Source organism: Phoenix dactylifera, chromosome 3, assembly GCF_009389715.1.
Source record: "Phoenix dactylifera cultivar Barhee BC4 chromosome 3, palm_55x_up_171113_PBpolish2nd_filt_p, whole genome shotgun sequence".
NCBI classification, from domain to species: domain Eukaryota; kingdom Viridiplantae; phylum Streptophyta; class Magnoliopsida; order Arecales; family Arecaceae; genus Phoenix; species Phoenix dactylifera.
Genome location: NC_052394.1, coordinates 17,148,513 through 17,208,679, shown reverse-complemented (window position 1 = coordinate 17,208,679; position 60,167 = coordinate 17,148,513). Strand labels below are relative to the sequence as shown.

Here is a 60,167-nt window from a genome sequence, read left to right as displayed (position 1 = left end):
ATGTAGACCTCCATGTTCCGGCCTATTTGATCTTTGAAGATCCGGCTGACCAGCCTCTGATAAGTTGCCCCGGCATTTTTTAAGCCGAATGGCATCACCTTGTAGCAATAGGTTCCCCCATCGGTGATGAAGGCTGTCTTCTCCTCATCTTCTGGCGCCATGCGGATCTGGTTGTATCCGGAGAAGGCGTCCATGAATGCCAGTAGCTCGTGACCCGAAGTGGAGTCCACGAGCTGGTCGATGCTGGGAAGTGGAAAACTGTCCTTTGGACAGGCTTTATTCAGATCAGTGTAGTCCACGCACATACGCCACTTCCCGTTGGCCTTCTTGACGAGGACCACATTGGCGAGCCACTCCGGGTAAGCTATCTCCCGGATGAATCCAGCTTCGAGGAGTTTGCTGACCTCCTCGGCTGCTGCTTGCTGTCGTTCAGGGGCGGCGCCCCGCTTCTTTTGCCGCACGGGCTTGCTGGTTGGCTTTACTTGGAGCCGGTGGACCATGATCTCTGGATCTATCCCCGGCATGTCTGCAGGCGACCATGCGAAAACATCCATGTTGTCTCGCAGGAAGTTGGCGAGGCGACCCCTCTCGTGCGCGTCAAGATCGGAGCCGACCTGCACGGTTAGCTCAGGAGAGTTCTCACGTAGAGGAACCTGAATTAATAACTCACCGGGCTCTACCCGCTCTTTCTGAGGGTCGACCCGTGCCTCCAGAACCTCGGTTGAGGGCTGGTCAGTCGCTGGGGCAGGCACTTCGGCGGGTTGCTTTGCCTCGTGGGTCGCCAGGTAGCATCGCCTTGCCACCATTTGGTCTCCTCGAGCTTCGCCGACCCCCCGACTGGTGGGGAATCGCATGAGCAGATGGTGAGTGGAGACTACTGCTCGGAGGGCGTTGAGGCCTGGCCTCCCGAGGATGGCATTGTAGACCGAGGGAAGGCGTATCACGAGGAAGCTCATCCCCACGGTGCTTTCACGAGGGGCGAGCCCGGCCGTGACCAGAAGGTCGATCTCGCCCTCTACTGGGACTGAATCCCCAGTAAATCCAATCAACGGAGCATTCATCCTCCATAGCTGTTCTTTGGTCATCCCCATTTTACAATATGCACCAAAGTACAAAACATTCGCCGAGCTTCCATTATCGACTAAGATGCGTTTTACATCAAATCTATTTATGATCATGGAGATGACCACGGCATCATCATGGGGAGTTTCAACTCCCTCTAAGTCATCGTCTGAAAAGGAGATGACTTCAGAAGCGCGCGGGCGCTTCGATGAGGTTTCTCCCTCCGAGGCTTCTCCAGCCGAGGCCCCTCCTCGGATAGTGTTGATGACGCCGGCAATGGGCATGTTGGCATTCGAACCTTCAGGCTGTGCTGCTGCTTCGGCGGGCTGCTTTTCCTCACGCCGGCCTTGCACAAACCGATCAAGCACCCCTCGGCGGATGAGTGCTTCGATCTCATTTCGAAGCTGGTAACACTCCTCGGTATCATGACCTTTGTCCCGGTGGAAACGGCAATACTTCCGGTTATCGCGCCGGGTTCGGGTATCAGGCTTCGGAGGTGGGAGCCGGATGCGATCTCGACTCTCGATCTCCATGAGAATTTCGGCCCGAGGGGTGTTGAGGGGGGTGTATTTTTCATACCTCCCTTCAGGTGCACGGGCCTGCAGTGAGAACCTCGGGCGGAGTGGTGACCTCTGCTGTGGCGGTCCCCTCAGTCGGGGTGGACTCCTCGGGCGGGGCGGATTCTTGGCTTGTCGCAGAGATGGGCTTCTGGGCTGGCCGCGTTCCTCGCGGCGCCTCTTCTTGGGGTTCTGCTCGGTCCCGCCCCGCCTGACGGCCACGGCTTCCTCAGCCTTGGCATATTTCCGGGCCCGAGCGAACATTTCTGTAAGGTCCGCTGGGAAATTCTTCTCAATTGAGAAGAGGAATCTGTAGGACCGGGCTCCAGTCTTCAGCGCCGACATGGCGATTGACTGGTCAAGCTCCCGGACTTCCCATGTTGCGGCGGTGAACCGGTCCAGATATTCCTTGAAGGACTCTCCCTCCTTTTGTTTGATGTCGAGGAGGGAGTCGGATGTCCGCCGCTGGGGCTGGCTAGCGGCGAAGTTGCCAGCAAACTGTCTGCCGAGCTGCTCGAAGGAGGAGACAGTACTCGGCTTCAGCCCGGTGAACCAAAGCCGGGCTGGTCCTCGGAGTGTCGCCGGGAAAGCCTTGCACATCATGGCTTCCGAGGCTCCTTGCAGGGCCATTAAGACCCGGTAACTCTCCAGGTGGTCAAGGGGATCAGCCTTGCCGTTGTAAGGCTCCACCTGGGGCATCTTAAACCGGAGGGGAACCGGTTCATCTTCAATCTCCTGGGAGAAGGGCGACTTCGTATTGAACTCGAAGTCGTCGTTACGTCCCGATTTTCTCCCGTGGAGTGCCTGGATTTGGCGCTCCAGCTTCTCAACCTTCTTGTCGAGTTCATCATTCTGAAGGATCGCTACAGCGGTTCCTCCGGGTGCAGGTTGCCCTGGAACCGACTCAGCTTCTGAAGGTTGTGGCCAGCCTCCGTGGTCTCTGACTGGGTGCTCTCTCCAGAGGGAGGCCTAGACTTGAGAGTCCTGACCTCGAAGAGGAAGCCCGCTTGTAGGGGGCTCCGGTTGAACTGGAGCCGGGGGAGGCGGTGCCGTTGGGATGCCTCTAGGTTGCAGGCTTTGGACAGCGGTGGCCAAGGCCTGCACCTGTTGCACCAGGGCATCAAACTGCTCCGGCCGAACTTGATGAACTGACTCAGCCGGAGGTGGTGAGTTTCGGACGGAGTGCTCAGGACTGGGTGGAGGACGTCGAGAGGCGTTGGAGGCCCCTTTGCTTCTTAGCTTCATGGCAGCGAACTCGGGCCCTTCCTCTAGCGCCAACTGTTGCTGGAAATTAGACCCGGGGGCCGCCGTGAAGCCGGGGAAGGAGGAGCTCCGCTGCTGCAAGGGGCGGACGGCCAGCCAGCCGCGGGGGGGTGTGCAAGTCCTGCAAGAAAAACCGGTGGCCGGGCTCCCCGGCGCCGGCCCTCCGATGCCTAAGTCAGAGGGGGCAAGTATGTGGAGAGAGCAGGGAAGAGAGTATATGGAGAAGACAGCAAAAACATTTGGATAAGATAAAGAAGACGAAGAGGATGATGTCCTCAATTGTGTCTGTGCTTCCCGGAGGGTTCAGTCCCGAGGATCTGTTTCCGTTTTTGTTGTCCTCCCCCTCCCTTGGTTCTCCCAGGTTCCCTTTTATAGGAGGGGATTACGTTACCTGGGAGGTAACCGGGGGATTTGTCCCTGTCTGTAATAATTGGGCACGATTTGGCCCATTTATGGCGTAGTGGAGAACGGGGCCGAATCAGACCGGAACCAGGGAGTTGTCACGGTCGATCGGACCTGTTGGAGTGGTTGAACCGCCGGCCGTAGCGGGCCTGGGGTCTGTGGATGGTAAGTGCATTTATTACCGAATGAACCGGCGGTCAGGTAGAGCCATGCGCTCTGATGGTTCAGTGATCCGGAGATCGTCTTGGGCCGTGTTCATTAAATGCCTGAGTGCATCGGAGACTTGAGGGAGTCTCATGCATTAATGGCAGGTCGTGCCGAACGCCTGCGGAAATCTTATGCCTTGATGGCTTGGAGATAGTGGCAGGTCGCAAGCCGTAGGAGTTGTCAAGTCCCTTGGACTTTAGGCGGAGGTTGAACATTTGGTTAAGGCATCGGCTCGGCAAGGGTGCCGAGCCGAGCTGGTCGCCCAATGGGGCGCCCTGTGGCGGGGCTGCTTTGAGCACTCCTGGTCGGCGCCCTTTAGGCGAGCACCTTCTAGCAGAGCGCCTCGGCGCTGTCTTTGGTCGCACTTTCTAACCGAGCAGCTTATTTTGGTTGGGCACCTCTTGGCGCGCACTCTGGTCGGTGCCCTCTAGTCGAGCGCCTTCCTGGTCGGCATCCTTTGGCCGAGCAGCTTTCTGGCCGGTACTCCTTGGCCGAGCAGCTTTTCGGTCGGCGCTCTTCGGCCGAGCGGCTTTCCGGTCGGCGTACTTCGGCCGAGCGCCTCCGTGGATGTATGACTTGGGGTTTTTCCCCCAACAACTTTAAAAATATAGTTACCAAATAGTTTTTTATAAAAACTCTCATTTAGAAAATTCTACTTCCAAAAATTCCACTTTTAAAACTCTAAATGCCAACAGCTTCCCTAAACAGAGCCTTATTCATGAAGATTGAAGGACTTGAATTGAGAGATCTCGAACCATGCAACGGTAAAGGTTGACCTATGCAAGAGTGAAGATTTCAAATCTAAGAAGATCAGTGTTAATGGGAGGCAACAGAGGAGAAAGGACGAAAATATTGCTTGTGAGGAAGGTGTCAAATTAGAGAGAACAAGGAATTTTTTTTATTAATCTATATTAAGAGGTCAGTCCTAACAGGATATACCAAAAAATTTTCATTGTGCCTGATGATATGTGTAAGAAAGCGCTATAAAGAAACGATGGGAGAGGGGATGTATTAACCTGCGACAAGTTTACACTCATTTGATTTTGGGTGGTTGGGACCATGGTGTTCGGAAAAATAATGCTCCGGAATTCAAAAAAAAAAAAAAATAAAACACTCATCAAAGAGTTTGAATAATAAAAAAAGGAAAAAATAAAGTTAAAAATAAACGTTTAAATGTTTATAAATTTATTTACTTAAAAATAAGTGCAAGAGAGATGAACATAACAAATAATAGCAAAAAAATATTATTAGCAGCAATATATAATATACAGTTCCTAATAAAACAGGCCTCCGTGCAACAACGAGAGGCTTCTTTTTTTTGTCATGAACATTTTCTAAATAAATCATAAAAGTTACATATAATTCCAAAATAATTGGATAGCTGCGGATTAACTCGTTTTTCTCAGTCATGAATAACTCACAAAATTCATATATAATTCAAGAATAATTGAATAGCTTTGGATTAATTCATTTTTCAAAAATAATTCTAAAAACTCATAAGAAAAATTCATGAATAATACAAAAGAACATTCAATAAATTGAAGAAAATTGTAGCTGTGATCGAGCCTTCCAATTTCGAGTTCCAACCAAGTCAGCACATTAAATCTCAATCAAATTGGAAATTAACCATAATACCATGAAATCAGATTACGACTTATAAACAAACTAGTTAACTTTGAAGAACGAAAAATCCCATGCATCATCGAAATCCTAAACCATGTCAGGCCCAGACTCTACACATACACTCCTCCATAGTATCTCAACACATACACTCGGAAATTCTCCAGTATACCATCGCCATAAAATTGTGTAGACAAATTATATTTATCAATTTCCTGGCTTCTGATATTCCATTTTATGTTATCTCACTCCTAAATATATTTATTATTTCCCAGATACATACTGGACAACCCACTCCAAGATCTACCACAGAACATAGAATGGGAGCTCCACATTGGCAGATCGTAGAAAAATACACTAGATAAAAAATGTAATTAGAATTTGGCTTCACAAACCATAAAAAACTTAAAAACATTTCACCTGGGGCAAAAGAATCAAGTCCCCCTTGGCAATAAAAGGTGTTAAAATGACAAAACAACAACAAAATGATAAATGCAGCACAGTTATCTTGCAACAATTTAAAGTCAAAATCTATAGTAGGGAACAACCCTAGACCAAGCAAGGACTTGACTGATCGACAACATTTGATCCCTAAATCACAAGTACAACCTAGATTTCTCTCCCTTCTCTCACTGGTCACCTGGGATGCTCTTGATGATGTCGGAGTCACCTGAAACGCAAACAAATACAAAAATAAATGATCGAAATCTAGCGGGAAAAAAAAGAGAGAGGCCAAGGTACAATGACTGCATGTCCATTGAACACACCAGGATCAATAATGCTAAGGCAGCTTACACGGAAATATTTGCCGCAGGCTGTTCCAAGGTCCACATTATCTGCGAATATGACAAACACTCAGAAAATGAAGAGGCAGCAAACAACATCATACAAGTCTAAATGTATAACCTCCATAGCATAAACAAACATCTCATAGAGCATGGATTTACAGGATTTTACCAAAAAATAAAGCTGTGCTTTCAAGGGAGGAGAAAAAACTATCCATGACCAATTGCTTACTAAGCCCAAGCAGTTCCATGCTAGTTAAATTATGAAACATAAATGGGTGATTTATGATGCCCTACAAGCCGCAGGTACACCAATATGTACGAGTGTCACCCAGCTACATAATAATTATATAATATAACACATTTCTCGTTCCATTCCCCTGTCCTGACTTCTTCCTGGTTTGGTAGAGGAAGATAGGCAACAGAAATAGAAGGTCCTTCTCTGCTTGCACAAAAAATGCCTCTAAAAAATAAACCAAGATGCTGGAAGACAATTTTAGATTGATATAAAAAAGAAAACGAAGAAAAAGAACCAACCGGACAGTGAACTTGCAGGGGCGTCCAAGGGGCAATAACAGTGAAAGATTTAGCCCTTAAACTATGCATTTGTAAACTATAAAAATGTAGGGTCAGTCCAAAAACAGTCTTGGATCCAAGCTGGACCAATTAGGATTGGCCTGGTAGGTTTCGCCAGCACACCCACAAGCTGATAAAATGAATTGAACGTTTGAAAAATACTTGAGCAGGATGCTCAAATTTTTGGGTACTCGGACACAGTTACAGGTAGGTCTCTTAGGACTGGCACCAAAGAATGGGACACAAACATTGAATACCGGAAGTGAAAACAAAAAATAGCATTGGAAATAATTTGATGAGATTTAAGGACCAAAGGTAAAGATATAAATGAGTCAACTGCTCCAAAGCCTTTTTAATTGCTTCCCAATAACATCCTACATTTCTCAAGATGATTTTAGGAAGCTACCACCCCTAATTGAATCAATCTCTTCCATTTTGGCTTCTCTTTAAAAAGAATGCTTACAAACAGGAAACGGTCTTCCTGATAATAAAACTTAAAACAAATTTGAAAAAACAGTATTATTTTTGCATTTGCATGTGAGAAGATCATCAGACAATCCGTACACATATGCCTGTATTAGTTTGTTCTGATATCTTAGGTTTACAGACTTAATAGTCAAATGGCTCGCAGAATGGCTATCACACTCTAGTTAATAAAATAATTTGATCGACAAGAAATCTCACCTTTCTAATTTACAAGTATAAAAAAGTAAAAAAAACTTAGCATAATAATTATACCACAAACAATAGGTTGCGGAAACTCCATTTATAGCAGACAGAATAATACTTACTCCCGTTGAAATGATGTACGCCAACCTTAGCCAACATTGCATAATACTCAATTTCAGACTTGCGGAGAGGAGCGCAATTGTTTGCAATAATTATCAACTTCCCTGGAGAAAATCAATTGGTGAGTGAGAAAACCAATCAATTGTTTGCAATGATTACCAGCATAAATAACAGGTTTTTTGGTGGCAATGGCAGAAGAGGTCTGATACCCGGCGCGACTAATTTTGCAATAAGTATCGGTAAAGTGACCATGTCATATTTAGCCCTGATGGTAGCACGCAAAGATGGTAGTGGCATAATGGTTTGCAACAAGTTACAATTGTACATTTGTGTGGTGATATTGTGTATAGCAGCTACAGCAATTTAAATTGTAAGGTTGCAGAGGCCAATGATCAAGAATATCAGTGAAACATGCTAGATTATTGTATAGAAACTGCTGTTTTCATTTGGTAATTCATCTACGCATCAAAAGGATAAGTTCCTTTATATAGTTTTGCAAAATTAGATATTCTTCTTCATCATGTTAACATCAATTTAACCCAAAAACTGGCATAACTTTTGAAGACTACCAATTACTATTTTTTTCATATGGATGCACAGAACTTATGACATCATTGGTGCTATGTTCCCGGAATAAACCTAGGTAGAGGCAAAATATGTGATACATACAAAAGTATGAAACGGACGACATATTCAGTATTTACAATCATAAACCACTCAAATCATGATTTACCACAGTGTATAACATGATGAGTTTATTAACTCACATTACTGTGGCTAAAAGTCCCAAAATTAACAATAATTCGATATGAAATTATTAAACCACATCATAATCAAGCCACACTGAAATAACAAAAACAATTGATTCTTTGTTCCTAGAAAGTCAATTTTCTAATGACTACCTGACAGATGAGCATTCAAATAATAAATTATCACACTATCTGAAAAAACAAAGAAAACAGTGGGGGATAAACTACCCTGCACAGAAAAAGCTCAGATAGCTGTAAAGATTGAAACACTTATAGCAAATGTGCACACCTACGAATGTGATATTTTACATTAAATAATAACTGATATTAAGATTCAATGTCTTAGCTAACATTTTTTTTCGTCAATAATATTATGTTTCGCCCTCCACACATTCCCCTAGATTTAGGCAAAGAATCTAGATGAATTCAAGCGGGGAATAAGGGCGAGATTAATATCGGGAACTGCATTCATCTCTTAGGCACGGTTCAACAGCCAAAGAGCCAAACTCCAGTCCCAGACCATGACGACCAACATTTAAAAGACGTTTCTACGCATAAAACTAAACCAAATCATAACCCATCTCAATAAAAAAACAGTAAATTTACTAGCCGGAACTATCTGTTGGTCATGGAGGTAAATCTCTAAGATAGCATTAGAGATCAAAAACCTGAAAAAAATGGCGATAAAAGAGAGACTGGAAGAAGAAAGATGAAGAAACCTTTGGAATTCCGAAGGGATCTGAGAACCGTCTTGTACCCGAGGGTATACTTCCCGCTCTTCATAACGAGAGCGAGCCTGTTGTTTATGCTCTCAGTACTCTTCTTCTGCATAAAAAAGAAAGCAAAAAATCCCCCAAATCAACGAAGAATCCCAAGAAAATGGAAAGCAAATCTACGACCAACAAAGGAAGAAGGGAAAAAAAGAAGAAGAAAAGAACATTTTGAGAACATTACCGCCTTCTTCTGGGGCGCCATTAGTGATGGATGAGAAGAGGGAGAGGCAAAACCCTAGATCTTCGTCGGTGCTGGCCGCCAAGAAAACCATTGGGTTTGCAAGGAGGGTATGTAGAAGACCAAGAAATCCTAAAATTACCAAACTACCCTTACCGGGTTATTGGGCTTGCAGTTGGGAGATCAGGACCGTCGGATTGGGAAGCCATTGGGCAAATTATCATGGGCTGTTGGTTTAGGAGATATACCGGGTCTAATATATGGCTTAAAAGACCCACAAAGAATAACAAACCAATGGAGGTTTGCCAATGTCAGCTTTAAAAGTTCTGTTCAGTCTAGGGCGGAAATTTTTTATAAGATCGATTTATCATGATGAGTGCTGCTAAATGGGGATAACGATTTGAGATGATATTTGTATTCTTTATTTAAATTAAAGTTTTGCTCTATAGGTGCTCCAATTTTGTTGGGAGGAAAGGACTTAAACAAATATTTCCCTTATAATTGAAATTTTACTACAACTCCCGTCATATTACAACTTAAGTTGCAGCAACTTAACTTATTAAAAAGCTTCCTCTTGCATTTGGAAGAAAGTTTGGTTTAAAGAGGAGCTTTTGGCAGCCATGCCGTCGAATACCTTGCATGCGAATGCCAGGTTGAAGCGCTCGATGTACATGGAGATAAAGTATTATCGACGAAGATTATGGACGAAGTGCTGAGTGTCGAAGTTAGTGATGAGAGCTTGGATATAGATATGGGTGCCCATGTGAAAGAAAGTAGGCAGCATGAAGGCCTTGAGAAAGGTGGAGAAGGTGAAAGAGAGGGGTGGAGGAGGAGATAAAGTGAAGGAGATGGAAAGCAGAGGGAGATTTTTTTTAAAAAAAACTATAATACCTACTCAAAATATAAATAGTCCTGCAATTATTACCGCAAGATAGTCCTTAGTTGCAACCCAACCAAAAAAGGTCTCCATGGGGCTTAGAAAGAAGCCCAAGCCTTGGGGCCAGGGCTTCTTCTTGGAATGCTTATAATTTTTTAGAATTTTTATGGTGGTTCTCTTTTTTTTTTTGGAAAAGGTTTAAATCTTAAAGCCATCATATTTTTGAATATTTCTACATTGGATATTGTAGTATAAGCAGACTTGCATTCAATTGTAGACACCCTACTTTTGGTCCCCCACATACCCTAGTGGTATCAGCTAACAAGATGCTTCTAATATGGATTTACTACAACTCTAAAACCCAAACTATAATTCACAGTTTACACATTGCACACCATTTTCTATATTCCAACCTCATGTTTTGTGATGCCAAAACTTTAGTGTGAAAAAGGTTTTGAAACTAAAATTTTTGTGTCAGAAGGCTTCCAAATAAAAAAGAAAGTCCTTGGGTGTTTTGACATCAAAATATATTCTCCCCACCCAAATTCTCATGCAATCATTCTTGTGATGGGAGACTTTATGCTGGACCAATTCCGTTGTACTTGAGGGATGATATCGTCCAATACATAAACATGGGACAAAAATCATTCTTGGTGCAGTCTCTACCCCCTCGATTCCAAGCACGCCTTTTCTAATTTCCATTCTTATTATATTACTTTTAGAAAAGTTATATATTTTAACTATTTCAAATTATTTACAAATATTATTTACTGATATTTACAAATATTAGCATCATATTTTAATTATATAAATTATGATTAACTATGTGAATTTTTGATTTGGATATCCTACTATTGATTTTAGACTCGAGAGGATAGATATATTTTTAAAAGAAGATGGCAGCAGTCTACTCTTGTATACATGAATACGAATATATATATATAAAGTAGATTTGGCTATACTCAAGGAGATCTTCACTTAATTTGATTAGGTCTAATCAAATGATGGAGATCCTATGTCAATGATCTAAGACATTACATGCCATCTACTATCTCTATATTACTTTATATTAAAAATTATATAATTTAAAGACCTCTAATCTATGCATCAAATAGTCAAAAAAATATACATTATTTTATATTATTTAAAATATCTATTTTTTTTAACTATTTTATGCGTAGACCTCTATCCCTCCCAGCTTCTATCTCTCCATGCATGCATACATTCTACTAAGTTTAATCATTTTGGTTGGATATCAAGTCAAAAATTTGAATAACCTTTAGCTCCAAGTCTGACGGCTCCTTCCAGGTAACTATAGATAATATGGACAAGGATAGCCCAAATAAGCTACAACGATTAATGTCCAGTTTGGGAGAGCTTTTGGAGGGCCAAAAAGTACTTTCTGGCCCTCCAAAAATACTTTAAAATAAAAAATGGTGTTTGGTAAAATTTTCGAAAGGCTGTTTTAGCTTTTGCGAGAAGCTGAAAACAGCTTTTGGGGAGAAGCTCCAATTTGGAGCTTTCCGAAAACACTGTTTTCAGCTTTGTCGGAAAGCTGTTTTTTGAACCAAAATACTCTCATTTAAATCACACTTTTTTTCCCCAAAACCCTCTTTCCGCCTCTTCCTCTCTCACCCATCCTCTCCCTCTCCCTCTCTATCTTTTTCTTCCTCTCAACGCCGCCGCCTCTGTTCCTTCTTCTTCTTCTTCTTTTTTCTTTTTTTTTTTTTTATTTTGGGAGCTCGTGGCTGCCCACGGTGGCAGCCACCATGCCGGCCACCACCCATGACCGGCGACCCCTCTATATTTCAATGAAATAAAATAATAAATAAATAAATAAAAATAAAATATTAGTAATTAGTTAACCAATTTTATCACCTAGCTAGAAAATTTGTTAGAAAGATAAATAGTCATTAGAAGGATAAAAAATTAATTTACACTAATAATTATAATATTTTATATATTTATTATTATATTATACTATAAATATAATATTATATTACATTATATCATAATACATTGATATGTTATGTTAAATAATTTAATATTATATTAAATTATTATTCCATAATGCATAATATTATAATACTATATTATAATAATATTATATTATATTACATTAATATTATACTATATCATATATTTATGTATTAATATATATTATATTTTATTATGCTCTGTTGTATAATACTGGTAATGTCCTTTATGGTCATTTTGTTATATAAAAGTACTTTTTCAGTTTGTTTACCACATGTTAAAGTGCCACAGTACTTTAGAAATATAGTTACCAAATAGCAAACAGCTTTTTATAAACGCTCTGCTTCAGACAGCTCTACTTCCAAAAGCTCTACTACTAACAGCTTCTCCAAACAGGGCCTAATTGTACTTGTATCTTGCTAAAGATGTAGGCTACCAAGTTGACCACACAATAACAAAACAAGGAAAAACGAAGCAAATAAAACATTACTTTTATGATGGAGCAATCCCAGAACTTTATATGAATATAGAAATTCCTGTTCCATTAAGTTGGGGAAATTCAATTATGTACTCAGACGAATTCATGCTCGCTAGATATTGAGCATCAACTTGAGTTACACAGTGACTTGCTGCAATTTGTATTGCAGGCTCAAACTTTCATCACCATATGCCATTGCCCTCTGGCTCCAAGGTAAACTTATACATCATGGAACAAGAGCAAGAAACATAAAGATTGAAGTAAAAGAACCTTGTGATTAGAGCTTGAAGGCACAATGCCCTTTTACTTCAACCACATTGTAATTACCTTTTCACCTCATCAATGAATCAAAAATCACCACATGATGCAGAGTTTCTGATGAGTATTGTTTTCCCAAATATCATCAGACGATCAGCTTTCTTGGAAAATTCTCCCCAGTTGAATGCTCCTCACCATCATGATCATGAAAAACAAATGTCAGTATTCCAACCAGACAAAGCACCGAGCCTACAATAAGATTGTCGTAGCGCTCCACCCAGTGAAATTTGAGTTGGCTGGCACCATAAAATGAGAGGGCTACTAGAGATGTCATTACAGTTACAGTACTGCAAAAAAGAAACGAAAGCCATAATTTGTTTATTCAACTTCCAAAAATGAAGAAATAACTGAAAACTATATGCGACTTTTATCAAGTGTTCACCTAATACTCACACACAAAAATAAAAAACATAAAATAAATAAAAATGCTCTTGACCAGGGTCGAATGTTGGTTACATTCATAATGCCTAAATCTAAGCCGGTCAGACCTTGTCAACAATATTTCCAATCAATATCAATTACATTTCTTACTATATCCCACATGGGTAGTTCTGATTTGATGAGGTTTTACCAAAATTCTGATGCTCCTAGCCAGAATTTCTCCAGACCTATACTTCCATTGCCAACAATCCTTCAATGTATAAATACTCCTTCACAAACCACACTATAATTTTACATTCTTCCATCTTTAATCTGATAGCAATCAATTTATAACAATATAATGTCAATAATATGATACTAAGTTAACTTTTCAATAGCCACATATTTCAGCATATCAATTGCCAAAACAACACTTACAGAAGGATGTTTCCCCTAAGCATATATGATTAGTGGAATTCTCTTGTAGCAGTAAGCACAATGCAGTTTTTCAAAGTGTTGAAAAAACTCTCTCTAGTTTTACATTCACCAAGATTGCTTTAAACAAAATTTATGATAGAAAAATTGATATTCGTGTTTTTGATAATCAAAGATGACTCATCGAGATCGGAGAATGGATTTGGATGAAGAAAGGCATCAAAGTTTTATGCTGAGCGCTTCTAAAACTATATAATTCATCCAGATAAGAACTTTATATCAAACATGCAACCTAGGTCAATATTTTATTTCTGATCACTAGATGAAGCATCGGTCTAAATGTATCGAGAACATGTGAGGGCAAAAGTAAGATAAAACCGAGAAGCCAATGAGCTACCACTGGCAAAGTATATAAACTTAAATAAAAAAGCCTCTGCAAAGTATTGAACTGAATCAATATAACAGGGCTGTTGAACATTCACCCTGATATCCTGCTTAGCCCCCGCTAAAGCAGGCCAACCTGCTCGAATTTCCTAACTAATTATCCAATATATATTCCCTACACATAAGTCTAAAATTCTGAACAAAGTTTATAAAACATTCTGCAATGCCGCCAATCAGAATTCAAGCTACAATGCAACCAATTCATTTCATCAATTTTCTTTCAGAAGACCAAATTAGATGTATAGAGGCATACCTGAATAGCAGAACGATAATAGCTAGCACCATCATAGATGAGGAGTTGCCAACAGCAAGGAAAACTGGAAGTGTTGTTGCACAAGGAGATAATGCCGGTACAAGAATAAGTCCAGCCACAGCCATCTTCTCCATGGGATGGTTGTGGGAGTGACTATGGCCTCCCTTACCAAATATGAACAGCAGAACATAACTTCCTCCAAGAATTATGAGAAGCAAGGAAGCAAGTCTATGCACTGTTTCCTCACCAGCGATCGTGTTAGCCATGGTAATTGCAGTAATGCCAAGCAGTGAGGTCGAAATCACATGCAGGACAGCTCCAAATGCAGCTGTTAGTAAAATTAAAGAGAAACTCCGTAAGCATGCCTGGTTAGTCCCATCAATTGAACCACATACATCTTTGCAATCCAAGTAACAACAACAGTTTCTGTTTAATGTCTGAAATAACCCTAAAAGCTAACAAGTAAGAATCCAATCAGACAATGATCTACTACCTAACAGAATAGTTATCACCTGTTCAAACACCAAAAACAAAAAATCTAAAAAATCAACTATTACAAGTGGATGTAGACTGATCATCATTATAACATGGCAAACTAGTGATATGGATGACACAGGAATTTTAGTGAGATGCAAAAATAAACATGGGAAGTTCACTGTCAAAGATCACTAAAATCCAGATAGAATGAAGAATGCATGCACATTGCACAACACAAAAATGTAGGGACAAATATAGATGCAAATATATAAAGAGGACAGAGGCGCACTTGTTTATATATCTACCCATATTTCAATTGATCAGCATGCAGAATTTAAAAATATACCAATTAAACAACTGGATACCATCAGTACTATTGCCATTAAGAATCACTGGCATTAGCAGAGATACGCCAACAAGATCAATTTTTGTTACCGGTACCTACAGTAACATAGCTTGAAAATTACATCCTCGAGAGATGCTTAAGAACTCGGATACATAAAGCTGGGAAAAGCGTTTGGTTGGGGGGGGGGGGGGAGAGAAGGGGTGGATACAGTGCATGAGCATCACATGGTCTTCAGTATGAATAAATATATTTAGAAACATAAGATAAACTAAAAAGCTGCCAGGTAAAAAGGCAGAAAACCATCATCTATGTAGCTCTAAAAGTATTTCAAGCTGAATTAATCATGGCACCAATGGCAAACTGGGCAAAGGCTAGATAGTTATGGTTAGTGTCAAATGTCACATCAAAAAATTTTATTGTTCACATGCTTTCTCTCCGTTATTTTCCCAGGAAAACATAACTTAAGAAGAAAAAAATTATGAAGCCAGATGAAATAGAGAAAATCTGGCAAATCTGTGCATCGTCCAACCCTGCCTGTTTGAAGTGAGCAGGAGAATTAACATTTAAAATGGAACCAATATTGTCTCTATAAAATAAAATTGACAAGTTCATCATAAAAAAGCACATAAAATTTACAAAAACAGTATATGTTGAGAATTTTAAAAACTAGATGGTCACGGAATCAACTGCAATGAGCCGCTTTACATTGGAGATAAAAGCAGGTCTTCAGATTTCACTCACAAAAAAAAAAAAAGAGTGCAATAATGTGGATAGAGATTAAAATCCTTTTCAAGTAAATATACAGTTGACAGCAGTAAGATAAGGCATATGTATAAAAAAACAGACCAGGGAACCAAAAAACAGGATTATCATCATCATTGAGAAAAAAAATTTTACAATCCGCAACAGCCTAAAATATGCACAACATGAACATCAAAGCATCATCTTTACATACACCCACTCATTTTCTCCAAAGAAAGAGTTCTTTAATAACTTTCTATTAACCATCATACATTAAAACACCATTTAGTTTATCATAAGTGCCAGAAGAGCTTCGATGACGAGCAAAGTGAATATGAACATGTAGGAGCATTTATAAGCATGAAAATTACTTAGATAAACCGTAGGGGCAACAAGGCTCAGCTTTGAACCCTTCCCTGCAATTGTTTGAAACAAAATAACTGTTGAAAAGACAGAGGATGACCATTTGGGCTGATGAGACAAGTGAAAGAGTCAATCTTGAACAACAGATTCCTCCAACAATGTGCCCTCACTTATTGGATCAACTTAGAAAATGTTGAAGAATAGGATGTCTCTAGTGGGGAAAAAGAGAAGAAACACAAAGTAAGGTTCATACTTCATTGAGTCTTAAGGAAATATTTAGAGATACTTGGTAAGATTTTCTTTATTTATGGATCAGAATATTGGGAAATAAGAGGGACCAATGATCACTAAATAAGCTTAACTGAATTAGGATGCCTAGCGGAGAATATTAGACACATCGAAAGAAATAGACGCACTAAAAGATACAATATTCATGCAGGTAGTCTTTCTACCGACAGAGACCAGCTTGCTCTTCAATTCAGTCAATCTCTAACCAACCTTCTTCACAACAAGACAACAATCCCTTGGCTTAGTTTTGCCTAAATACAAGAAAAGATCGCAAGAAACTCTAATTCAATTGAAACTTGCTCTGTTTTTTGAGGTAAAGGAGAAGGGACAATCTCCACTATTTGTTAAGAAGAAAAAGATACAAAAGGATGGTTAGTCCCCAGCAAGGCACTAGGGACAAACGGAGAGAAGGTCAACCCTTACAAGTTAGCTACCTGACCCTTGACCCAATCAAAATTACAGATCTTTTTCAGCACAAAGAACACTCCATTCACAAAACAAATTCACTTTGAAAATCATCTGATTCCTTCCTTCCATAAGGCCCAACAAACTGCCATTGCTAGTTGGTACCAAAGAGACTTCAAATCTCTGTGGCAATCCCTTCTTCCTCCACAATGACCACAAAGAAGAGATTGAAGCAGGCCAACCTCGGATCCCTAAACAGGTTTAAAGGCCCTCCAAATACCTCAAGCAAAGGAACAATTCAGAAACAAATGATCCACCAACTCTTCTTTGGTCTGCCCAAACAGCAATAATTGCAGATTCCCTTTCCCTTCTTTGCCAAAGGATCCCCAGTATTAAGCTTGTGCATTAACAGCAGCTGCATGAAAACCTTCACCTTCTTGGGGACATTAACTCTCCAGATAATTTCTGCAAATGGACACAACAAACTTCCTATGTCGTTGAACTGATAGAACGGGTTAACAGTGTAGCAGGCGGTGTCAAGGGTAAGTCACCAGTACCTATTCCAATCTAAGAACCTACTGATCAGGTCTAAATCTCAAACTACAGTTCCACTCACATCAAAAAAGGAAGTTGAACTTATGCAAATAATCTTGCGACATAGAAAGATACCATCTTTACATTGTTCGCGAGCGAATGGACATACTGGAATAACATCCCCCGATGCGACCTCCAACAAACAACAAACTACTAATACCAATAAAGTAAAGAAGGCAAGCCTTTAAAAGAAGATTTAAAGAATGGGTGTAAAGAACATAGTTAAAAGGTAAGTAATAACTCAATCAAGAACAATTATCATTTTTCCCCCTAATTGAAAAAAGATGTTATAGTATAGCAGCTTACTATGAAATTTGACAATTAAAACAACTTATATTTTGCAGCTAGTCAAGTTTATCGACAATGAAGAAGAAAGAAGAATGATCTTAGAAATTATGATGACTTCATTAGGCAAATGATTGCTACTTGACTCAGCCCTTCAATATTTCAAAAACAAGACAATAAATCATTCAGTAAGATTTTTCTTTTTTCTATAGTTATGGTGGCAATGCCACCATCCTCCTTCAAACCTGGAACCTATCCCGAGCAGAAGCACCAAGGAGAGGATTGCCAACCAGTGGACCCAAATTCTTTTGGCAAGAAATTATTTTTTTCAGAATGTGGAAAACCAAAATTATTTATGTTCTATATGAATGCTGTCCCTGTTTTACGGAACCTGCATAAAGTCAACAAATGTATATCATGGATTTAATGTGGGAATATCCGCTTATTAAGTTAGGAAAGACGTTAACATCCTTCCATTCCCTAGCAAATAATTATTCTTAAATAAAAAAGGTCACCATATTAAGGCATACCTGAGGTTTATCACATTATTGTACTTTTGAAACAATTTCTTCTCTAATTTTTAGGAGGTGAATACTAATTAGGACCAAACAAGCTCGTTTATGGCCCAATCTATGGCTTCTCCTCTGTTTATCGGTTCATTATTTTAGGATGGATCAGCGGCTAAAAAGAAGTGGATGACTAGGATTAGCATTATGGGTTAAAAAGGTTTCAGATATATTAAAAATAAATAGGCTATCTATTTGCTAGCATGACGACAACCAATTTCACCTCTCCCATATGTTCCACACTTTTCCATCAATGATTTTGTTTGAATTACTAAAACAAACATTAATTCATCGGTTCACCATCGAAGCCAAACCCCAAGAGTCTGAGATCTATCCAATCACAATATGCCAAAATACCAGTTAGTGGCCATTAAATACCTTAAATCCCATCCTTTCGCACAAAAATACCTAAAACTATCACTACATACTCCAAGATTCCATTGCTCTCCTTCCAAGACCGATAGTACCAAGTTAAAGCTCAGTTCAGCTAAATCTACGGATCCTACCTAACAACCACATTCTATACGATCATTCGAGATCTCTGACCGCATTTTATGACAGTATAAAAATCAAACCTAGAATTATTCTGAAAAAGATAAAAAGACCTAAAGAAAGAATCTGAAGAACTCACTGACGAGGAGAGTTCTGGAGAGGGTCCATTTCTGGGCGCGGCCGACAATGGAGAAAGGGAGCCAGTGGGTGGGGATGAAGGAATGGAGCAGCGAGACTGTCGCGATCCCTCCAATCGTGGAGAAATCCTTCGCGCTGAAAGCCTCCATTTCGAACCCCAGAGCTCTACAGATCGATGACACAAACCGCTTCCCTTGCCGAGAGATCTGCGCACAAACTACTCCAGATTACCATTCGTTGAATGCGAGTCCAGCAAAAAGAAGAATCGAACCCAGACCCCGAGAGAGGGAAAGAGAGTTGGGTGGGGGCTTTGGGAGAGACGGCCCGAAGCGCGAGGCCGGTGACACTGTTGTTTTAAGCTAAATAGCCGATCAGAAGTAGGGAAATGCACGAGCTCCGGTAACACCCACCTTCGCACCCACCCACGTTGTGCTTTAATAAGCGAGCCCCGCTCAAAAGTTAAAAACCGTTATGATAATTATAATGGCCAAAATTTATCTAAAAAAGTTTTTTTAAAAAAATTTAATATTAAAATAATTGCTGAAATGATGGCTGCCATGGCGATATTAAAACGAGAAATAGGGAACAATGACCCAAAAAAATATTTTTTTTTTCTTTTTTATGAAGCATAAATATAAGAAATTAGTTCTCCTTTTTATCATATGGTTAGGCAAAAATATGTATTTTTAATTATTACTACATATGGGCATCAAACAAATCTTATATAACCACATTTGACCTTATTTGACTTAAAAAATTCAATGAAATGCTAAAATTAATATTATACCCTAAACAATTTTAATTGAAATATTATTGGATTAAGTTTGGATTCAATTTTCTGACCTGAATCATGTATAAATTGAAATTGGACCGCGCCCATCCGTCATCCGAATAAGTGCTGCGAATAGTTCATGTTGTCGAATAATTGGTAAAATTGTCAATGGTTTAGGATCATTATGTAACTTGAAGAACAATATTGAACCTGAGACTTGTCACTTGGAAGGGCAAGACACCAACCACAGGAACTAACAGCTTTTGATAATTTGAAGAATATTGTTATCCTGATCCTGATTCATTGTGGATGAATGCTGACTACTTGGGATCAATTTACTGAATTGGACTCCCTTCAATCTTTCTGCTCAGAAAAAGAAAAAAAAAGGGATGGATATATCCTGTATAACCTAAACGAGTCACATTTCCCTGTCTTATTCTATAAACCAAGCCAAGAGCTTCCATTTCCTAAATTCTACCCACCTTTTGCACTGCCACATTATTCCATATCAGTCATGCTCTTGCCACTCTATGTCCATGCATGTATTCCTCACGATCATTTTATACATGGAACTAAGGATCTCTTTATCCATTGCAGGAGTCCTCGTAGAGAAATTTCTGCATCATTTCCATGAGACATCCATGCAAAATGTAGGAACTTAACATGGAAGTCTAATCTCAATTTTATAAGATTTTACACTCATTACACATCTCTGATTTATAAAGAAAACAAAGATAACATTTGACATAATTTACAGAAGATTTCAGATACAAAAACTCGTCGATGAAAAATGGAGGAAATTCTACAAGTGTATAGTGTGATTCTATCAGCATTTATACTCGCATGCCTTGAGATGTTCTTCTGCGGCATGGAGGGTGGGGACCTTAACCCTTAAAGATCTATCTGAGCCATGATTCTGGACCAGGGAGAAAGTTATATAGGCTATGCCATCCGGGTCAACATCCAAGCTGTATAAATGCTGCCCAGCAGCAAAGCTACCCAGTAGTTGGTATGATCTCTCGGAGCCGTCCATTGCTAAGCAGAGATCATCTGTACCTGAAACAAACCGACAAAGGCCTCGTCATTGCCTCCAGTGGTTCAACTCCAGTGTAATATTAATGACATGCAGAAATAACTGGATTTGTGGAGAAAAGAAAGAAATGATAAATGCTATTATGAATGGGGCAAGTTGCAATAACCTCATTTAAGGGGAAAAACCACTCATTTTCAGAAAACTGTGAATTATTAAACCGTAAATTTAGGAGAGAAGAAAAAAAGAGAGAAGCAAGAGGAATGTGGGAGCACCAGAAAGAAAAGCACTTGTTTTGGTCAGTTATCCCATGCCTTTCATTTATGTGTTTAGTAGACATAAATTTTTAAAAGGATGAGACTCATGTGAGTGCTAGAAAGATGTCTGCTTGTTTTGTTTAGTTGTCACATGCATTTCTTTTACGTTATGATGTTATAGAAATGCCGTGATGTCCTTCAAGAGCTTGTAGTTTAACCAACCTATGAATCTCAGAGACTTGGAAAAACTCAGAGCAAGCATGGGAATGATATTTGATGGGAAACAATAAATTTTTGCTACGAATCAACACAAGGAACATAAGCAGGCATGAGGTTCTAGATGATTTTGATATTGTTATACAATAACTGTTCACATATGTGCTCATATTTTTATAGTTTTTTTTAATATATACAACTTATACTTTTTACTAATGTTCTAAGGCTTACACAACAGAGTAAGCTCTGGAGGGCTCTAAGTCCAAAGAAAGATATTAACTGTACACACAGATTGTTGTTTGATGTATGCATACTTCTGCAGTTTACATATGCATGCTTTACATGTAGAAAAATAAAATTCTAACTTTAATATTGTTAAATACAGGAACAAACTTGAGGTAAAATCCGCTGACACTAAATTTGTCATGAGTCATCTTAGAAAAGGTTTATATTTTTTCTATGACTTCCTGTAAAGTGTCAACTCCAGAATAGCTCACAGAATAACACATGGTATCGTTATTGTGCTTCTACTGGCCTTGGCCAATATAGTACCTGTAATTGTAATATTTTCTATATATTTCTTTGTTAGTTTGCATTTCGGATATATCTTTACTACTCCATAAAAACATATATTTTTCTATTATACTAAATAGTCTTAACATGTATGACTCAGACGGCTTTTTTTGGGATCTCTATACATATTTTCTGTTTCATAAATCGTATGCATATATGATTGCTATGATTGCTTATATTTTTATTGTTGACTAAATCCATGTTTCTTGACTTTGAACATGTATGATTTTGGAATGTCTCACTTGGCCACTATGTTTACATGCAGTAATATAAGGGGAAAAAATCATATCTGCCTATCTGTGAGGCCCATAGCATCCCCGAGTGTCACTTCAGTTTCCTGTTAGATCTCTTGCCCGTTTCTTTAGTCTCCTATTAGATGGGAAAGCTTATCCAAGAGTCCCATGTATTCCATGAAATGAGAAGCATATTTGTAAAATCTACTGTAAACAATCTTCACTGATGGGATTATGATCACCATCAAAAAATGCTCCTTCCCAAATAAATTACATGCATAGCATCCGCAGAAGATCTAGTGCTATGAAAATAATATGTTACTCCTTTCTTTGAAGCCAATTAAACAAAATTAAAGTAAACAACTCATAATACATTATTTTCTACACCATGGAGATGGCCTCCACATATGTAGGCTAAGTTACATAAACCTGATGACATATCCATTGTTTTTGTGCCTTTTTCTTTTTCCCTTCCTTACAACCATGAGTTTTTCTTAACATGAATGCAATCTAAAACTTCCATATCATGGCCATTCGTAATTCCATACTCAAACCTTATACTTTCAACACCCACCGTGACTGATTTATGAAAATTTATGTTCCTTGAAACTGATTTGCAACAAGGTACAAATAAGAATATGTTGAGTTGTGACTTTAAAAAAGGAACGGTATCGAAATAATAGAAATATGCAAATAGCAGGTCAATGAGCACAATCCAAGTTGGAACTTCAAATGGCAACTGATTCAGCATCCCCTTTGCATATTTTATCCTGCATCACTCAGCCCACAAGGTTTTCTCACAGAAATATCATGACCCTCAAAGCCTGTCCCACTGTAATATGATACATTCGGGGCAAAACTTTCTTATATCAAGGCCCTTAGCACCTTTATGAACTATCATTCACTAGCTAAGTTTACCATATTCCACTCTATTTCAGACTTTCTTAAGTTACTTGATGTTTTCTGCAGGAAAATAATGAAAACCAGAACATATTATGGAAACCACTCTCCTAAGTGCAAGATAGCCAACCCATTTCATATTTAAAACATGAAGGCTTACTGAATTTACCGAAGTATTCCTTAAAAAATGATTAGTTTCCTGTGATAAAACACATACATTCTTGGTTTCAATTTTTTTCCATCTTAATCTTCAAATAATATGCCTTCCAAAAAAGTAGTTCTGGCATAAGACACAAAATTTATCTAGCAATCAATTCAACCTGGAGTGAACTATTAATAGAAATTTTGTATCTCTAAACTTAGTGGATCTCCAAACTTAGTGCCCGTGCATTTCCAAAATAATTAAACAAAGCTTCTACACCTTGCAGAAAGATCAATAGGAGAAATGCTAACTGAACCACAAACACGATCTATTCTGTAAGCTTAACTATTTCCAACTAAGAAATCAACCATTCCTTTTGAAGCTGAACCAAAGCACTGAATTTAGGCTATGAAACAGAAGAACAAGAGTTAGTAGCCAATGATATGGAAAGTTCCAATCCAGTAAAAAAAAGATCAAGACTTACACGCAGCAAGCTCCTTCTGTGTCTGGTATAGAAACTCCAACGCCGCCGAGACCTCCTGCTCGAACTCAAGAAAAGGCCCTCCATCAAAATCCATCTTCCGAAGCTTGCAGAGCCCCTCCCCCAACTCCATCATCGCCCCTCTATGGTTCTGAAAGCCCACCCAAAACCCTAAAGATCCCAACTTTAAAACCTACAAACCCTAATGCAATCAAATATAGATTTTTATAGCTCGCCTGGTTGAATAGGTGATGGAACCCCACGGCGCACTGGAGAATCCCATGGAGAAGCGTCCGGATCGGCTCCTCCGCCCCGTTCCACAGCTCCTCGAGGAAGTCGTGGCACTGGTGGTAGTCCCCGCCGTTGAACAGCTCCACCGCCCGGTCGAAGCTCGGGCCCTCTCCATCCGGCGGCCCCTCCGGCAAGCCCTCGCCGCCGGAGAGCCGGTGCCGTCCCCGGAGATCGGCGCTTCGGAGAGGCAATCGCGCCGAGGAATGCCCAGATCGAGGCGGAAAGAACAAGTAGGGTTTCGTGGGAGCAGGGGGAGAGAAGGATCGATGGAGGGTGATCGGCGTGGGCGCGAATCTCGAGGCGGAGGCCATGTGTTCCAATGACCTGGCTCCGGTTCCCGCCATTTGAAGCGGGGAGGCGATAAGGGAAAGGGGATAGAATTTGGTACGGAGGTGCTCATATTAATTCATTTGCGGATACCATATCCCCCGTCCGTTTGGTCCTGTATATGTATCCGGCCCTTTAATGCCATTAGTTCTCATAGGATCTATCTGCGGTTAAACCGCACCGTTCGTCGAATAAAATGCCCTTTACCATTTTCTGAAAGTCCAAAAGCCCTCCTTTCTCCCGCCAGAGGAGGGAGAAAATTATCTCCTTTCCTGTTTAGATTCTATCTGATCATTGGTTTCTCGGAGTGATTGGGGTTTCGATTTGGGGAAATTAGGGTTTTTTTTGGGAGCTTCTTTTGGCTTCACCGGGGCGGAAGATCTGTGGAGATTAGGGTTTTTTTGAGGAGAGAGAAGGAATGGCTCAGCAATTGGGATGGAAGCACCACTCTCTTATACAAGCTTTGATGTCCCGTGGCCCATTAGATGAGAAGGCGTTCCATGAGATTTTTATGGGCATCACGGGAAAAAATCCAGGTATCTGTTTCGATTCTAACGGTAAAATTCAGATTCTTCTCGAGTTGGATCAATTTCTCTTTTTCACCTCTCTGATTTTGCTTCATGGATGTGATTTTGCATTTCGGATATAAACATTTCTTTCCCTATTTTCTTATTTTTTACGAAAAGTGGCCAGGCCAAATTCAGATTTTTCATGCTATTTACATTAGCAATATATATAGAGCACCCCAATAAGGATCAAACTCATAGCTGAGGGGATCAGTTGGGTCCTGCACTGGGGTTTGTTTTAGGGTCCATTAAGCATCATTCTTTGTATAGTAGAGCTTTGGTTCCCTTACCACTAACAATCTGCATGATAATTTGCAGTTACACATCCGCAGACATTCAATGATTGCCTGCTCAAAATAAACAAGGAGCTAGCTTTTGTTCAGTTCGAGCTGCGGGCATGCAGAAACCAATACGACGGCAAGGTTTATTATGGCGTTATCAATAATGTAGCTGACGAGCAATCAAAACTTGGAACCAAGTATTCGGTTCCACAGATTGCATTCTACAAGGGAGTGGTATGTCTCTATTTGCTCTAATTTTTTTGGATTGATGCATTTATTTTGTTAATAATTGATTATGCATACGTGTGAATTCCTGCTTACTCTGCTGTAGGTTTTAATTGAATCCTGATAAGAAAGCTGACTATTTGAAAACAACTGAAAAAGTGTGCAGTTGTAATAGGTTTCTCAAAATTACCTCATAGATACTCATGCCCACGCCAATCAGGCCTTTTGTGACTCATGCTGCAAGCTTTGGCTGCAAATCAGTTTATATGAATACCATGCACAGGTCTTTCCTCTCCAATTCTAGGTTTTGGCCTACTGCTGTATACATAAAATGGACATCTTAAAAACTGACCAGACTGAGATCTACATTAATAGTCATAATGGAACTTTTATGTTAATACACCTGCAATTTTTTTTCTTTCTATACTAAATAAATAGAACCTTATTCTATAAAAACTCTGATGAGATAATAAATGAGGATTTGGATATTTGTAAAAATCTAATTTGCCTTTCAACCGGAACAGTAAAAGTTTTTTTTGTTATGAAAAAACAGTCTTTCTATTTTCACTTCTGACTTGTAATACTGTGGGTTGATTTCCACTGGGTTTTAACGTTTTGGCATTTCAATTTTCTACAAGATCTGAAAATTGTGATAATAGTGAAAAACTTGCATAAGCCTTCAATCTGATGTTTCTTTGCATGTAAAAATCTTCACAAATGGAGCAAAAAGTTGGATTAAATTCTGGTATAGTCATAGTTTAATTGCTAGTATTACATGCATGCAACATTGTTAAGATTGGGATTGAGTTGTAAATCATAGAGAGAGATAGATTAGATCAGATCATGAATCGGATTGTAGATCATAAGATTTTTTCTAATTTCTTCTAGAAACTCCTAAATATCTAAGAAATGTGAAAAATTGAAATATCAGTCAACAGTAAAGTGGAGAATGGAGAACAAAAACAGACATACGATAAGTCTAATTAAGATGTTTATTTACTATTCTATCAATTTTACTATCCTTTTATGTAGAATGCTTTAGAATAAACAGGGATAAGACTTTAACATATGGTTATAAAATTGCAAAAACTTGCATCTTATTTTTAACTCTATGAACTCCAATAATAGAATTGTTAATTTTTCAATTTAAGATTTATTAGTGTTATGTAATTTAAGAACTACATAGTCAAAGAAATTATAGAAAATGGATCTAGATATGATCTAATATGTAAATAACATAATCAAATTAGATATTGTGATTCAAAGGATGGGATTCGAATTGTTTAGGGCCATTTTGATCTAGATTGCAAGATCTGCATCACAAATTGTAAGATTTTAACAATCAATGCATGCATGTATGTGTTTATGGAGATGTACTTCCAAACTTTTCATCTTGTGGCACTAATGCGAACCATTGGAATTTGTAATGTTGACATCCATTTCCATGTTGTCGTTGGACAAGTCCTTCATTATATATACGTCTTGCCATATGACAGCTTGTAGATTTTGACTGTCTGATATATCTGGAACCTTCATCTTTTCGAGATTCTAACCATGATATACATTGATTTTGTACTACAATTTAGTGTTGCATGGACACAAACACGAGAATCGGATTCAGAAACATGTCCAAGACTGATTTGGCAAGAAGAAAAATGGAGATACATGGATACCCAGGATCTAATATACTTTAAATTAAATAATATATTTATACTTTTTAAATTAGAAGACACTGTCTCTAAGTTCTTTCATCTACATGTTCCTTATCCTACTCAATTCTAACGTCAAAAATGAGTTTCTAACTCATTGTTGGTAGAGTCCAGCTCTTTCCAAATCTCTAAAAGCCCCAAACAAAGAATTTCATAAGTATCCAAGTGCACGTGTCTCTTTCAGATACGTATCTGACATAGTTTTTTCGAGCTAGACATGAATGTCCAGGTAACACTGCTGCACTTTCTTATTTGTGTAGATTTTTGTTAATTTGGATGCTAATTATTCTTTTAATGTAAATGGAGGTTGTTTTGTCCTTTCTCTTTAATAGTAGATCCCAGATGAAGTTCTGACCATCTGTTAGAGAGGACAAAAGAATGAGCCGATCTTGTAGGATTCCCAAGAAATTGTTCGATTTCTTCCAGAAGTGGATGATTGTTCATTTGCCTCTCATGTTCCCTGTATATGTGGGACATCGTGGAAGATCCCAAAAGGTATTTCAAGAATAATCTAATTCTATCTCCATTCGTTCCATTTAAAGGAAGGATCAAAAAGAATCATTCTTATCCAAATGTATCATTCTTTCTTTTAGTTGTTGACTCATTGGTTGATCAATGTCTGATGTTCCAAATCCTAATTTCCAATGGAATCTAAATAATCTATGGTTTGATCAGAAGACCCATTCAATTGGCTAGAATCCCTTCTCTTGTATTTTCAGCTGTCAGCTCTCTGTGTTCAATGGCTTCTTTGTAAGCCTTATGTACAACCTTTTTAGTTTTGTCGACCTTTCTTTGATCCAAGTGTAACTTAAAGATGTAAAGCAAGATGATAATTGATGACGTCTTGGTAGTATCACATGCCATGAAAGGCCTTCAAGATGAAGATAATATACTTGCTTGCATGTTGCTTTGCTGGTTTTATTCTATGATGGCAGCATTCTTTGATATCTATCTTGTGTAATGAGGTTAGAGAACTAGGTTTACAATTTTAATAATTATCTTGCATGCTCTTATTTATTGCAGATAGATGCAATTGTTCAGGATATGTCAACTCAAGGCTGCATAACCAACATTGAAGCTCTTAATGTCCGTCTTGAAAATCAGGTTTTGAATGCATTCCCCACTTCTCCTCCTTGACCCACCCCCATCGCATCTACACACACATGCAAACTTTATCTCTAAGAATCCAGACAATGCATATGAGCCATTAGTGTCCCAATAAGTGAAGTTTTGGTAAAATATGCTGTTGATCTTGAATCTTTAGTGTCTGCAAATGGCTAGAATTAATTTTGCTTATTGTACATTGTAAGCAAATCCTTATCATCCTTGGCTGTAGAAGGGACTGACCTTAGAAACTGGAATACATCTTCTTCGAAAGAGCATGGATCATATTCAGCGAAGCCAGAGGTAAGGAGTGCCTCAAATCTAGGATGAAGAGTCAAATGAGAGCAGATAGGGGAGACACATGGAACTTAAAGACTCATTTCATGTTAAATTTGTTGATCCTTGTAGACGCACATACATCAAGATGTTTTGTTAATTCCTAAGCTTTATATGTGTATCTATGGTCAATATATCTTTGATGGTCATTATAGCTTATTTATGGACTTTGCTGTTGTCTACTTACTAAAATGGAGTGGATTTCCTTCTTGGAGTGGTAGACTTTTTCATATTTTATAGTTAATGGCATTATAAAGCTTTTTACCATATCATGGTATTATGGAATCTGTCTAGAATTCCTTTTAATATTTGTTCTTATTAAATTTATTAGCAAATCATGTATATGTGATCATAATGCTCATTATTGACCATTTAATTGTGCATAGTATCCCAAGCCCTTTGGGTTCATATCTTACACTCCTATAATTCTGGTTCTGGTTCAGACTGAGCAGGCTTCACAAGATACTCAATTGCATATCCCTGCTGCATTCAAGAGTTTCTCATTGTCTCAGAAGGAGAAGACTCTCAATGATCTCATCCAAGATCAATGGCTTTGCTATACTCCTGATGGTAAAATTGGATTTGGTATCCGATCTTTTTTTGATCTCCGAAGCTGGTTCCGTAATAATGATGTTCCTTCTTGTGATGTCTGCAATGAAGCTGGGGTGAAGGTTTGTTGTCTCTCCAATAAATTACTGACGATAAAAATCTTTTTGTTTCCTTAGAATTATGGTTGGTTTCTATTGAATTTGAGAGTTGAATTATATAGCTGGTTTTCTGTTGGTGGATGCATGTTGTCAACTCTTGTTGCAAGCTTGAAGATTATCTGAGGGTGCATGAATAGGACAAGTTGCTGTATTTTTATGACTCATATATATCCCTTTTCTCCTGATACATTTTCTGGTCATAATACTCTAATTCATCTAATCTCACTTTATTTTATTCAATTAAACAGGCTCTTACATGTCCAAATGAAGGTTGCCCTGTCCGACTTCATGATTATTGTTTGAAGAAGAAATTTTCTCAGCGGAAGGTAACAGACTCCCTCTCTCGCACTGCTTCTCCTTTAAGGATTTCTCTCCAAGCAATTGCCCCTTTTAATTTTACTACTTACAATTGGAGAATATACGGTTATGTAGGGTTCAAGAGCTTGTCCTGGTTGCGGTACTGAATGGCCCAGATCTCAGTGCCAGCAGGAAGAAGATACAAATGCACTGGGACAAAGTCAGGTGGCTTCGGCTGATCCCATCATAAGAGGAAAGCGTAGAAATGTCAAAGCTGAAGCAGTAGAAGCAACTCAGGCACCTCCTCGCCCTGAGAGAGCGAAGAGGCTGAGGAGCTGCAAAACTGAAGCAGTGGGAACTGCTGAAAATGAGGCCCCGCCTTCTAATTTGAGGAGAACTCGCAGATCTGGCCGCATATAGCTAGTACAGTTGTGGGCACTTTTGCTTATCTTGTAATTAGGGATGTGCATGGGTTGGCTTAGATCGGTTTGGAGCTAAATTCAAACTGGTTTTGTAAAACTGAAATCTAAACCGAACCGACTATCTATAAAAATCGTTTGAAAGTGTCTCGAAATATTTGGTTTGGTTTATTGGATTGATATTTTTATTTTATATATAAAATATATATATAAAAATATAAAAATTTATATATCGATCTATGGGTCGAGATGGGTTGGTTTGAATCGGTTTTCTGAAAACTCAAACCAAAACAAGACTGAAATTTTTCGGTTCAAGATTTTTCTAAATTGAAACCAAACTGAATTTAAAAAAAAAAATCGATACAAACCAAACCGAAAAGATCTGCTTGGATTGAGTTCGCGGTTCGGCAGGTTTTTTTTGCGTAACTCAACTTGTAACTAGTTTTAACGTTTTGTCTCTTCCTTTGACTTGTATTAGCAGACTGGAATCACTGTACTGTCTTCGCAGCTAAATCAGATGTATCCTCCGATTCTGGAGAAAGGTCTATCTTTCAATCTTAAAAAGGTTCTGGAGTTGTTTGGACTGGTACCGGCAAAATCAGAGCTCCATCTTGGAGTTAAACCCGTGGCAGCCTACCAGCTTCTTCCTGTCAGATTTCACCCAAATGAGTTCTGTTTGTATTCCACGTGATATTAAGTTTGGTTCAAAATCATGAATGCTCTACGTAGTTTAGTTTAGGCACCAGCAATGGCAATCTCATTTCCTGCATTCTGAAATTGTTTTGTGTTCAAATTCAGCGCCTATGGGCTCTCAAGTGTTGTAAGTAGGCTTGCCATCGACTTTTTTGGCCTTTTCTTTGCTATCAGATACTGGATGGAGACAAAGCTGATTGTGTTTTCCCTCTCAGTAGTTGATAATGTCTCTGAGGAGAATTTCGTGAGGCTTGCCACGAGCTCAAGCTGTAGGAAGGACTACATGGAGACGTTGTGAGGACTAGCAAATGGTATATGATGAATTGAGGGATGGATGGTGGCTATTCTCGCCGAGCACTCAAAATTTGGGGGTGGAACAGAGCACCCTTATTCAGTATTCACCTATTTATAGCTATTAATACAACCTTATTCACCTGTATGAAGGATAAACCGATAGATGATAGAGGAATCCGTATCTGATATCGATGGGTTATACTGGTTTAGGATAGGCTACCCAGCCCTGAATGCACCCCTTGTGCCTCTGATGCATAAAGCTTGCACTCCTTGGATTCCAATGAGGCAATATCTTTTTTGGTTGAAGGAGAGTCCCTTATCCAAAAGTTTTACATGGTCCTATTTTTGGATGTTCACCACTGAAAAATTGAAGCCATTATAACATTGTAGTGGCCATGATGATGGTTTGCAAGGAGACCTCTTACATCATGGATGCTAATAAGTAATAATGGATGTTTAAATAACAGTTGTTATTAGTAGTCTATTATTCATTATACTGGCTGCTATATAATGAGATGGGATAATGACTGTTATTTGACATTTCCATTGCTTCTCAGTCACAAAAAAAGTTTCACTTTGATCTGAAATATATATCCCATAGCCAACATGAGTTGTTGAGGCCTACATCACCCATTAAACAATCTATGTTAGTATGTTTTCAAGGTAATTTTAGGAAAAAAACTATGCTAATCAAATATCTTCCTTTTTTGCTTCCTCCTTTGTTGTTGATTTGCCATTGATTTTTCTTTTGCACTGCTAGTCTGCCTGTGAGATTCAAATTGAGATGACTGATGCAAAAAGTCATTTAAATAGCATATAACATAGTCTAATAAAGTGAAAAGGGCAGTCACATACCTGCATTATCTCTTGGGAGCTGTGGACTGGTGCACTGCCTCTTCTATTACTTGCACCTTACCTTTTCTTCTCTTGGTTAGTGGTAGGAGCTGCAGAGCTTTGCATGTTTTTTTGTTATGACCAACCATGCGACACTTGGAACAAGTCACTGCTTCTCCCTTCTTAGACAACCTATATGAATTCTTAGGCTCCTCTTGGTCTCTCCTCCTCTACTTTTTGGGTCCACCAATGGGTCTTCTAATCGGTGGTGGTTCTGATGGCTCACACCCAAACTTTGCCCACAGTCTTGGTCTATTGATTGGCTCTATTGCATAGTCATATATCTTCTTGTATGTTTCAGTTCTGAACCAATGTGCCACATAATCTTCCGCAACTCATCTATTGAACCATATCACTGCCACTGCATGGGGGGATCAGATTCCACTAAATTGCCACGCATTACAGTTGCAGGTTTCTTTTTCTGGATCTACAATCAAACTATCAACCCCATGCCTCACTTCATAACCACTCTTCTTGTTGTAGGTTAAGGTACAATATCTGCTTTTCACCGTGGTTTTCTCTACCTTTGTTTGAATGTTAGGAAATATGGGACCATTGTAATTCTTCAACTCTTTCCTTTTCTGTCTTAACTTGATCATCATAAGGATTCTGATCTCTTCCAGTATTGTGATAATGGGCCTATCTCTGCTCTTCAATATGTACGAGTTAAAACTTTCTGCCATGTTATTTTGTACATCACTACATGCTCTCTCTGTGAAGAAAGCCCTAGTCAATGTTTGAGGAGGAGTATCCTTGTTATTTGTCACATCCTTGTTAGCCTCTTCACTTAGACTCTTCAAGCATTCTAGTGCAGACTCTTCAAGCCTCTTCCATAGTGCATTTTTAAGAACCCTGCCTTTATGCTTCTTCTGAAAATTATTGTATGTGCCTCATACAAAACATATGCTCAACCCTTCCCAAAACCTGTTGAAAGTAGGAAACCAGATCCTACATTGTAAGACAAAAAAAGTAGAACAAGTTAGTGTAATTATAATAAGAAAACCTCTAGAAAATAAGAGAATGAAAATATGAAATTAATTGCTCGACATTACCTTTAGTTAGTACTGTACTTAGGATGACTTTTTTGTACTCATCCATGAAGCAGATATTCTCCATGGAAAACCATCAGCACATGCAACAACAATATAAGAGCTAACATTCTTTTTGAACCTAATATTATATCCATTCAATATCCCATATTGCCTTACAACATTTTTAAACTCCTTATGATTATCAAACTTCATCTCATTTGAGAATTTTGGATCCTTCAAATATGCCATAATATCAAACTCTTCAAAGTTTCCATCACTTCTCTTAACATCATCAGAATCAGAATAATCAGATTGAGGCATGTTTCCTTCTGCCATAACCTTTAAGAACTGATTAGAAGGATCTAAGTCTTTGTATATGTGTATCTCTGACTCAAATTCATTATCAGAGTCACTATTATCACCAACTCCCTTCACATTCACATCCACAAAATCATTATCACAGTTAGCATTTTCAGCATCAGTATTCATCATTATCAGAACTATTATCAGTATCATTATCAACACTAGTATGTGCATTGTTGCTGGAAATTGGACCCGGGGGCAATCTTCGGTCGAGGGAGAGGGAGCTGCGGGTCACCACGGCGGGGCGGCGACCAGTCGGCGGGCGGCATCCTTCGTCTGGGGTGGCCGGAGAGAGGGAGCTGGGGATCCTCACGGCGGGGCAGCGATCCATCAGCGGGCGGCGTCCTCCGTCTGGGTGCCTGCAGACAAACCGGTGGCCGGGTTTTTCGGCGCCGGCCCTCCGACGCTCAAGTCAGGGAGGGGGCAGATAGTGTAAGGAGGAGATGAACAGTGCTTGTAAGGCGCGGAATTTCCCAACCCCCTCCTGAGAAGCTAAGGCTCCCTTTTATAGGTGGGGGTCGGTTTACCTGTGATGTAACAGGGCGAGGCCATAGTACGGCTCGGCATGTGGCTCAGGTCGGCGCACGGTCAGGCGAATCATTGTGCTGATGTCGGCGGTGAGGGCGTCGTACGACCCGAACCAGTACGCTACCAGGCGAATCATTGCATTGGTGTCGGAGGTATGGCCGAGATCAGAGACTTATCATGGTTGACCAGACTCTGCTGGGCTAACTTGCCGTGGAGAGCCGAGGATCCGTAGATGTCAGGAGCCATGCGCATTAATTGTGGAGTAAGCCGGAGATCCGCATTAATGGTGGAGTAAGCCGGAGATCCGCATTAATGGTGGAGTAAGCCGGAGATCCGCATTAATGGTGGAGTAAGCCGGAGATCCACATTAATTGTAGAGTGAACCGGAGGGTTACAGCGGCCATGCGCAATAAATGCTGAAGCAGTGGCAGGGCATGGTCCTCAGTTGGACCTCGGAGGAGTATGGCCGTAGTAGGTGGCTGACAAGGGTAGACCTTGAGCGTCAGGATTTTCCTAGGTCGGAGGTCTCGAGGTCGGATGTCTTGAGGTCGGGCGTTCCGAGGTCGGACGCCGACTTCAGCTGTTCAGGATCGGCGATTGTGCGGCTTCTTGGGGGCATTTGTGTCACTTGGGGAAAAAATCTTATTCCCCCAACACTACCCCCCGACTTCCGAGTTCGAGCAGCTTGCGGGCTCGGACGTGGGAAGTAAAGTCTATCGTTAAAGTTGGGGGGCGAATCTCGTCTGCGCCCTCGTGTTTCTCGGAGTGTTTATGGCGAGACCCGCGCCCTTGGGAGTCTAGTTGGGTTTCCGAACTTGACTTCCGGGTCCTTTGTAGGGAGCGCGGGCTAATAGTCGAATTATCGCCGAAGGTTTTCATAGTTATTGCTCTCGGACTCTGCCGGGATTTCAGTGAGTAAGGCTGGAATCTCTGAAGATTGCCTTAGTATCTGTGTTCGGCTGGTGCACTTGTGGCCGGGACCGCTTTCTCAGCTAGACATCGGAGTCTATGTATGGGGGCCGAGTTGGGCCCTAACTTACGGAGACTTTGTTCAAGTTGTGACTTGACGAGCGGAGACTTGTCGAACGGAGCATGCATAATGTAGTTAGGAGATCGGTCTTAAGCCGACCCATTGGAGTAGCCCGACTTTGGGGCGAGATAGGACTCCAATGTTAGATGATTAGCGGTATGTAGATAAAATTTGACAAGGAGGGCATCGAGTTGGATGTACCTCTTGCATTCTCGGAGTTGTGTTTCACATGGCGGGGTAGGTTGCTTCCCTTCCTCGTCGTCCTCCGGAGTCATCTTGACTTGTGAGGGGGCTCGGGCTTCTCACGGACCCGACGACACCCACCGAAGTTGAGAGGATCTGGGGAGGCTTTATCGATCTACAGTTTTTTTCGAGGCCGAGGGAGCTTGAGACCCTCTGGTCGGACCCCGGGGCGCCTCAACCTTAGTCGAGGAGTCTTGTGTCGGGTCGGCGGGCCTGTGGGCGCTCTACCGAAGTAGGGTGCGCGCTAGTTCAATGGCAGAGCTCTGCTTCAGAAAGTATTGTCCGCTTCGGGGATCGGGGATCGTCGACCGCTCCTGGGGGTCCACTTTGTGGCGCCCCGGGTGGAACCACCCTTTCCACCCCTCACGGCTTCTTCCCGAGGTCGAGGGAGTCTGGTTCTCTACGGTCGACCCTCGGGGCATCCCGACCTTAGTCGAGGAAAAGTATTGTCCGCTTCGGGGATTGGGGATCGTCGACCGCTCCCGGGGGTCCACTTTGTGGCGCCCCGGGTGGAACCACCCTTTCCACCCCTCACGGCTTCTTCCCGAGGTCGAGGGAGTCTGGTTCTCTACGGTCGACCCTCGGGGCATCCCGACCTTAGTCGAGGAAAAGTATTGTCCGCTTCGGGGATCGGGGATCGTCGACCGCTCCCGGGGGTCCACTTTGTGGCGCTCCAGGTGGAACCACCCTTTCCACCCCTCACGGCTTCTTCCCGAGGTCGAGGGAGTCTGGTTCTCTACGGTCGACCCTCGGGGCATCCCGACCTTAGTCGAGGGAAAGTATTGTCCGCTTCGGGGATCGGGGATCGTCGACCGCTCCCGGGGGTCCACTTTGTGGCGCCCCGGGTGGAACCACCCTTTCCACCCCTCACGGCTTCTTCCCGAGGTCGAGGGAGTCTGGTTCTCTACGGTCGACCCTCGGGGCATCCCGACCTTAGTCGAGGGAAAGTATTGTCCGCTTCGGGGATCGGGGATCGTCGACCGCTCCCGGGGGTCCACTTTGTGGCGCCCCGGGTGGAACCACCCTTTCCACCCCTCACGGCTTCTTCCCGAGGTCGAGGGAGTCTGGTTCTCTACGGTCGACCCTCGGGGCATCCCGACCTTAGTCGAGGGAAAGTATTGTCCGCTTCGGGGATCGGGGATCGTCGACCGCTCCCGGGGGTCCACTTTGTGGCGCCCCGGGTGGAACCACCCTTTCCACCCCTCACGGCTTCTTCCCGAGGTCGAGGGAGTCTGGTTCTCTACGGTCGACTCTCGGGGCATCCCGACCTTAGTCGAGGGATCCTTGCGTCAAGCTGATGTTTCATCGTCCTGCGATACTTCTCGAGGTCGAGAGAGTTTGGAACTCAACGGTCGAGTCTCGAGGCATCCCGATTTTGGCCGGGGAATCTGGGGATCACAGACGGCCCAACATTAGAAGAGAATTACAGTCGTCAAGATAAGAGAATTATTTGCAGAAAAGGAACTGAGCCCATTGTCCTGATTGTCTTGAACCCCTAGGGGTTTTACTGGTAGTACATTCGTAGATTCTCGGAGTTCCAGCTTCGCGGGATCGGAGTCCCCTCCAGGGACTTCAATTTGTATGCCCCTGGTCGTTGTACCAGGGCGATTTGATACGGCCCTTCCCAATTCGGGGCGAGCTTTCCTTGCTCGGTCGGTTGAGAAGCCTCGGCTCTCCTGAGGACGAGGTCCCCTACTTTGAAGAGCTTGGGCTTGACTCTGGAGTTGTAGTATTGGGCCGTTCGCTGTTGGTATCTTGCCATGCGGACCCAGGCGACCTCTCGTGTCTCTTCGACGAGGTCCAAGTTGCTCCTGAGCTGGGAGGAATTGGTGTCGGGGTCATAATGCTCCACCCTTGGAGAAGGCAGGCCGATCTCCAACGGGATGACGGCCTCAGTGCCGTATGCTAGGTTGAAGGGGGTCTCTCCTGTGGGCAGTCGGAACGTGGTCCGGTACGCCCAAAGGACATTGTACAAGTCCTCGACCCACTGTCCTTTGGACCGATCAAGCCTAGCCTTGAGTCCCTGCAAAATAGTGCGATTAGTTACCTCAGTTTCCCCGTTTGTCTGGGGGTGAGCGACCGAGGTGAAACGGTGATCAATGCCGAGCTCAGAGCAAAATTCCCTGAAATGAACATTGTCAAATTGTCGACCATTGTCAGATATAAGGATACGGGGTAGTCCGAATCTGCAGATTATGGACTTTCACACGAAGTTCCGCATCTTTTGCTCGGTGATCCGGGCGACGGGTTTGGCCTCGACCCATTTGGTGAAGTAGTCGATGGAGACGACCAGGAACTTCCTTTGTTCGGAGGCTTGGGGAAAGGGCCCCAGGATGTCGATCCCCCATTGGGCAAATGGCCAGGGGGCGATGATAGAAGTCAGCAGGGCCGAAGGTCGGCGCTGGATATTGGCGTTTCGCTGGCACCGATCGCATTTCCGGACGAAATCCGTCGCATCCTTCTGGAGTGTGGGCCAGTAATATCCTTGCCGCAGGATCTTGTGGGCCAGTGCCCGACTCCCCATGTGATTTCCGCAGATTCCTTCATGGACCTCTCGGAGGGCATAGTCCGCCTCGGAGGGGCGGAGGCATCTGAGAAGGGGAGAAGTGAATGATCGACGATAAAGTCTATTCTCGTACAGGACATACCGGGGGGCTTGGCGCTTGATTCGGCGAGCCTCCGTCTCGTCATGAGGTAAGGTCCCGTCTTGGAGATAGCAGACGAGCCCATCGATCCAGCTTGGCTCGGAGTCGATGCACATGGTGGGCTCGGGTTCTTCCGTGCTGGGGATCTGAAGATACTCGAGCGTTGTTCCCTTGGGAAGCTCGCTCATGCAGGAGGTTGCCAATTTGGACAGCTGGTCTGCCCTGGAGTTTTCCGCCCTGGGAATGTACTGAATATTGAAAGAATTCAGGGCAGACGTAAGTTCCCGCACCTTTTGGAGATACTTTTGCATGGATGGCTCTTTAGCTTCAAAGTCTCGTTGAATCTGGTTCACTACCAGCTGGGAGTCGCTGAAGGCCGTCAGGTCTTCCACTTTCAGTTCTTTCGCCAGCTTGAGCCCGGCGATGAGGGCCTCATACTCGGCCTCGTTGTTCGAAGCCGGGAACTCGAGGCGCAAGGCTTGCTCGGCCACCACTCCATCTGGACTGGTGAGGATGAGTCCGGCTCCACTACCCCCCGAGGTTGAAGACCCGTTCGAGTGCAGGACCCATGGCTGCCTCGGGGCTTCCTCCGCGGATACGGGTGGCAACTCGGGGTCGTCCGGCAGGGTACACTCCACGATGAAGTCGGCGAGTATTTGGGCCTTGATAGCCGGCCTGGGCCGATACTCGAGGTCAAATTCCCCGAGCTCAACCGCCCATTTGGCGATCCTCTCCGCACGATCCGACCTTTGCAATATTTGCTTCATAGGCTGGTCGGTCAATATAGCTATCGTGTGGGCTTGGAAGTAAGGCCTGAGTTTCCGAGCCGAGATGATGAGAGCGAAGATGGTCTTCTCAAGTTTAGAATATCGGGTCTCAGCATCCCTGAGAACCCAGCTGGTGTAATAGACCGGCTTTTAGAGCTTGTCCTCTTCCCGGACGAGGACTGAGCTCACTGCGGCCGGGGAGACGGCCAGGTATAGATAAAGAACCTCGCCCTTCTGGGGCTTGGTGAGCAGCGGGGGAGAGGCCAGAAGGCTCCGGAGCTCTTCAAAGGCTCGTTGGCATTCTTCTGACCACCGGAAGTCTTTCGGCCGTTTGAGGCTTTTGAAGAAAGGGAGGTAGCGCTCGGCTGACCGAAAGACGAACCTTCCCAAGGCGGCAACTCGCCCTGCGAGCCGCTGCACCTCCTTAACTGTCTTCGGAGGCGACATCTCTTGCAGTGCCCGGATTTTCTCCGGGTTGGCTTCAATTCCGCGCTGGGTCACTATGAAACCCAGGAACTTGCCCGAGGTGACCCCGAACGCACATTTCGCCGGGTTGAGCTTCATTTTGTATCTTCTGAGCTTGGCGAATGTCTCGTCGAGATCGGCTATGTGGTGTTCTGCCGCTCGGCTTTTCACCAGCATGTCGTCCACGTAGACTTCCATATTTCGGCCAATCTGGTCTTTGAAAATTTGGCTGACCAGTCTCTGATAGGTGGCCCCAGCGTTTTTTAGGCCAAAGGGCATCACCTTGTAGCAGTAGGTGCCCTTGTCGGTGATGAAGGCCGTCTTCTCCTCGTCTTCTGGCGCCATTCGGATTTGATTGTACCCTGAAAAGGCGTCCATAAAAGTTAGCAGTTGGTGCCCTGAAGTAGAGTCGACGAGCTGGTCGATGCTTGGAAGGGGAAAGCTGTCTTTCGGGCAGGCCTTGTTCAGGTCGGTGTAGTCCACGCACATACGCCATTTCCCGTTGGCCTTCTTTACGAGGACTACGTTGGCGAGCCAGTCCGGGTAGGAGACCTCCCGGATGAAGCCGGCTTCGAGGAGTTTGTCCACCTCCTCGGCCGCAGCACGTTGCCGTTCCGGGGCGGAGCCCCTTTTCTTCTGCTTTATAGGCCTGCTGGTTGGCCTCACCTGGAGTCGGTGAACCATGACCTCAGGGTCAATTCCCGGCACGTCCGCAGGCGACCAGGCGAAGACGTCAGCATTGTCCCGCAGGAAGCTGACGAGGCGATCCCTCTCGCGGGCGCCGAGGCCGGAGCCGACCTGCACGGTTAGCTCGGAAAAATTTTCTTTTAGTGGAACTTGAACAAGAAGCTCACCGGGCTCTACTTGCTTCTTCCAGAGGGTGTCTCTCGCATCGAGGATTTCTATGGGCAATGAAGGGCCCGTTGGCTGAATTGTCGCCTCGGTCGGTTGCTTTACTCCGTGGGCCGCCGTGTAGCATTGCTTGGCGACCAGCTGGTCTTCTCGGACCTCGCCTACTCCTTGGCCGGTAGGGAACCGCATGAGCAGATGGTGGGTTGAAACTACGGCTCGAAGGGCATTCAGCCCTGGCCGCCCAAGGATGGCGTTGTAGACCGAGGGCAGTCGGACCACCAGGAAGTCCGTCCTCACAGTGCTCTCCCGGGGTGCGAGGCCAACTGTGACAAGGAAGCTGGTCTCACCTTCGACCGGGACCGAATCTCCGGTGAGCCCGACCAGTGGGGCGTTGATCCTCCGGAGATGTCCTTCTGTCAACCCCATTTTTTGGTAGGCATGATAATACAAAATGTTGGCTGAGCTTCCATTGTCAACTAGGACACGCTTTACATCGAACTTATTTACAATCATTGAGATGACCACAGCGTCATCGTGAGGGGTCTCGACCCCTTCTAAGTCCTCGTCCGAGAACGAGATGACTTCATCAGTGCGTGGGCATTTCGGGGGTGCTCCCGGGGCGGCTGCTCCTGCTGAGGCCCTTCCAATCATGTTGATGGTGCCGGCAATGGGCCTGTTGTCGTCCGAATTTTCGGTTGGTACGACATCCTCCGCCGGCCTCCTTTCCTCGCGCCGGTTTCTCACGAACCGGTTGAGTACTCCTCGACGGATGAGTGCTTCTATCTCGTCCCCGAGCTGGAAGCAGTCCTCCGTGTCGTGCCCACGGTCTCGGTGGAAGCGACAGTACTTCCTGAGATTACGGAAAAATCCCGTGTCTCGCATAGGCGGCGGGGGTCGGAAGAAGTCCCGACCCTCAATTTCCATCAGGATCTCGGCCCGGGGGGCGTTGACGGGTGTATAGTTCTCGTACTTTCCCGGGTACGTCCGAGGCCGTGGTGGGGACCTCGGTCGAGGAGGGGTCCTCTGCTGAGGTCGCCCCTGCTGACGGGGCGGGCTCCTCAGTCTGGGGAGATTCTTCTCATGGCGAGGGGATCGGCTCCTCTGTTGGCCGCGCTCCTCGCGGCGCTTCTTCTGCTTCTTAGAGGCGGGCTCGATTGCTCCCCGCCTAGAGGCAACTGCCTCCTCGGCCTTGGCATACTTCCGGGCCCGGGCCAACATTTCGGTGAAGTCGGCCGGGAAGCTCTTCTCGATGGAGAAGTGGAATCGGTAGGAGCGAACCCCAGTCTTCAGAGCCGACATGGCTATCGACTGGTCTAGCTCGCGGACCTCCCATGTGGCGGCGGTGAAGCGGTCCAGGTATTTCTTGAGGGACTCCCCCTCTTTCTGTTTGATGTCGAGGAGGGAGTCTGACGTCCGTTGCTGGCGCCGGCTGGCAGCAAAGTTGGTGGCGAACTGCCTGCCGAGTTGCTCAAAAGAGGACACCGTGTTCGGTTCAGTCCAGAAAACCAAAGCCGAGCGGTCCCTCGGAGGGTTGCTGGGAAGGCCTTGCAAAGTATGGCCTCCGAGGACCCTTGTAGGGCCATGAGGGCCCGATAGCTCTCCAAGTGGTCGAGAGGGTCGGTGATTCCACTGTAGGGCTCCACCTGAGGCATTTTGAACCTTGCGGGAACCGGCTCATCCTCGATCCGGCAGGAGAAGGGGGACTTGGTAGTGAACTCAAAGTCTCCCTCCTGCCTCGCCTTCTTACTGTGGAGCGCTGCAATTTGGCGCTCCAAGTGCTCAACCTTTCTGTCGAGCTCCCCCACCTGCGGGATTGTCGCCGCGGTTTGCGCCGGCTCACGGCGGTCCGGGGCTGACTCAGCCTCAGAAGGCTGGAGTCTTCTGTTGAGATCCTCCCCCGGTAGCTCTCTCTGGGGGGAAGTCCGTTCTTCGTTATTGGCTCTGGAGGAGCCATGTAGATTTTGGCCGGGGAGAACCGGGCCGTTGGGAAGAAATTCCGGCGGGACCTGGGCCCGCGGGGGAAGCGTTGGTAAAGCTTCCTCGCGTCGCAGGCCCTGAACGGCGGCGGCCAGGGCCTGGACTTGCTGTACTAAGGCGTTGAACTGTTCCGGCTGGACCTGAGGAACTGGGTCAGCCGGAGTTGGAGAATTCTGGACAGAGCGTCCAGGACTTTGCGGGGGACGCCGGGAGACGTTGGAGGCTTCCTTACTTCTCAACTTCATGACTGCTACTCGGGCCCTTCCTCTAGCGCCAACTGTTGCTGGAAATTAGACCCGGGGGCAATCTTCGGTCGAGGGAGAGGGAGCTGCGGGTCACCACGGCGGGGCGGCGACCAGTCGGCGGGCGGCGTCCTTCGTCTGGGGTGGCCGGAGAGAGGGAGTTGGGGATCCTCACTGCGGGGCAGCGATCCGTCAGCGGGCGGCGTCCTCCGTCTGGGTGCCTGCAGACAAACCGGTGGCCGGGTTTTCCGGCGCCGGCCCTCCGACGCTCAAGTCAGGGAGGGGGCAGATAGTGTAAGGAGGAGATGAACAGTGCTTGTAAGGCGCGGAATTTTCCAACCCCCTCCTGAGAAGCTAAGGCTCCCTTTTATAGGTGGGGGTCGGTTTACCTGTGATGTAACAGGGCGAGGCCATAGTACGGCTCGGCATGTGGCTCAGGTCGGCGCACGGTCAGGCGAATCATTGTGCTGATGTCGGCGGTGAGGGCGTCGTACGACCCGAACCAGTACGCTACCAGGCGAATCATTGCATTGGTGTCGGAGGTATGGCCGAGATCAGAGACTTATCATGGTTGACCAGACTCTGCTGGGCTAACTTGCCGTGGAGAGCCGAGGATCCGTAGATGTCAGGAGCCATGCGCATTAATTGTGGAGTAAGCCGGAGATCCGCATTAATGGTGGAGTAAGCCGGAGATCCGCATTAATGGTGGAGTAAGCCGGAGATCCGCATTAATGGTAGAGTAAGCCGGAGATCTACATTAATTGTAGAGTGAACCGGAGGGTTACAGCGGCCATGCGTAATAAATGCTGAAGCAGTGGCAGGGCATGGTCCTCAGTTGGACCTCGGAGGAGTACGGCCGTAATAGGTGGCTGACAAGGGTAGACCTTGAGCGTCAGGATTTTCCTAGGTCGGAGGTCTCGAGGTCGGATGTCTTGAGGTCGGGCGTTCCGAGGTCGGACGCCGACTTCAGCTGTTCAGGATCAACAATATCAGCATTATCACTAGCACCAACATTTCCATCCTTTCTGGATTGACTTGCAAATTGAGTCATGTCTATGACTTCAAGTATATCCATGTGACGTTCAACATAAAGATGCACTATATCCCAATGGTTGACTTGATAAATATCTCAAAAATCTGCTAATCATCATATAAAACTCTAATACTGTACGTGCTTGAAGTCCCTTCCTGGTACTCCATAATACACCTTTTCCATATTAGTGTAACCCAACTCATTTAACTTATCAATGATGCCAAGACATGATAATTTGTCTACATCAATATCTTCTACCTCTATCGCTGATCCACCAACATAGTCGAATGTAGGATGGTTGACAAATGAGCAACCATGATGAATAACAATTGTAACACAAAATCAATTTATATAAAGACACTGAAAAATCCCTAAACAAGACATAATGGGTCTATTAAACCATTAGATAATAACCTATTGAAAATCAATAACCTATATAGTGTATCAACATTCAATGTGAGACCCTAGAACAGACATAAGGGTCCACTGAAGCATTATATAATAAGTTTTTTAGCTTCCTAAACTGGATATAAGGGGTCCTACGGCAGACAGAAGTAACATTAGTGGTCCATTAAAGCATGACACAATAGGCTTTTTTAGCATCTCGGGATATAATGCCAAATATTTTTAGCATTTTAGCATCCAAAAGTAGAGATTAGGGGACCACTAAATATATAAAATGCCGTAACCCTAATGGAAAAATAACACAATTATGCTACAAACAAAATTCAGATCCTCACATGCAGAAATGCTAATATCCCTAATTATAATCCTATTTTTCTTAATGTTGTACATTTTCAAGTTGCTATCCTACCTTTGATTTGGAAAACCCTCAATAAGAAATATTGCGACAATTCCTTTCTTTACAATGATGGTGGCGTTCCAATAGGGGATGTGTAGATGGCGGATTTCATCGAGCAAGTCACAAGCTTGGCGGATCAAGGTGTAGTCAGCATTGAGAAGAAAACCTGGAACTATTGGGTTGGGAGGGATGGAGGACTAGGGCGAAGTTAGGTGAATCCCGTTTCATTTTAATTTTAACTAAAGAAGGGGATTTAACTAATTGACTTTTGCCCATGTTTAATTTGCCGTATCAGATTACTTACGGGCCACATACAGTCATGTGATAGCCACGAGCAGACAACATTAAGCTCTGCCCGATTTTCTGATTTTGCTTAATTTTTATTTTATTTTATTGATCAAATGGATACAATCAAACATTGGATGATTCGGTTGTGAGTACCCTGAGCTTCATTGTCAAAAAAAATGCATTCTTTTCTATTCTTCAAAGATGAAAGTATTTGTGCAAAAACGGGCTAAGCCTGCGTATTACCAGGCCCTGCATTACCCTGGGACCAATTCTTTTGTTTTATTGATCAAATTGATACAATCAAAAATTAAGCCAAATTTTATTATAAAAAAAAATGTATTCTTTTCTATTTTTTAAAGATGAAAGTATTTGAAGTATTATCCGTCTAATTTACACTCTGTGCGGAAACGGGCCAGGCCTGCATTACCCTGGGACCAGCCCAAGCCCGCTTCTCGGCCAACAAATGCCGTAAACCCTCCTCGTTCCCTACTGTTCTTCCGCACTCTAGGGTCTCGAATTCTCTTGATTTCGGTCGTGTTGTTAAAAGAAGCGCGGCCTCTAGGTTTCCGATTTCGGTCCAAATCTCCGACCCAGCGATGGGGATCGACCTCTTCGACGCCTGCGATCCGGGCGCTGACGACGTTGACCTCTCCAAGATCGAGGTCGACAAGCAGTACGCCCGGCGGCTGGAGCACAACAAGAAGCGGGAGGCCCTCCAGAGGTACGAGGAGCTCAAAAAGCGCGGCCTCGCCGGCGACTCCGACGAGTCTTCGTCCTCGTCGGACGACGATGACGATCCCGTTGACTCCGGTAAGAGGGACCTCATGTTCTTCGATGCTCTCGTTAGGGTTCGGAAGCATGACCCCCGTATCCTCCAAAAGGACGCAAAAATCTACTCCGATGAAGAAGAGGAGGATAATAAGCCCAAAGCTGCGAAAAAGGAGAGACCTTTGTATCTAAAAGACGTCATAGCCCAGCATTTGATCGAAGAAGGGCCGGAGTTCGGCGAGAAGCCGCTGAGAAATAACCCCAAGGTCTATAATGAGGAGCAGGAGGAGGGTCTCAAGGCGTTCTTGGAGGAAGCAGAGAAGGGGGAAGCTGAAGCTGGGTCTGACGATGATGGCGATATCATTAAAGAGAAGGAGACGGCTGTGGAGGAGGTGGAGGAGGATGCCGATGAGCGCTGCAAGAGATTGGATGATTACTTTGGGAAAGATGATGGATCGAACGAGGATGATTTGTTCCTGAAAAACTATTTTCTCCAGAGGTCGTGGATCGAGAAGGATGAGAACAAAAAGCCATCTTTTGATGACATTGATGTTTCGGAGGACGAGGATGAGCTCCACAAGCAGGATAGGTACGAGGCCGAGTACAATTTCCGGCATGAGGAAAGGGAGGCGGACCGAGTTATGGGTCACTCGAGGTTTATTGAAGGGTCTGTGAGGAAGAAGACAAGCAGCAGGAAGCTGCAGAGGAAGAGCAAGGAGGAGAGGATGGCGCAGGCTGAGTTCGAGAGGAAGGAGGAGCTGAAGCACCTGAAAAATCTGAAGAAGAAGGAGATCCAGGAGAAGCTCGAGAAGATTCGGGCAATTGCAGGGATCGGAGTGGACGGTGCTTGCAAGCTGGATGAGGATGATCTGGAGGAAGATTTTGATCCAGAGGACTATGATAAGAAGATGAAGGAAATGTTTGATGTGGATTATTACAATGCTGAGGATGCTGATTCGGAATTTGGAAGCAATGACGAGGCTGATTTGGAGAAGCCTGATTTTGATAAGGAAGATGAATTGCTTGGGCTTCCTAAAGGTTGGGATGTTAGTGGATCTAACGAAGGGTTTGAGGCAGCAAGGGAGAGGTTCTTGAAACAGAAGGAGGAAGAAGAGCCACGGCAAGGGGAGGGTAAGAGGAAGCGGAAGAGTAAAATCTCTCTTAAGGAGAAAGTGGAGCTTGATAAGGAGTTGGAGGAGTATTATAAATTGGATTATGAAGATACTATCGGGGACCTGAAGACTCGGTTCAAATACAAATCTGTTTCGGCTAACAGATATGGCTTGCGCCCTGAAGAGATTTTAATGGGTAACGACAAGGATTTGAACCAGTATGTTTCCTTGAAGAGATTAGCACCTTATAGAGAGAAGGAGTGGAAGGTGACATATCATCAGAAGTTGAAGAAGGATTTGATTCTTCATGGAAGAACAGATGCCCAGAAGACTGGTAAGAAGCAGAGGACAAAGGAAGGCACAAATTCTACAGAGCCTGAGAATGAAAAACTGGAAACAAAACCAGAGGAAGCAAAAGGTGAACCTAATCAACTGTCTAGGCGCAGCAGAAGAAGACACCGACAGGCTGAATTGAAACTGTCCCACTCGAGGCTCATGGCTTATGGAAAGATCCCCTCGAAACCTCAGAAAAAGCATTAATTTTTTTGGAGAATATAGCATGGATAATTTGAAAGGTAGTTCATTTCTAGAATTTTGCCATATCTTTTGTTAGCAATATAGGGGTAGGCAAAGCCTATATTCTTTATGTCAGAAGATGGAGTCATTAAGCTTCTTTTCATTTCCTGGGTCGTTAATGTTGGAACTCCAAATGCACTTCATGGATGTTGTCTTTAAATTGCTGTTTGTGTGGCAATTTTGAGCATTTTGTAGTGGAAAAGTAATTTATAATCCAACTTCTGACAAGTTTGATGATATGCTTTTGTAGTTTTTGCTTTTCTCCAATGCTTTTTTACATGAAAACTGTGCGTTTAGATACATTTGTGGGTGAACCTAATTGGATATAAGACATGTGTTGAAGTTTAATAGTACTTTAGAAAGTAGTTACCAAACAACACATAGCTTTTAATAGAAACTCTTCCAAAAGCTCTACTTTTTGAAAACTCTACAAGCTCTATTGCCAATAGCAATCCCAAACAGGGCCTCACTGTTTAACATGATAGTGATTGCGAAACAGCCTTGCCTAATTGCCGCTTGAGCAATGAACAAATGAAGGTAATGGATTTCCATGTATTTGGGCACTAGGTTAATATATTGCTTTATGAGGATGGTTGGTAAGGACATAAAAATATAGAGGAAGTGCTTATCTCATGATGGTGTAGGATGGATGAGACTGTTAGGTGTGGGCAAAGGGGGCAAGAATCTGCAATAACAAGCTTCTCAAATGAAGCATCTAATGCTTTGAAACTTAGCTTACTGATTTTTTAAAAATACTAAATATGTGTTCTAGAAACAAACTCTTACTAATGAAACATTTCATATATTTATAAATTGGCTGATTTGAAACAGCATGTAGAAATAGGATTTACTCCGATGCACCATTACAAGATTTTGCATCTAAAACGTGTTGAAACTAGAAATTAATCAAGATTTGTTCAAGAGTAATTTTCAAGATTTGTTCAAAAGTAGAATTTTAAAAGTATTGTTGAAGTGACTGAAATTGATTCTAAAGAATAGATCATCTGAAAGTGACTATAACTGACAACTTGACTAACATATTCGTACTTGACCAATATTAGCTGTGATATTTAGCATCTTTGGTAGCTGAAACTTTAGCTATGATACTTATTAACAGCCAGTAAAGAGGTATAAAATGTCCTTAAAGAATAAAGGCAGAGTTTGAGAATATTGTAGTGTACTCTAAACTTCTTGTTGCTTCCTGGCTTCATAAGTATGTCACAGTTATTTGCCTGTTTGTATTTTTTGACTCTGGTTGGACTTGAACCTCTAAGCTATTCTCCTAGAATATGCAATGCTGGTTTAATATAAAGAGAGAATATTAGGGATATTGGATGTCATTGAGGATAGATTTTATGAATGTGATTGCAGCGACCTTAAGCTTGTTTTTATGGACCATAGTTTCACCATGGATGAATAATTAAATTTAATTTGTTTGAATGTGGTGGTGTATCAATGGTTTTATGCTGGTTAACTTTTATGTCATAAGCTTTACCTGTCGAAACCTTACAGTTTGAGTTCTGACCTGATACCTCTTTGATGGATGCTGAGATTTCTGTTTCTTTACCAACTAGTCCTTGCTTCCATGACTTATTAAAAATCACTTTACCTTAACCATCATGTGACCATCTTTCCTTTTTGTAGTGAATGAACCAAATTATAGTGAATGGACCAAAAGTTAGTAACTTGGAATATGATACCTAGAGTTGTATTTTACCCATATAATCTGTAAACGATCTTGAACCTTGTTTCGTTTCTCTAAAAAAATGCTTGGAATTTGTGACAGATGAAGTGGTTCCTGCATTTATTCCTTTTTTTTTCCAACACCTATTTTTCTTTCTGTTAGCTATTCCATTGATCTGTCTTTCAGGGGGATGATTGTTGATGTTGGCAATTTTTGCCATGTTTTGCTGAGGCAATTTTGCCATGTTAACATGAAAAGAGGATCCTTCAGAAAAATATATATATGAGTGTGGATTATGAGGCTGTGGATCAGTTTTCTTGTGATATGGTTCTAAGAAGGCCTGGATTATTTTTAGGGTCCTGATATATGTATCTTTCTCCTGTGCATTCGTGCAGAAAAATAATTCCTTTGTGTTGCAGATGATCATCAATGAAGAAATAGGTCACTGCTTCATTGGTGACAAATTTATTGAAGTACTTGAATGCCACTTATGCTGCTCATGTCCTACTTTCTTTTGTGAAATTGTCCTTGAAAGAACTTCAAATATTAGCTTCAATATTTAGCTTGTCAGAGACCACCAATAAACTGTCCTTGAAAAAATTGGGGTTCAAGTGCAACTTAATCCACCTATCTTCTCTTTTATATATCATTCGTAAAAGAAATTAGAGTAATTAATTATAATTTAAACCTGTTAAGGTATCAAAGACCACCCAGTAACATTAAAAAAGAAAGTACGAGGCACCACCCAAAAAAATGAACAAACCATCATGCATCATGCTTTATTTTTTTTGAACTATTTGTAGTTGTAGTCGCTTACTCAGTTGTCTCAGAATTGCTTATGAGCTGATGGAATTTATATATGCTTACATGTGATTCTTTTCTCAGAAAAAAATGATGTATAATCTAAAAGTAAACTTTTACTGATTTTAGAACTTCTGGATGATATTTAGGTTTATGCCTTTGCAATTTCTGGAACTGTTGGTGCTTTTGCTTGTCATTGGCATGAAGCAATTAAGAAGATGGAGCTTGCAAGAGCAGGTTCTTTTTTCCTTTTCCCCTTGTTTTTCTTTTCTTTTTTTTTCTTTAATGGTACTCCATATTTTTGACCTTTTGGCCTGTTTAAGGTTGTTACCTAGCCTACAGTGTCATGCAGCTGCTTATGGGGATGCTGTGATTATGACAATTAAAATGAAGCAGTTACCAAAATTTACTTGTAACATGGAATGCCCATGTTTTTTTTTCCTCTTCTTATCAATCCATTCTATAGTATCGTGATAACTGTTTGTTTATTGAGGATGCTGTGATTATGACAATTAAAATGACAATTAAAATGAAGCAGTTACCAAAATTTACTTGTAACATGAAATGCCCATGTTTTTTTTTCCTCTTCTTATCAATCCATTCTATAGTATCGTGATAACTGTTTGTTTATTGAGAGACTGACTATAAAAAATTGTATACCATCTTAAATCTGGATGTATAGTTTTGTAAAATCTTAAAAGGTCTGTGTATTTTGTTTGTTTTTGCTCTTGATTGATCCTTATTATTAAAAGCGCACACAGCCATTTACTGAAACTAGGCTTTAAAGCTGCACTGATGCATTGCCGAGTTTCCCCTGGTCATTCAGAAAATGGAAACCTGATCTTGCTGGCAGCTAGAACTAGTTTAACATAAAGATAACTATGCATAAGATTTTGTGAAAGTAATGAATGTTAGACAACATAAGGACTTTAGATATCTGCTCTTACAGGGTAACTTGCACGTAGATTAATTGCTGCTTTGACATGTTGCAAGGACTCCATGAAGTTCTTGGTTCGAATCTAGTTGTTTTATTCGGCAGTTTTGATGTAGCTGTGATGAAAGTGGGTGTTATTTTTTTAATAGTAAAAAGGAATCGAGATGCATGGGTATAGCTGAAGGATGTACGAATCTCACTTGAGTGTGTTTCTGCATCTCCCCTTAGGCTTTTATGAATACTGATCATGTATCATTTACTTGTTCAACATTGTGGAAGGAAGGTTAATGTGCCTGCTGATGAGGCAGCGAAGGAGGCATTTCTGCGAGTCCACTGGGTTGGGAGACCTGAGCTGAATGCTCTTGTAACTATTGATTCCCTTTGATATGGGTGTTTTAGAATGTAATAGACGTCAGATGTAAGTAAAAGGGGGAGAGGAAAGGCAAGTGAAAAATGAGGAAAAATATGTACCATTGTGGTAAATGGGAATCATATCATGACAATAGGTGAGGAATATCATGCATTTCCTGAGGTGGCAATTAGTAAGTACCACTCAGAAATCAAGTGAGCTAATAGGTGAGAAAGCTTGTTCTGGTTTAAGTTTTATTCTGGATGTAACCTTTATGGAAGCTGGTAGAATTTTTTTATCCTGTGGAATTAAGACTTCAATTTTTATCACTGTATACAGCCTTAAAACTGAGTCGTGTGGATCTAGTTTAGGTTTAATCCTATGGAAGTTTCAATTCTATGATTGGACCTATGAAGTTAACTCGGGTAGGGACCTTTTAGTAGGTCTTCAAACGAGTAAAGCTGAACATTGGCTGTTTGGATTCCAGCTTAGCTGCATGATAGGGTTATTTGAGCACTGCTGGAGCTCCAGCCAAACTTAGTTATGAGTGTTCGAAGTTTGGAGCCCCCTCTCAAATATCAATCATGGCCGTCGTGCAATACAAAGGCTGCTGTGATTGGGACATCTCCAGATCAACACTGCAAGGATCTTAGCTCATGATAGAACTATTGCAACTAAAAGAGTTTTAAGGATTTTGTGTGTCAGCCAAGATGGGTTCAGCTTTTGCATGTCAAGCTTATGGCTTTAACAATTCCTTGATCTAATTTTGTTCGGTCCGGATCATGGTGCATTTGACCAATGCAATTGCCGAAATTGATTTGTTTTTTTAAGGTTGCTACATGATTATTTGCTATTTCTTTGTTAGTTGATGATTTGCAACTGTAGTTCCATATCTTCTCTCTTCTTCAGGCAATAATAAACCCAATTCTTGGTTACTCTAGTTTATGAAGAGAAGTGAGCCAAAAGTAGTTTGTGGTCTCCACTGGTCCATGCTCTCATTCATGTCCTCCACTTAATTTGGTCCCTGAAATGCAGATTGGCCTTCGCCAACTTTCGTTTGGAGAGGCCCTGGTTTCAGATCATCACTTGCAGTCCTCCAAAATCTCAGGAAAAATGGTTGTCAGCCGCTACTCATATACTGCTGCTGGCATCACATATAATAATTTGATCACCTCCTCATGGGTCACACCAGTCTTTATGAGAATCGCACCAGAAATATGAGCGAGGCATCAATCCATTAATAATATTTTAGATTGTGAGCGTGGGGACTTAATTGCACTAGAATTAGATAGAGTGGAGATCAGAACTTATTGCATGAACTACCCCTGTCATCCAAGGAACTGCACCAATCCCCTCTTGCCACGCCCGCACGAGGAATTGCATGGGAATGTGAGTGGGGCATGATGGCTTTTTGCACCATGTTTGTATGCAGAGGATGGAAGGCCGGAACTTGGCTAGATTACCAACATAACTTGAACCAAGCCACCAAGAGCTTGGTGGTAAAACACCTGGTGTTAAATGAAACGATGCGTTGGTGTAACACTGTTCCTTTTTTTTTTTTTGGTACGATGGTGGCTCACACTCGTTGGGTGTGAATGGAGCCTATAAAATTAGAAAACAAAAGACTACATAGGGGCTCCGACGCAGACACATGGTCCATTCAGATAAATCTTCTAGAGTAATGAGCAGCAAAACAGGCAAATCAGTCAGCGACACAGTTTGCCTTCCTATAAACACGCGTGGTCTGGTAGGAGTCACATTCCTTTAGTAGTCTGCGGATGTCGTGGAGCAGCGGCCTCTCCTCAATAGCGCACCCCTGCCTCTGGACCCACTGGAACTTTTTTTTTTTAGTTAGCATGGATTTTCAAAAGAAATCCTACATGATACTTGAATTTAATTCTTTAGATCTTTTGCATATTAAGTAGCAACAGCTCACTAAACTGGTAGGATTATATTTAGGCACACGAGTAGTTAGGAATGTGCCTACATCTCTCAACCTAATGCCGAGAACTACCTAGGGTTGCCAATAATAGTTATCAATCTCTTATGTGCATGTATCTGCAAGAAACTCTTCATTCTCTTGCGTTAACGTGCAAGAAAATATTTTATGTACGTAGAACTTTCTATGTCCCACTAGAATTCTCACCGCAACCAACAGAACTTCTTCTTTGGAGCTTTTTCAAAATGCTTCACCAGACCCCCTAATTGTTTTAGCTTTTCCAGGGTGTTGGATTACTCCATATAAGGAGTGTGGGTCATTAACATTCTTATTTCTTTGGGGATCAAGATTCTTGGACAGCTTAATAATGGAGTAGATCACACATGCGCCATATTTCTTTTAGGATATAGATTCCTGGAAGTTTGGCAGTCCGTCAACACTATGAAACTCTATTTTACTAGGTCCTGGCTCACCATGCAAGGCTTCTAGTTCTTTGCAAGTCCTTAAGACTGAAGAACAAAAAGGATCAACGAAATCATGGGAATTCAGACTACTTTTAGCCCCACTATTCTCGAAATCTAGATGCCATTTTTCATACGTAAGTGACTGTCTCTCTAATTCGCAGTAGGTGTGTATGCTTCCCTGAGGCGAGAGCATTTGCTTCTTCGGATGTGGGTGCTTATGGGACTTCTGCTTCGCCAACTGTAGGATTGAGACCTTTTTCTGTGTCTGTTGATATCTCTTTGGAATGGAAATTTTTTTTTTCAAATAGGGCCGGCAAATTAGTTAACGGTCGTTGTTAAAGTTTACAAGATCACACTCAGACGAAAATCATCTCCACCAAATTGAAATCAGACATTGCAACTCCTGCACCATCCAGAATGAGTACATGAGTACATTCATGAAGAGGAGCTCGAGCTTGATAGTCCTGGATATCATAGCTTTCCAAACGCATGATGCGAACATTGTTTGCATAACCATTGATCAAATCCTGTGTGTTTCAAATTGTCCAACTCTCTTCAGGCAACATGCAACACATTTTAGGAACCAAGTTGCATTTCTCATGCTTCAGGTATCTCCAACATCTCAGCAGTACAAAAACCCCTCTTCCCATGGTTCTAGGATGAAAAAGGTTCAGTATTGCCATGACTGCCATAAATTCTCCTAAGTCATTGGATCTCGACCTCTACTATTAGATCTCATTCTAGTTGACAAGCGTCAGGTTAGCTCTTCCTTCAGTCAGTTGTCTCTGACATGGCAAATTCCAGTAGGCTGAATTGAGGTTAACATAGAAGCACCCTTGAGTTAATGGTCCTTGTATTGCACGATGCACAAGCTCAGCACTTGGTGCCTCAATCTCCATAACTTGTTGGTTTTCTTCTTTCTTCACCAGCTTGCCATTCCACCATTGTCCGAGACCACACTCAGATGTCCCAAAACAAAACAATGCCACAATCCTCTGAGCTCTAAGCTGGCCCTAGTATTTATCTACGTGGCATGACAGCCACCAAATATTCCGTTAGTCAAAGTTGAACTGATATATCACCTGTCACAAATCCGGCATCGTCTAAAAGCTTAAAACCATTCACATAGTTTACCCTATCTACAAGTCAAACCCAAATACCCAATGCTTGTGCTCCGAAAACTATTGCAGACTCCATGCTCAGGCAAAACTTCAAAACAAAACTTCAAACTTTGATGCATTTGGACTCCTACCCAAATTAAGATACCATTGCAGCAAGTGACATAGAGGGTATGATACTTTGTTTCACGAGTTGGGCATCTAAGTCGGCCAGTTAAATCTTTCCTGGAAGATTGAAATGGAGTCTATAAATCTGCAGCCCTAGTTTGTTGCATTCCCAATGGGACATGAATTTGTGGACTATGCATATCTGTGAACTACTAGCTTATTAGGCGTAACCAAGAATTTACATCTAAATAAATCTGCTGTGGCTGGTTCACTACTATCTAGCTACCCCATCATGAGGTGTTCTTTCAGGTATTTCTACTCCCACAAGGGAAAGCAGAAGGAAACAGAAGTTAATCCATCATTTTTCAGAATGAAGGAACTGGTGAACAAACTGTGAGATGACAAAATCAGACCCAACAAATACAGAAGTTTGGAGAGTGAAGCCAGCAACATCGCATATCCAAAAGCAACAGGAAATTACAGAGATAAAACTCCATTCATATATCCTGACATAAATCTAACCATCCATTATTACTGTACAGATGCAAGAAGAATGAACACAAACGACAGATAGCTACCACACACCTCAACCAAGCAGAGAAAGGTCCTCTTGGTTCCAGAATAGGGACAAAAAGAAAGCAAAACACTCATCTAGAAACCATTCATTTCCAAAAGGTAAGTCCGCCGCTTCATCAATGCCTTTGCTGCAGCCTTATGTGGGCCATCAAATGCTCCACAAACAAAGGCATCAGCCTCCTTCCTACTGCTTTTGCTACCACTACTTCCCACAGGAGAGGGCTTGATAGCCACCAATGTGGCTCCTTGCAATCCCATCCCACCAGGGAGCTCCAAGTAGGGAGCATATCTCAACTTCATATTGGATGCAGGAACCTGTGTCCTGTTTGAAGATGCTGAGGCTGCCAATGGCTTCTCCCTGAACTCCTTCAGCTGCTCTAGCCCCATACTCAATGTCCCCTGCCCATCAGCATCGGTCAAGACCAAGCTCTTCAGTGTTGGGTGGTCGTTGATGATTGGTCTCAGAAGATAATGTCTTGTGGAAGCAGCAATCAGGGAACTGATTGTCCAGACCACCCGAAGTTTCAGCCCTCCATTTATGTAGAAAGATTCTGGTATGCTCCCGTTGTCTTCTAATCCTGTTTGCTGTTCAGTAGACGCTGGTTTTCGGTCTACCCGTGTACCTCCCAAGATCACACAATTCTGAAGGGTACTCCCAAACTCTGCCCTCCACTTCAAAATCACTCCTCCTTCTGTTCCAACATCTCCAGCAGGGAGTTCGATTCTGAGATTTTGGATGTGGGTGAAGTTTTTCAGGACTTGTGCAGGCGAGTAGTGGGAGAGCTGTGGGAAGAGGGGTTTGAGCCCACCATTGGTGTTGCGAAGATGGTGGAAGGGTTTACTAAGGGTGAAGATCATAAGCTTTAGAAAGTGGGAGAAAAGATTTCGAGGCTTCGGGGAGGACAGGTTGAAGGCATCATCATATTCACCATCAACAGTGACAACACGGTCGATCTTAACATAGACATCATGGACTAGAGGAACCAGGGAATTGAATCGCTTGGACACTGCAGAGCAGCGGCCAAGGGACCGGACATCAGCAATCTTGTTGAGTATGAGGAGGACCAGAGAGTCTGGTATACGGTCAAACTGATCTTGGTCGAGGGATGGGTGGGCATGGATTCTTGTTTTGTTTTGCATTTTATCTAAGAAGGTTTCCCTGCTCTAATTAGCCGTAAAGAAGTAAAACTGATGTCCTCCTTTTGTTCTAGTTATGAAAGTTTGGAACTTGAAAAAAGACAGGTTTTCTTCTAGTTATGAAAGTTTTGAACTTGAAAAAAGACAGGTTTTGACGCTTGGATTTCCTTAATCATAAGCATAGGAAAAAAAGACACTAGCTTTGGGCCTAAGATATGAAATGCTAGCTCTAGTTAGCTTTTGGGGAAGAAAATGAGAAGCTGAAACCCAAATGAATCATCTAAAGAACCAAAAGACAACAAAAAAAGTGATAATTAGAACAAATCTTACATATATCAAACTTTAAAAACACTTTAATTGTTTGTGACTCTAACTATTCCAAGCTCGAAGCAACCCCAAAAAAGGTCTTTCGCTGGAATAAGCAGAGAACAAAATGAGCAAAGATCTGGGGTTCGGATTTATACACAAGCAATTCTAATTAAACTAAAGAACAGAACCCAGAAAGGCATAAGAAGTCCGTCAAAATGCCGCATCTCAAAATATATACTAGCATAAAGAACCAAAATTTCTCCAAAAAATTATCTCAAAGAATCAATCTCTTTTCACCCATAATTCATAACAAGATGAAAGCCGCCAAAGATAACAGAAGAATACCTACTCCAAGACACCAGGCTCATCGGAAAGCATAGTTCCCGGTTAGAATCCGACCAACCGCTCTAAAATCCAAACTTTCTCCGGAGACCCACCCGATCGGAGGACCTTGAGCTCCAATTCAAAAGGAAAACCCAATAATTAGGGATTCTGGAGGTAGAAAGACGGGATTTTTCCACCTGAATCCCCCCCTGCCCAAGGCCAGCAATAGATCCCAGCCTACGAGGGCAAACTCCTAGAAGAGAAAGAGCGGATCTATAGGAAGACTTCCAGATTTTAAGAAGAAATTGTGTAGAAAACTAGGGTTTTGAAGAGGGTTCGAGCTCCCACCCCGGTTCTGGACAAACTGTGACGTTCTCTCCCTGGCATGCTCCTATCTAATGTGGAATAGAAGGCGGAGATAGCGGCGCCGTTAACTTTGGGCGGAAAAGATGAACGGTTGATAACGGCGTCAGGTAGTACAAGGTCCTAATTTGATATTTTTCTTGGAGATCGTTGTAATGGTCCGTTACGATGGCTTGTGAAGATAATTAATACCGCTTGGTCTTTTGAATTTGCTAAGGAGAGATGGGTCGAGTACGAGATAATGTTTTTAAAACCGATGAATAGATAAGTTTGTCAGGTTCCCGGACGACCGTTAACATCAGCAAGCCATCATTATATCATCATTATCATCATTATTTTTTAATTTTTATATTTTTTAAAAAATACTAATAAACCAAGAAAAGTCTCAAGATGGATTTTTTTTTTTTTTTTTGACAGATATTAGCAGATGAGAAATTAAGGCAATATGAATTTGCTCAAATAAAATAGATGAAATTAAAGGGACCAACCGGCCTTACCTTCCATAAGGTAGAATGGTAATAGCCGCCCTCTGTTTTTGATCAAAGAGAGTGTCTCGTCCTCCATTAAGAGGTTTGCAAGCTTCTTGACAAGCTTGATCATTCCGTGGGCCTGTATTTGTAACGAAACCTAGCAAGAGGAGCATAGAATGAAAGAGAGCTAAAATATAAATTAAGGATGGATTGATGGATAATGATATTGTGAATGTCGTCGTTAAAATAGCGGACAAAGATGACCTCAACTCCATCAGACTCGGACTCGAGGTGCACCTCCACAAGCTGGGCCTGCATTTGCAATGGGACCTAGATGAGGAGCATGGAATGAAAGGGAGATAAAATGTAAATCGAGGGTGATGGATGGATGGATGCAGTCGTTGAAGCAGTAGACAAAGCTGACCTTGATCCTACCAGATTTGGACTCAAGGTGCACCTCGACAATCTGGGCCTGCATTTGCAACGGGACCTGGCAAAAGGAGCATGGAATGAAAGGAAGCTAAAATGTAAATCGAGGGTAGATCGATGGATAATGATGTTGTGGATATCGTCGTTGAAGCAGCGAACAAAGATGACCTCAACTCCACCAGACTCGGACTCGAGGTGCACCTCCATAAGCTACACTCTCTTCGGATAGTGGGAGCAGCCGCAACGGTTGACAAGACGAGCGGTGGAGGGGAGATGGGACAGATGATCTTGGTGAGGGTTGGGAGCCTCAAATTAGGGTTTGCGAGAAGAATCGAGCCATCGAGAGGGAGAGATGGGGAGGTGAGATATTGGGAGGAGGCTAGAATTTGGAAGAAATCTAAGGCTAATTTTTGCAACCGAGGGGGTGGTGGATTCAGGTACTGGAGGAGAGAAGGAAAGATCGAGAGAGCTTTGGACATTCTCAACAATTAGTTGGGGGAAGGAGGAGGATTTAGGGTTAGAGGGAGAGAGTGTGCCTTACTTTTGATTAGTCGATTACATCAGGGTGGACCTATGACTTCAAAAAAAAGCAAAAAAAAAAAAAGAACAAAGAAAGAATAAAATTGTGAGAATTGGATTAAAATGGTCAGTTTGACCAATTCATTCGATATTTTTGTGTTTGTGTTTTGGCCACTTTTAAAATACCTTTTAAATCAGATCGGACAACTGATCGATTTCTGGTTCAACTAGTTGGACCAATCAATTTATTCCGGTTTGAAAAATATTTGTATGCGATCAAGAAGATGCATGAATTTAAGATGTGATGCCACTTGGACATGTAAATGCATTTTGTATAATCGGAACAGTCAAATAATGCTTTTCAAATTTTTTTTCTAATTTTCAAAACTCAGATGTTTGACTGGTTGTAGCTCAAAAACTTAAGATCAAAATTTATATGTTCACTCTTGGCTAAGGCCCCACTGGAATCCGTAAATATTTTCACCACTTTCAAGACTTAGGGGCTATCCCTTTTGCGGGGATTGTTAAGCAGTGGGCTTCATTTTGAGAATTTTTCTCGCTTTTATATTCCATCATTAACGAGCCTTGTCCGTTTGTCTCCACTTATACACCACTTTCAAGACCGGAGACCAAACTATGCAAATTCTAGTCTTCTCGCATGTGTTCTCTATTTGGTTTACTAATCCTAAATCTAACTTCGTTAGATAACAAAATTAAACATATAGATAAATCAAAAAAATGATGAAGTTATCAATACCTATCATAAACTAATATTTAATATCCATAAACGATTAGGATGAATATTAATCTATGGGGCTTTGTTAGAATTTATGAAGTTTACAAGTATGTAAATGCAGATTATAAGTATAATTATTCATCTTTTGAATTTGGAACATTGCAACCATGAAAAATTAGAAAATAGGATAAATCTCTAACATAATATTTGAAAAATATTTTTAAGAAAAAGAAGTATTCAATTAGCAACTTAGGGAGAGGATGAGGGTTTCACTAGAAAGAAGAGGGCACAAGGTGAAATATCTCATTCTGCTATATTTGGCAGAGATATTAAACATTATAATTTTAATTGGATTATAAACAAAATATTATTAAGATACATAGAGTTTTGATTACATCATGCACATAATGACTATAAGTATCAAGATCAATTTTGGCGTCTGTGGATCTATTAGGAATTCAAAGTCTACATTGGAAGACTATTGTTTGCTCATTTCATCAAGATTTTTGTGCACTTGGCTTATTCTAGCTGACTTGGTTGACCTTTGACTCAAAAAAGCACTATATATTTAAAAAACAACAATAACAAGAACAACATGTTACATTAAAAAAAAAAGAAAAAAAAACACCAACAAGAATAGCAAGATTAAACCTTTACAAATACGTTAGAATACATAAAAATACTATAGCTAATAGTCATCTATTATCACTTATTATGGAATGGCACGCTACATGGAGTAAATCGATCGTGCCGGCGCAAGATCTAGAATAAACATCAAATAAATAACAGAAAAGAGATGCTAAAAGAAAAATAATTAAAAGAAAGAAAAAATACTTTATTAAGAAGAATGAGCTACATGAAAAATCTCTTTCTCATTTTTCACCAAGAAAAACAACTCTCACACTCTCCTTTTCTCTCTTTTCTCAAGCCACACTCCTCATATTTTTCTTTAGATTTCTAAAAACAGAATTTTTTGGTAGCTGCACTTGTTTTTTTCAATTAAAACATATTTGGTAAGAAGAAAATAAAAATTCATATTTAGATATATTTTTTCCAGCATTTTACAAAATTTATTCATTATAAAATTTACAAACAAAATTTCATGATACTTCAATTGTTATACAAGTTTATGTATGAATTAATAGATTCATTATTGGTTTGATGCACATGAAGCAAAAGCAAGGCACATGCTTATAAATCTGTGTTTAAGGAAACCTGTAGAGCCCCTTCTCTTCTAATGATCCATACCATATTAAACGATTTTTTTCTTTTTTGTTTTAAATTTTGAAAATTACTCTCTGTATTCTTTCTCTTAGACACTTCCTTTTGAATAGATAGGCAAGGTAGATGCATCTATAACCAAAAAAAAAAATCACCTCATGAATCTATTGACAAAATCATAAACATTCTACTGTAAGAGCTGCAAATATTGGTGGGAGATGGTGCTCGAAAAGTTCAAACGAGACCTTTTGGGATGTTTGGATTGTCTTTATCTCCATCTTAGTCTAATTATGACTGGAAGTGCATATAGAAAGATTACGTTTGTCGAAATTAGGAGTGTTCGCATTAACATCAAAAATCATCCATAGCAAGATAGCAGACATGCATGGATCTAACAGCAACATGAGCTATTGACCAGA

The 60,167-nt window shown here is 42.1% G+C and overlaps 6 protein-coding genes across 10 annotated transcripts; 2 read left to right on the top strand and 4 right to left on the bottom strand.

Moving 5' to 3' along the window:
- Positions 1-5,331: 5,331 nt before the first annotated feature.
- On the bottom strand, positions 5,332-9,076 carry LOC103709054 (60S ribosomal protein L30-like). Of its 2 annotated transcripts, none has more exons than XM_039124810.1 (5): positions 8,965-9,076; positions 8,730-8,835; positions 7,264-7,365; positions 5,907-5,947; positions 5,332-5,781 (listed from the first exon to the last, which is right to left on the bottom strand). In XM_039124810.1, the coding sequence occupies exons 1-5, from the start codon at positions 8,983-8,985 to the stop codon at positions 5,347-5,349; spliced, it is 705 nt and encodes a 234-aa protein (XP_038980738.1). In that variant the 5' UTR covers positions 8,986-9,076; the 3' UTR covers positions 5,332-5,346. The 2 variants fall into 2 exon arrangements, with proteins under 2 accessions (XP_038980738.1, XP_008792450.1); XM_008794228.4 differs by having other exon boundaries at positions 5,460-5,781; positions 5,879-5,947.
- A 3,240-nt stretch (positions 9,077-12,316) lies between these two features.
- Positions 12,317-19,152, bottom strand: LOC103709053. Its single transcript, XM_008794227.4, has 4 exons — positions 19,076-19,152; positions 18,800-19,004; positions 14,104-14,431; positions 12,317-12,898 (listed from the first exon to the last, which is right to left on the bottom strand). The coding sequence occupies exons 2-4, from the start codon at positions 18,945-18,947 to the stop codon at positions 12,697-12,699; spliced, it is 678 nt and encodes a 225-aa protein (XP_008792449.2). The 5' UTR covers positions 18,948-19,004; positions 19,076-19,152; the 3' UTR covers positions 12,317-12,696.
- A 1,073-nt stretch (positions 19,153-20,225) lies between these two features.
- LOC103709117 lies at positions 20,226-24,110 on the bottom strand. Of its 2 annotated transcripts, XR_005511116.1 has the most exons (4): positions 23,639-24,110; positions 23,406-23,553; positions 23,201-23,327; positions 20,543-20,626 (listed from the first exon to the last, which is right to left on the bottom strand). XR_005511116.1 is itself a non-coding variant. In XM_008794320.4 (3 exons), exons 1-3 carry the CDS (start codon positions 24,035-24,037, stop codon positions 20,397-20,399), a joined length of 777 nt encoding a protein of 258 aa, XP_008792542.2. In that variant the 5' UTR covers positions 24,038-24,088; the 3' UTR covers positions 20,226-20,396. The 2 variants fall into 2 exon arrangements, 1 of the variants encoding a protein (XP_008792542.2); XM_008794320.4 differs by lacking the exon at positions 23,201-23,327 and having other exon boundaries at positions 20,226-20,626; positions 23,639-24,088.
- Positions 24,111-24,230: 120 nt separating this feature from the next.
- On the top strand, positions 24,231-29,821 carry LOC103709052. 2 transcript variants are annotated; one of them, XM_008794226.4, is made up of 6 exons: positions 24,232-24,556; positions 24,905-25,101; positions 27,825-27,905; positions 28,685-28,912; positions 29,197-29,274; positions 29,381-29,821. In XM_008794226.4, exons 1-6 carry the CDS (start codon positions 24,439-24,441, stop codon positions 29,663-29,665), a joined length of 987 nt encoding a protein of 328 aa, XP_008792448.1. In that variant the 5' UTR covers positions 24,232-24,438; the 3' UTR covers positions 29,666-29,821. The 2 variants fall into 2 exon arrangements, with proteins under 2 accessions (XP_026661182.1, XP_008792448.1); XM_026805381.2 differs by lacking the exon at positions 27,825-27,905 and having other exon boundaries at positions 24,231-24,556.
- A 14,476-nt stretch (positions 29,822-44,297) lies between these two features.
- Positions 44,298-49,310, top strand: LOC103709116 (protein KRI1 homolog). Of its 2 annotated transcripts, XR_001879591.3 has the most exons (3): positions 44,298-46,266; positions 48,902-48,989; positions 49,095-49,310. XR_001879591.3 is itself a non-coding variant. In XM_008794319.4 (2 exons), the coding sequence occupies exon 1, from the start codon at positions 44,408-44,410 to the stop codon at positions 46,229-46,231; it is 1,824 nt and encodes a 607-aa protein (XP_008792541.2). In that variant the 5' UTR covers positions 44,298-44,407; the 3' UTR covers positions 46,232-46,266; positions 48,902-49,310. The 2 variants fall into 2 exon arrangements, 1 of the variants encoding a protein (XP_008792541.2); XM_008794319.4 differs by having other exon boundaries at positions 48,902-49,310.
- A 4,690-nt stretch (positions 49,311-54,000) lies between these two features.
- Positions 54,001-56,392, bottom strand: LOC103709050 (F-box protein At4g18380-like). Its single transcript, XM_008794224.3, has 2 exons — positions 56,032-56,392; positions 54,001-55,657 (listed from the first exon to the last, which is right to left on the bottom strand). Exon 2 carries the CDS (start codon positions 55,378-55,380, stop codon positions 54,316-54,318), a length of 1,065 nt encoding a protein of 354 aa, XP_008792446.2. The 5' UTR covers positions 55,381-55,657; positions 56,032-56,392; the 3' UTR covers positions 54,001-54,315.
- Between the last annotated feature and the right edge of the window lie 3,775 nt (positions 56,393-60,167).

What these genes read in the sequence shown, in the direction of transcription:
- LOC103709054 (XM_039124810.1), bottom strand. Translation starts at nt 8,985, where the DNA reads ATGGCGCCCCAGAAGAAGGCG. An exon ending in TGGCGCCCCAGAAGAAGGCG is followed by an intron (nt 8,836 to 8,964) that starts GTAATGTTCTCA and finishes TTTTTTATGCAG; the next exon opens with AAGAAGAGTACTGAGAGCAT. An exon ending in CCTGCGGCAAATATTTCCGT is followed by an intron (nt 5,782 to 5,906) that starts GTAAGCTGCCTT and finishes TTTGCGTTTCAG; the next exon opens with GTGACTCCGACATCATCAAG.
- LOC103709053 (XM_008794227.4), bottom strand. Translation starts at nt 18,947, where the DNA reads ATGGAGGCTTTCAGCGCGAAGGATTTCTCCACGATTGGAGGGATCGCG. An exon ending in CTCCAGAACTCTCCTCGTCA is followed by an intron (nt 14,432 to 18,799) that starts GTGAGTTCTTCA and finishes TTTTACTAACAG; the next exon opens with CTGCATTTGGAGCTGTCCTG. An exon ending in ATTATCGTTCTGCTATTCAG is followed by an intron (nt 12,899 to 14,103) that starts GTATGCCTCTAT and finishes TCTTTTTTGCAG; the next exon opens with TACTGTAACTGTAATGACAT.
- LOC103709117 (XM_008794320.4), bottom strand. Translation starts at nt 24,037, where the DNA reads ATGGCGGGAACCGGAGCCAGGTCATTGGAACACATGGCCTCCGCCTCG. An exon ending in TCCATCACCTATTCAACCAG is followed by an intron (nt 23,554 to 23,638) that starts GCGAGCTATAAA and finishes GTGGGCTTTCAG; the next exon opens with AACCATAGAGGGGCGATGAT. An exon ending in ACAGAAGGAGCTTGCTGCGT is followed by an intron (nt 20,627 to 23,405) that starts GTAAGTCTTGAT and finishes GGTTTGTTTCAG; the next exon opens with GTACAGATGATCTCTGCTTA.
- LOC103709052 (XM_008794226.4), top strand. Translation starts at nt 24,439, where the DNA reads ATGGCTCAGCAATTGGGATGGAAGCACCACTCTCTTATACAAGCTTTG. An exon ending in TTGCATTCTACAAGGGAGTG is followed by an intron (nt 25,102 to 27,824) that starts GTATGTCTCTAT and finishes TATTTATTGCAG; the next exon opens with ATAGATGCAATTGTTCAGGA. An exon ending in ATGTCCGTCTTGAAAATCAG is followed by an intron (nt 27,906 to 28,684) that starts GTTTTGAATGCA and finishes GTTCTGGTTCAG; the next exon opens with ACTGAGCAGGCTTCACAAGA.
- LOC103709116 (XM_008794319.4), top strand. Translation starts at nt 44,408, where the DNA reads ATGGGGATCGACCTCTTCGACGCCTGCGATCCGGGCGCTGACGACGTT.
- LOC103709050 (XM_008794224.3), bottom strand. Translation starts at nt 55,380, where the DNA reads ATGCAAAACAAAACAAGAATCCATGCCCACCCATCCCTCGACCAAGAT.